The sequence below is a fragment of the Clinocottus analis genome, unplaced genomic scaffold (genome assembly GCF_023055335.1).
Source record: "Clinocottus analis isolate CAN_PGR_092001 unplaced genomic scaffold, fCliAna1.0.p SCAF_20, whole genome shotgun sequence".
Lineage (NCBI taxonomy): Eukaryota > Metazoa > Chordata > Actinopteri > Perciformes > Cottidae > Clinocottus > Clinocottus analis.
This window is the reverse complement of record NW_027175932.1, coordinates 4,919,415-4,991,503: the sequence shown is the minus strand read 5'-3', so window position 1 is coordinate 4,991,503 and position 72,089 is coordinate 4,919,415. Positions and strand designations below refer to the sequence as shown.

Below are 72,089 nucleotides of genomic sequence, written 5' to 3'. Positions count from 1 at the left end.
TGAGATTGGGATGAAATAGGGTGTGTGTGTCCCTCTCAGTCAGTGTCTCAGTCAGTCTTGTAGAAATCCTATAATACCATATTTATTAGGAGGGACATGAAATAAACCCTTACTTTAGTGTTCCCGGTCCAACATAGGTGTATTTAGGGGAAAGTGAGAAGATAAGTCTGAAAGGTTCACATCGGGGGGATGGGCACATGAAGCAGGATAAAGATGGATTCCCATAACAAACACCTGATTTTTTTGTGTGAAGTTTGAAATGTGTACAATTATATATATGGGGCTGTGAACGTGTGTGTCTGTGTGTGTGTGTGTGTGTGTGTGTGTCTATACAGAAAAAGTGCTTTAAAATATATTTTTTTAAACGGTTTGATTTGACCCGCAACATAACAGCAGGGTTAATAGTGTATTTGCTGGAGGTCCGAGACGATGATTTTCAGACTGCTACGAGGAAAACATATAGTCAGAAGGTCGGTGAAATAATTTCCATCATCCTATCATTTAAGATGCTCGTATGATGATGGTTGAAGGGCAGTCTCCCTACGCACTCCTTCACTCGGCTGTAAAAGTGAAATATTGCCTCGTAGCCTCGACTGCTGTAAGTCTACTTATCAGACTGTGTTGAAGTACCATCATCCCACTAAAGATTTCTGTGTTTTGAATCAATAAATACGTCTTTGAGCTCTCGGAGTGATTGACTGGTTTGCTGCTTAAAGTCCTGGCCGCATATATTCGCTGGTAAAACAAGTAAAACTCACTAGAGTGGGTTGCGGAAATAGTCAGGGAATCAGAGGGGCTGTCAATAAAAAGTGCCCACAAAAAAATGTCATTTATTTTTGGAGAACTTTAACGATTTCGCCATCTCGTCCTTCTCTGACATTTATCTATCTCACACAAATTATTCAAGGCACATTTTATGTCTCACAAGTTAGTATGCTGACAACATACCAGACATCATGTTTCTCATGTGAATTTGTAAAAAAGGGACCGTGTACATTTGCATACATGGCACCCTCAAAGCAAGGATAACTGGTGGTAGCGACGATGGCTCTGTGTGTGTGTGTGTGTGCGTCGTGTGTGTCCACTCAGTTACAGAGCCATTGCGGCTGTCCTTCAATGATGCTGACGGAGGAGATAAATTCATTACTCCCTGAAGCAGACAAGCCATCATTCTCAACACAGTGGTTCTGCATTCACGTACAGTGTGCAACACCTCAGTGTGAGCAAATGTGTGAGCAGCAGTTTGTGCGTGTGTATGTGTGTGTGTGTGTGTACTCGCCGGTCTACTGCATGGGTGTCAAAACTGTTGAAGGTCAAGCAGATAGGTGGGGTCAGTTGACTATTATTCAACAGCAGCTGTAACAGAAGCTGCCAGGAATATTGATTGACAGCGTTTACAGTACACAGCTCCACTTTCTATGTCACTGACATTAAATGTCAGACTTCCACCCCAGTCAAGGAGTCCATGATTATCTGCCGGAATTTATCGCACTATGATAATATGCGGTCAGCTGCCGGATATGCGGCTTTTCCACACCGTGAGCTGACCACACAGCGCGTGTGAATATTGCTGTGAAGACGATACAATGGGTGGGTGTCGATATCGTACTGTACGTTCACCCCTTCACGAATGCTCCTGACCTTCCATGCCAAGAAAAGGTATTGTATGTGAATACCATTATCCACAAAGGATAGGAAAGTGAGGAGAAACATGACCGTGTGGGAGCCTACAGCCATGCTGGTGGCTATGTGTGCAGCTGTTCGTAGGCACAGCATGTGGAAATGCTCTCAATGACATTGCTAACATTCTTATTTGTACCAGCTATATACACGCTGAGGTTTGCTTATCGACATAGAGGCTGATTCAATTGTAAGTCATTTTGCAGGATTTTCAGTTTTTTCATAAACCAGAGTTTAAACCGTAGTTCATTTTTAAAGATGTCAGGAGATCGGGATCCCATGGATATCTGACCCTAATGTCATAGTCGATCCTCCAATAATTGTTGAGACATTCCCATAAAAATATTAACCTCAACGTGGTGCTACATAAGGGAAAAGTTAGGAGATCACCAAAGTCATTTGGATTCATCATCTGGGAACCATGAACGTCTGTACATATTTGGTGTCAATTCATCTGGCGGATGTTGAAATATTTAACTTGATAAGTGACAACTTTAACCTGTTGGTGGTGCAAGAAGTTACATGTTAAATTGATAACTAAAATCATTAGGATACATCCTCTGGACACCATGACGAGCCTTTTCAAACATCACTGCAATCCATCAGCTTACTGTTGAGACATTTTACTAAAAACTGAAAAAATGTCATAGTGGTACATTAAGACAAAAAGGAAAAGTCAGAGGATCACAGATAACGGTAGGATTATCCATGAATTTATGTTCATAAAAAATGTAATGCCAATCCATCCAATAATTCTGTATATTTCAGTGAGAACATACAGAGTTGACTGACTGACATTCCTAGAGTCATGCCACTGGCTAAAAACCTTCTAACATAGACACATCCAACCTGTAGACACATCGTAAAAAAAACACACACCCGTCACACACACACATTTTGGATCCTTTAGGCATTTTCATTTTCTACCATTTCCCCTGGTGATTTATGACTGGCAGAGTTATTAAAGATATCGCCTTCAATGAACCAAAAATGGCCTTTCCTCATCCTCCCAATGAAGTTATTCAATTGCCACCCAATATGGCAGCGACAAATGACAGCCATTAAGGTGCAAAGCTCCCACTTGCACTTTGGCCTGAGCCTCTCACCCTGTGTTTGTGCTGGGCATTCATCAGCAGCGTCTGATCACTGGCTCGAAACTCTAAAAAGATCATTATTTTCCTATTATGGTTACTCGAGCAATATTATATTCTTCGACCCTGGAAACTTTATTCAAACGCACACATTATATTTGTACTACACACACACACACATACAAAGACTTTTGTCACACAGGCAACCTTAAAAGTTGAGTTAAGACTACATGAGGCTGCTGCTACTAAGTGCTTGAAGAGGTTCAAAGAGGCCCGATGAGGTCACAGAGCTCAGACCGATCAGAGACAAAGACATCGTGGTATTTCAACAAAATGTCATTGTCTTTGATGGCTCCCACTGTCTGAAATTGCGGAAAAAGTGAATGAGAACCGGACAAAAGAAAAGGAGGGCTATCAAATTCTCTCCACCTCGATGTGCGACGGCATAAGAGAGATAGAGAGATGAGGAAATTGGATTGAACATCTGAGTGGAACAGAGTACAAGAGGGTAGAAAGGATATTGAGAAATTCTCGAGAAAGAAGTAAAGAGTAAAGCAGATTAATAGGAGTGGGAGGAAAAGTAAAACTCCATCACCAAATCATCAAAGGCCCCCAGTTTGACTGAGAAAAAAAGAAAGAAATCTAAAATGGCACAAAGAGCTGTGGCTCTATTTTTGTGACAATACATTGTGCAGACGTTTCCAGATCAATTTGGCATTTTTGACGTAATGTACACATTATTGTGTCAAGACTGAGGGGTATTCGTGCTTGAACTATACCTGTTCAGACATGGATATGATATGAGAGGCTATATATTATATGCTTTCAAGTCTATACATACTGTTTAAAGCTCGTGTTTCTGCACACTTGCAAATACAGATGAGGCTACACTAATACTATTAGTATTATTCTGTTAGTAGAATTAGATTTCAGGGTTGGCTGCGTAGGATTGTTTGCCGACTCATGTGATTTGAACATTTTCGATACGACGCTCTGGAGAGCAAAACTGACAAGTTCTAATCATTTAAGAAATGTAATGAAATAAAAAGACTAACTCATCTAATCCGACCAAATTGAAGATTTTGTTCAAGGGTTGTTATTTTATTGGCTGATGACGTCATAGATATGAGAAGAAACATTTAAAACTTAATTTAAAAAAACTATAGAAGCTAAGTAATGAAGTTGACGTCTGTGGCCTGACAGTTATGTATTGTGTTATTGTATTGCCTCTTCCAAGCCTTCACCTATGAACACATATACAGCATCCTGAGAAGGACAATTTGACTGATACACTGCAAAATATGTCCGACATCCAACATAAACATGTCTGTGTGCTATGATATGTAGTCCACATTCATTATTGTCATCTCGGAGAATTTAATTAAGGCACAATTCTGCTGCGACAAAGACCTCGTGTCGGTAGGAGGAGCTACCAAATGAGACATAAGTCTTTTCACAGTGCTAATGTTTGCATAATCTTTGTGTTTGCCGTTTGATTTAAACGCTCTCTCTGAGGAATTCAATTTTCTAAAGTGACTTTCAAGTGTGCACAACACAAAGGGAAACCAAGGACTGTCCGGGCCGTATTGCCACACATTCTGAAGTGTGAAAATTGATTATTCCAGGTGCTCTGTATATGTACCACATAGAAAAGTTTCAAAAAAACTTTTAAACAAAAGACGAGCAGGTGTTTAATCACTGATACCAGTCCACACTAGTTCACTGGTGCCCTTCCTATTTCTAGTTGCAATTCAGTAAAGACGCAATGAGGCTTAAGCGCAAGTTCACTGAGGAAGACTTCCACCACACTTTTTTCCATTCATAATCTCTCCCCGTGATTACTTTATCCGCTGATTGTGGGCGTTGACTTTACATAAACCAACCAGATTCTCCACAGTTTCCCGAAACCAATCACATTGTTGCTGTCAAACTTTAAAATAGGTTCTCCTCTCTGCTGCTGTTAGTTGTCATTTCAGCTCAAACCAGTTGCGACCCTCTTCCCCCCCTCAGTCACCTCCAATCAGCGTCAGTCAGGCTCCTCATTCATCATCGGATTGCAGCGGCTCTCTTTTTCCCCACCACCACCGCCGGTGTCTGAACTCCGGGGGGACTCTCTGCCTTATCAGACGTCAGCATCTTCATCCTATTTCAGGATGGAGTCAGATCGACGAAGACTTTGCGCCATTCAAATGTTATGCATGTGCAATGAATTATTGTTACGTTCTAAACGAGTCTCTCCTGAATGAACTAAGAGAGGCACACGTTTGCCCTCATTAAATTGCTTTGCATTGTGGGACTCCAGGCCAAGCAGGACTAACCAGCGAAAAAAAGAAAACCTTTCTTTACATGACGTAGAAAATATTTACTTTTTAAGCTCTGTTTATTGATGTTAGGGCACAGAAATACATGTATAAAAAAAGCAAGACTGTTCATCAGTCGAGAATCTCAAGTCCAAGTTGATTCTCAAGAGTCAAGTCTGAAGTCGCTGTGTGTGCAGCTTCAGTGCCTCGACTTCAGACCCCATCTCTGGCCTGTGGCCACGAAATTACAGTTGACTGCCATGTGAGCCTGCATTGTTAGTCACTGATCGGAAGTGAGTTGGGAAAGTCGGTTTGATCCATGAGCATGTGTGTATCTTGCCACCTGTCTTTTCGCCCCGGCCCTATCCTTTCAGTCTTAATTACGTGGAAAAAGGGATGAGAGGTGCATCTGCCAAGAGAGAGAAAGCACAGAATCAAGACAGGCTTAAACAACATCTGTTTTGTTTGACAAAGTGTGGTTGAGTTTGTGCGGAATTTCCTCGTGAAACCATATGAAGGAAACAGATATGTACCAATCACAGGAGGATTACTGTGCATTCACATTACGACAGGAAGTAAAGTTTCATCTGCTAACCGGCGTGGGACATGGAGCTTAAAATTCACCTGCAGCTACTCGAGTTGGCACATGCCAGCTGGGTTTTTTGGAATATGAAGTCTCAGGATAATGTGTTAATACCTCAACCAAAAAAAAAAAAAAATGCATTGACATTTTCCCTCCGGTGAAAATACGTATGCACTATAACTGACAATAAAGGCCTCTTACTGGACACTACAAATGAGGCGGAAGAAATGAGCCGATAAAGTTTTGAACCGTTGTGGGTGGCATGACAGAAACTCTCCCGACGGTCCTCTGAAACGGGCGACGTGGGCGGCGCACCAAACGATGACACAGAGGAAAGGTTGATTACAGTTCATCAGCAGGCTCCAGACAGTGGCTGTCGGCCAGACTCAGCAGCTTGGCGGTGTTTGCCGTAACAACCGCCGATCCTCCGGGATCTCGATCCAGGGGCAGGTTGGATGATGTGCTCGGCCGGGCGTGGCTTCCACATATGCCGGGGTAAACTGGGAAACTGTTTTCCAATGCACAACTTTGGGGCTCCGGATACTCAATATAGGATAAGGACGAAGAAGCCAGATGGAGAGCAGTTCATCTTCTTGACTCGGCTCTAAATTAATTGGGATTAGACGGGAGGTATATTTGCTGGGGTAAAGAATAGTCGGGGTTACGCGTTGTTGAGGCATACAACCGGAAGTGTCTGATCCATACATCAACAGTCGCGAGATTTGTCTTTGATTTCTTTGAGACGAGAGTTGGCTGACAAGATGATGTCAAAGCCAAAAGCAAAAGCATCTATTTGGCAATATTTCTGATTTTTTTTTCTCCCCCCGATGCTGACAAGGTCCTGATAACGTTGTTCAGGTAATCTGTAAACTTTGTTTGAAGGAGGTTGCAGAAAGTTGGAAGAGCAGCACCCCTGAATTCCCCCGGGATTCTAGACATAGATTCTATAAGATGCACCGCGCCGCATTTCAGAAGCATCACAGAAGCTCTCTGCTCGGCTAAAAATACGCACCCACAGTGAAATCTACCGCTTGGGGAAAGTTTCTCATGATGGCATCCAATAGTCTGCAGTTAAATCTAATGCAACGAAAACACAAGTTTCTCCTCTGATCCATTGTTCATTCTCACTAACCTGCCCTCTTTATCTCTTGGTTCCAAATGTCATTACTAAAGCGGGTTTCTTTATGCAACATTAACTCTTGGTCTCATAAAAGAGAATCTAATCTGAGGAGGGATACCAGCCGATACATTACGTGAGCACAAACATATTTAGCCCCATGAAGGCAATAAAATCAACAAAATGTCAGTAAATATAAACAAAAAAACAAATGGAGTGAATGAATGGAGCCATTGTGGTGATGAAGACTTAAGATTATTTGTTGAATACCAAGTTTCTCCATTTTTGGTGTTTTGTTATCTGGCTTTTAATGGACACTTTTTTGTCTGCTAGCTTCTCTCTCTTCAAGCGGTCTCTCTTATCAACTTTCCTCTCCTCCATCTCCTCTCATCTCTTTCTTTTCCTCTGAGGAATTTTATCATCTTCTCCTCTCCCGAACTCTTCTCTTGCCTTTAACACCTCCTCACTCGCATAATGCTCGCACTTTCGAAGGGCTTAGCGAGCGGCACAGTGACCAGTAAACATTTTACTGCATTTTTGGGAACCATAAAGAGGCGTCGTTTCATCTCAGTCCTTTTTTTTTTTTTTTTTTTAAATGCCAGTGACTCACTGCAAAGAAGTACACCTCCTCCTTAGTGGGGATAGTTACAGGATTGACTTGCTGTTCTAAATGAGGTGTGTGGGTTGGTACAGGTTTACAGAGTGGGAACACTTGATTGCATCTGAGGGTGAAATGTTGAGGGTTTGACCAGTGTGTGTATGTGTGTGTGTGTGTGTGTGTGTGTGTGTGTGTTAGCCACTGTATTTATGTATGTTCGCATGCGCTCATGCATCTGTACTTAGTGCAGTTAGCTGGGAACATATTATTACCGCTTTCCCTCTGTTATCATAATGTGCTATAATTTGAGAAATTATGAGAGTTTTCAGGAAGAAGTTAATTGTGCTAATGCCCACATTGAATGTCATTCTATTTAAAAAAAAATGCTGTGCAAAATACGCTGTGATTTCAGAGTCCTAAAACTTAAGCCCATTATTTTCTATGAGCAGCAGAGAAATTGACAACTAACAGTTAGCCGGCAGCCGATAATATGCTGACCCCATGAAGACATTGCTAGTTAAAGTTGCGCAAACTATCGCCATATAAACCTTGCAGTGCTCCATCTCTGCATATTGGCAATAAAAGTAAAAGCAGGTAATTTGCAAAATATTCATTTATTTTCTAGGACTGTATTATATAAACTGGACACTGACTCCGAGATGACGGCCGTTCATTTCAATGAAATATGCTCTCAGAGTGGGTTTCTGTGTGTGGTGTGTGGCATCATGCACATAAACATGAACAGCTTTTTTTGGCTCTGGGAAAGTTGTTCAAAGTTGTGTACCTGACTTTTGACCTGTACTGCCCCGACAGTCACCTCTGAACCTGTGGTTGATTAAAGGTCAAGTCAAGTCTTCTATGAATGGCTTGTTTCGGGTCCTTTAGATCAGAGGTCCTCAACCTTTTGGCGTCGTGGATCGGTTTGGTGAAAGACAATATTTTCACGGGCCGGCCTTCAATGTGTAAGGGATAAATATGACGAACTAAAATGATACGATCGGCATTAAAATCCAATATCAAGAGCGTAAAAAAATACAACTCACCATTACGCTGAATTATCGCCATATTATGCAGAGCGGGTGTGTGAGAATCACCTGTAGCGGTGAACCATGTATTTTAAGCAAAACTCCTGATCTTGACACCGGACCACTGCTATATGACTGCTCGAAGCGTGTACTAGGTAAAAACATGCCCATAGCTAAATCAGAAAAAGAAAATACATTTAAGGATACACATTTTATGTAAATGATGTCAATTTGTTGCCCTGACTGATAACTCCCCCTTAGGAGAGGCAACCGAGTTAATTTGAGTTTTAAAGGTCATACGCAGATGCTGTAATGAATTGCTACTGTCAGCGTGTAATGAAATCAGTGAAGAATAATGATTAACAGGTTTATTTTAATTAATGAGAACACCAATAATGATTTTGACTCCACAGGTGTGATCCACGCGTCACACTGTGAAACATAAACGCTAAATCCCACAAGTGAATTCCAATATTCACAGAAGAGTGACATATCGTATGCATTGATACACACTCTTACACAAACAAGACGTGTGCACTGTACGGTGCATTATATCATCATAAAGTACTCCTCCCCAGACTGCTGACCCTCAGCGTCTGTTTGTAGTTTTCTTCATCACCACTAATGAAACATCTGTCTGCTGTTTCTCCAACAGAGCGGCACTGTTAATTGCAAATAGATTACCCTACTAATTATGTCACTTTTCAATGTCCATGTTTGTTTTTGAGAGCTTTTGAATAAAAAAGGGAAGTGCTGTGTGGGTGCGTGCGTGCGTCTCTCCTCATTCGTCCTTTACCCACAACTACGCAAACAATCTTTAGAAAACGTGCCTTTGAGAACGTACGCATGTACATAGAAGAGGTTGTTTTGCCCTTTGTGTTGGCAGTGCAGTAACATCTGTGCATTAGCGAATGTACTCTGAGTGTCAGCTTGCGTCCCTGCTCTGTCGGCCCTGCGTATTGGTTTCCATTCTCAACTTGCAACCTCGTTAGAGAAATATTGACCCCCAGGACCCCCGAGAAGTAACGCTTTCTTCCTGTTCGGCGCTTCCTTTCATTAACAGTTTCATTTTTCTCTCTCTCTCTCACAAGCTCCAGCGCACGTCCTTAGTTCAGAGAGCAACACTTGCAGAATCGGCAGTAGCCATTAGGATCTGTCTCATTCTCCTCCTTTTCTCTATGTCTTCCAGAGTGTGGAGGCGTTTGTTGTGGGATCCCCAAGGAGGCCGAGGGGGAGGGGTCTTCGCAAGTCATACAGAACTGTAAAGTCCATTCAGTGGCTTCCTTCTCCTTGTATTCCTTCCTCAGCAGCGACTTAAGTGAAAGACTAGAAAGGTGCACTCAGTCGAGCAGACCGCCGTGACGAACACTGTTGTGCTGTGATTAAACGAACACAACACACAGCTAACCCCGCATCTACACTGCAAGTGTATCAGACGGGGTTTTCACTCGCACCTCTCACACAACAGACACGCTCTCATTTTAATCTCGGCAGATGTCCACGTATTTCTCTGTCGCTTGAATCCTTTATATCTGCTTTAGGTCTATTTTTCTGACAATACCTGTGCCAATGTGTGGTTAATGCCCAATAAAAAGGCACGGAATAAATGTGTCTCTGTCCGCAGAGCAGCTGCTGAGCAGCTGTGTACTACTGTTAGCTTATAGCCAAATACACCGTCCAAAACTGCCCCTGTCCAGTGCGTAGGGAGCAGGCCAAAAGCACTTTTGGTAATTTCTTGGCTGGCTTACTTTCGAGAGAACTGTTCGGAAGGATTTACAAGCGGAGAGAGAAGTCATTCATAATATTTGTTGGAGCTGTGTGAACAGTTTTCAATGTGTCAGTCTCCAACACGTCTGTTGAGGTGAAGGAGAAATTGTGTAAAATAGTTCGTCAAAACGACACATTTTATGTGCACATAAGCATGGAGGGTTTGGTGGTTATTTTACAACAGTTGGATGCTGGTTGCAGGCAATGTGACCGTGTGGATTGAGAGTGCAACATCACTCCAGATGGATAGCAGATAATCCCAATACATGTTGCCTTCAGATGGCTGTAAAGACAGTCAACTGAGGGAAACATCAGCATTACAATGTTGTATATGATTGTTGGCTATAATAAAAACAGAAACCTTGCATGGACAATGGATTATTTTGGCCCTTTCAGTTCATTTTTGATAATTGTCCACAACAGAAACGATGGGAATGCTTCATTAACCAGCAAACAGAACCCAGTGACCGGCTTTGCATACAGACACATTTAATACAAAAAAAAAAGAAAGTTTGCTGATTCATATTATATTCAGATTAATTATAAATTCTCTAGACGGCCATTTAGCAAGCTGAAATAGAAAGGGGCTGTGTGTGAGTGATGGCTTCCTTGCCCCGTCTCTTCACACAACTTTTTAATTGAACTCGAGGTGATTAATCAGCTTCATTTAGGCTATGATGTCTGGAGGTTGCCAAGAATGCCGATCAACCATACTTATTCGTCGACAATGATTATCCCCTTGGCTTTTTGCATTTAAATGCGTTGAGATGGAGAATTTGGATGCTGAACATTTAAAACAAAAGTCCTCTGGGTTGAGGATTGATGACCCTCGACCAACTTTACCAATACCACAGCACATAGCACACACTGGAGCTGCCCTTGGTAGATGTACACTGTACCACACAGTATGTATTCAATTGTGAAATTCCTCATAACATGGCACCTTAAACTTCTCCCCTCTTGCTCATGCAGCCACTACGCAAAGGATTGTGAGTCAGAAACGCCAGGAAAGCATGCTGGTTTAGATACTGCAAAAAATGACAACATGCAATCGTACATCACAGTATTTTTGGCATTCTGGATTTGACAAATTATAGATTTGGACATACTAAATCTTTTTGTCCTGGCATACTAAATATTATGGTAGTACGGTGGTATTGGAACGCAGAGCAAATCTCACTCCCAACTAAATTGAAAAGTTGGCAGCCCAGGTTCAGAGTGGGGAGTGATGAGTCAGCAGGCCGTCAATGGCAGTATAAAACAGGCAATAAAAGGTGTTTGGAAAAAGTGAGTCACCGGAGGTCTTGGACACCTTAAATGTTATGCAGTTTGTTAAAGCAAGTTGCAGGATTCACCGTGGACAGACAAAGGAGTGCACAGTCGCTCGCACACCCATTTGCCCAGTGTGAATGCACACACTCCTGGCGGAGGGAAAAGATGGACAGAGATGTGGATTTCATCATCAAACAGGACTCCATAGTTAGATACGGGAACTTGTAACTACAAACAAAGTCAGTAAGTTGAAACAGAGCAACTTGAAATGAATACAAATATTGGATCAAAGAAGGCAAGCAAGGGAGCGAAATGGAAACGAGAGAAGCAGTGGGAGGGAGAGTGACAGCAAGAAAATTCTAAAATGGACATAATCAGAGGAGAGGGTGGTTAGAAAAAAATCCATAGTATGCTATATGGTAAGGTTACCTAGGTGCCATTGGAGGAATGTAAGTAGCAGGCTGAAGGCAGTAAAGAGATGCAAAGCTGTTCTGGGGTCAGCTTTAAAGGCACAAGCTTGGGGCCTTCTGCAGCGTAAGGGCTGCCATAACCCCCGGCGCCACAGTTGAATGAAAAATGCAGAAGCAGGAATAGCATACATTACACAGTTGGACAAAGACAAAGGAGGGAACGAAGGAAAACTGGAATGAAAAATTAAAAGAATGTCGAAAGAAGACAAATAGAAGATGGAAAAAGATGGACAGAGGATATTGAAAGGGATTGGCAATATGTTGCGACATAATAATCTATTTTTATGTAAACTAATATTTCTACAAGAAATGTCATTAAATTACTGTTTTTATTGTCGTTGTTGATGCATTTAATGAAAATACATACATTTACAATCCCTTTACCGGTAATTACGTTTAGAATTGGTCTCATGGAGACAGGGATAAGTGAGTCTATAAAGAAGATACATTATAATTTATCACCTTGAGCATCATTGGCAAGTATGCATAAATAAATAGTAAGTTGCTGATTAAAACACATTTCCTTTGGTATGTTTAACTTAACGACTAGTTTACTGGTCAGGTCACAATCAATATATTCAAATGTGTCAAGGCCTGGAGAAGTTCAGCTTCATCCAAATGATCTCAAAGCACATGAGCAACAACCTGGAGACAACACACACACACACACACACACACACACACACACACACACACAAAAGAGCTAACTCATTTACTTAAAAGCACTAAAATGGAGGAAAAGCCGGTTGTTTTGGGAAGCGGCTTTCGGATGGTTTGACTTTAACTTAAATAAAACAAACTCATTGCATGAAATACACGCTCAACACTAAGCACGCCCACAAGCGTCTGGCTGCTGACAGACAAGAGAGAGCCGGCACTTCAAGTCTGTATGTAAGAACGGCTCCAAAGATAGTTGTCAGTCAGTTTCTGACACCTGCCAACTGCACGAAACATCTGTGAGACGCTTTGAGACAATCTGCCCACTCGAGAGTACAACGTAAAACATCAAAAACCTGAAGTTTCTAAATCTTTCTTTTGGCAAAAGTTTTTATATACATTTAATTCTATTAGAGATGTCACAATATGAGATTTTGATATCAAGATTGTTGGAAGAGAAAATATTGGTCTTGACAATTATATTCAGGGAATTTAGCCTGTTATGCTGTGTGGTTACGTGGGAAATACAGCATCCCAATGGTTTAGTTTGCTTAAAGGTTACGTCTGACTGGAACGTTGTATTGTGGTGATTCACTTTTATATCTAATGAAGAAATCCAGATTTTCCCACAATCTGAAATGGCATCATGTCCTTAGAGATGCAATATGCCACAGCGCGGTTCAGCTCTTTAGCATGTGTTGAAGAGACAGTGAGAGAAAAGAGGGAGACCAGACTTCATGATTTTAGAATATTTCTAAAACAGCTATTGAAGAAAGAAATGTATTATCACCATCAACTTAATCCAGTTTATCGTGCTACACTCGTCTACTTTATGATTTATAATGGTTAAATAGGGACGGCTATAAAGGAACACTGAGAGCTCCAACAATCCTCCTCAGTTAACATCGCCTATTCTCAAAGTTAACGGTTATATGTGAACTAATCTGGGCTGAATTTAAATTGTTTGGGTCATGCTATAGTATATCAGTTCTGTCATATGACATAGTTATAGTTATGACTTTGGCATAACGGGGTGGATGATTATGTCCAAGATGCTGGAACATATTTAAAGTGCTTGACTCCCTTTACAGTCACTTTTTCATCTTCTACAACAACTCCCGTGTCATTTTGTGGGTATCCAAAACGCTCTTCTTTGGCATATGTAGTGATGAAATGTCGGCTCTCTTTGACATTCCCGCAGCTCTTCTTCTCGGCGCTTCAGGTGAGCGGCTGCTCAAAACCGGCACGACTCTCTGACACACACGAAACAAACCGGCAAGCCACACACGTTATGTGATTCGCGTGAGAGGACATTTTTTTACCACACACACACACACAAAAACATGTCTTGAACGATTAGTTTCCACAGGGCAACAATGCAGGAATCAGGACACCGTAGCTCCTGCAGCTTTTACCGTTGAGTTTGTGAAACTGGAACATTACGTCGGTTATCCCAACATCCCTACTTTCCGTGAATGCATTTTGCAATTGGTTCGAATTGTAAAACTACACTATTGACACACACACAACAAAAAGGAATCCAGCTCTGAGCCTGAGGGGACGTCGGTCAAATTCCCCACGTGACGTTACCGGCTTTGACTGAGCTTTGTAAATTACGGTCCCCATAGTGAATATATCAAAGAGGCTCTGACTCACAGAGTACCTGTATATACAGAGTGACAGTACAACTCTGCGTCCAAGACACTGTAAGCCTGCAGCAAGACATGCGGTAAGCTGCTTAATGTCATCGCAGAACAGAGGGAAAGCGAGCGGGATAGAGGACGGGAGGGCAGGGAGGGGAGGGGGGCGCGGATGGATGGATGAGCGAAGAGAAAGAGGAAGAGGGAATTGGGCCTGTGATCGGATGTCATAGGATGGGTGAGAAGGGTGAGGACGACGACAGGGAAAGAAAAGTACGGGCGTGTGTATGAAAGAGAACGAGAGAGAGAGAGAGAGAGAGAGAGAGAGTGGGGTTGAGGTAGACAGACAGTGATATGAAAAAGCCCTTCGAGACAGCTTGGTGACAGACCTAAGTAACCCCCCCACCCCTCTCCCTCCTACCCAAAGTTGGTTGGCACATAATCCAGGTAACGTGACACGAATAATAGATGAAACATCAAACAGCAACCCCCCCCACACACCCCTCCTCCCCCCACACCCTGCAAACCTCCCACCTTCGCTAACCAACTATAGCGTTTACACCCCTGCCTGCCAGCCAGCCCATTCCATCCCAAATCCCCTTTCATGTTACCACAGAGCAGCACGCTCCAAAAAAAAGCTTATCACTGTTGACAAATCCTCTTTTTTTTTTCCTTCTCTCTCCCACTAATATGCTGCGATAAATAGAACAGAAGATTTTTTTTTATTTTTTATTATTGCATACATATGTGTGACGCAGACAACCCCCTCCCCTCCTCGCCAAAAAAAAAGAGAGAAAGAAAACGCTGATATGTTCGGTATTTATTTGTCTGAGCTTGTTGTGCATTTATTTCCCAGGGCGCCGGGCGGTGAGTTGCTAACATGCGGTGAAAGATGTGTGGAGTCCCGGCGCGTGGCAGGAAGACAGAGCGTTAGCGCTCCCATGGTGAGAATTTGAGGGGATCGTTACATAAACACGGGACCCATTAAGTGCGGGGGAATGTAATTTGTGGAAGTGACAGATCATTCTTTCTGTGTCGTCTGGTAATTGCAGACATTGCATCATTTGGGCCGAGAGTGAGACAAATACCGGAGGACTGGCTCAAAGTGGATGTGGTCAACGGGGGTTGATGTGCGCTGCTGTTTAAGTGTGACGAAGTGTGCGGACCCACTCGTAAACAGCGGCGGTCGGGAAACTTTTTCGCCTCTTCCGGCGTGCCACTACGGTGCATCGCAACCTTCTGGGCCCTAGTTAGTGGAAGCTGCTGCCAGATAATTGGAAGTGGCAGAGAACTGTCTGAGCGCCGCTGGGGGCCGAGACGAGGTGGGTTTTTCATCAAGACTCGCGGGGTCACGAAAAGGTAAGGAAAAATAAGGAAGCAAGCGGCCAAGGTGGATGTCCACCACCGCGAGGTTACAGCACCTGCTGAGGTGTTTTCTGATTGAGATTGAGTGGAGCTCAAGCTTTCCTTTACCGCTTTCCCCTGACTGCCACACACACAAAAAAAAAACAGGGAGCACACACACTGTTTTTTGAGTCAGAATTTACCTCATCAGAGCAGAGTCCTCTGGGCCTGCGGGGGTGGGAGGCGGGAGTGGAGGGGGGGGGGGGTTCTCCTCTGCCCCGATTCTTTTCTCTCTTCCCCTCTTTCTCTTTCCCCTTCTCGCACTTTCTCCTCACAGAGCCCCAGAGCCAAGACCTTAATGAAGACGAATGCGAGGAATCAATTTGCGGCATCTTCCCTCCATCTGGCTGGGGCTCGTCTCTGCACCTCAATTAGCACGGCAGCTGGGGGAGAGCTTCTCCAAAGCAGCCCTATTACACACACCAGCGTCTTGTGGAGCAGCTACGGGCATTTGCTGAAAAAAAAAGGAATGCATTAAAATGGGAAGAATGTGCTACTTAAAGCTTAGCAGTGAAAATCTGTTTTTCTTCTGAAGCAAGGAGTGAAATGATAGCTTTGGCAAACTCCACTCTGCACCATTAAATGATCTCTAACAACCCAGTTGATGAACCATAAGGAGAGTAAGATGTTCAAGTCAAGTATTTAAGTTGTGTCGGCGTTTACGCTTTGTTGTGGAAGCAAATTTGGAAGGAGACGTTTTCTAGTCAGCTCGCGATTGCTTGACATACCTGTGATCACGATACGACAAATTAGATGTGTTTGTTCAAGTCCTAGAAGGAAAATCTGGATAATCTCGCACCTGTTGCATCAACAGAGATGACAACAGTGGCACAACCATGTATAAGGTATATAAAAAGTATACAGTGCACAACTGTGTGCCTTTTATTAAAACTGTCAAAGCTCTCAGGCTTCAGTCTCACCTTTCTCTTTTCACAGGATACAGGGAGAATCCACTGGGATCTCAGCGAACAACAGGGAGGATAGAACTACCTATAGATACCTAAAAAATGGGATGTGTATAAAGGTTATATTGCTCACTGAGCTGAGAATGTCTCACTGGTCCGTGCTTATTTTCCAATTCAACAGACACTGAAGCCAAGACTGGCTGCGACCCAGACACACACAAACACACACACATAAACACACACACACACACACACATAAACACAGGACTCTACTGTCACTACAATCTGCTGTTTCTCTGGATTACATCAGTGTAAATCCAATGTTACACAGTGACCAACGCCGACCAAATATTGACAAGCCCAGGCCGTCATTCTGCCTCTCAGATTAGCGCGAAGCTAACAAATAAGGGCACCGCAGTGCACTGCCAATATCTAGTTAAATCTCGGGCATTTACACTGTAAGCTTGTTGTGGTGACGAGCCTGGGAATGGATGGCTGGGGCAGATTTCAACACCAGACTAAAGAGCTCAGAGAGACAGAAGCTTCATTCCTCGAAGGGACGGCCCTTTCTGAGTGCGACCAAATGGAGGACACCCAGTGTGGCCTGGTTCAGGAGGTGACCGAGGGACTTCTGCCAGCCGTTTGGCAGGACGGGGTCTAATTAAGTGCGCAAGAAAGCAAGTGAGCTCACCTTTTGCACATTTGTTTGGCAGCAGCTGGCACCAAGGTAGATTAATTGCCCTTCAGGTGGAGAAAAAAAATGACATCCAAAAGGAAAGCCTTTGTGTCGTCCAAAAAAACTTTTACTCGACTTTTAAAAGCCGTATTTAATTTGTCTAAATCGAGGTGAAGTGCTGCTTTTAAAAACCAAGTAACGAGCTGATTTAATTTACTCACTCGCTCGCACCCTGTTGATGGAGGGTACTAGCAACAAGCCTTTCCCAGTGGCCGGTGCCAGAAAAGCAGATATAGTTGTTTTGGCAGTGTTGTGAGCTGCTTTGTTATCATCTTGCATGCTAAATGGTCCCTTATCAACATGCGTAGGCGTGCACACTCAGCTAATTGAGTCATATAGGTTTTGCGTGTGATTCACAACATGCCTGCACATTGCTCTCCGTCTCTCTCCGTCTCTGTACTCTTACTCTCCCACCCACCCACTCCACTTCCTTGATGATGAGAGCCGGCAACCTGCAGATACAGATGCGGCGTGTGGTTTTGCAACATGTAGACATGGAGTTGGGCTTTAAAGTTGCAAAATTGGAGCTCTCCGTTTCGTTCTCTTTGGCAGCACCTATGGCGGTAAGCGGTGATTGCAGGTGTGTTTTAGGGATCTGACTTCCTGGATTTCCTAACGCTGTCTCCTTTTCCTGGAACATCGCCTCAGGCGCCGAGGTTTGTAATACCGCGATGGCAAAGGCTTAGATAGTGACTTAACAGGTATATTCACATGACAATACTCAAGTGTATTACTTGAACGTTATATGGGAGGCGTAGTGAGAAAAAAGGATGAGAAGGCATAATATGCACATTTATATAAAACATCCGCATATGTAAATAGCCCTACATCAACAGAGAGCCATGCGTCTGAGTACAGCTTGGCTTCAAAAATCTCTGCCCTGCAGCCTGTGACTCACACATACAGATCCACTAAGAGCATGCCCTGCAGTGATGAATACACACTCCGCTGGATGAGCTGCACTAAGCTCTACAGGGATGAGAGAAGGGAAAGACCCCCCTCATGCCAACATAGTGGAGCCTCTGACGTCCATGGCTATGCGTGTGTGTCTATGGGTTGTGTGTATATGTTGTGTGTGTGTGTGTGTGTGTGTGTGTGTGTGTGTACACGTGCTGATGAGTCAGAGTGAACACTGACTCCTGCCTCTGGGGCATCACTCCTCCCAGGCAGTGGCTGTGTCAGCATCAGAGACATTTCAGCCAAATGTCAAGCATACTACTACTACTACACATCTGTATTTATATTTGCATGGGCTTGTTTTTTTTTTTTTTACAGTGTGTCCCTGGCTGTGTGTACTACAGTTTAAGTATGCATACTTTATACCGCACAGCAGGTCATATTTAACTTTGAGGCGGTGCGCTTGTTCGTCTTAAAATCTGGCCTTTCTTTAGCTTTTTGTAAAAAAAACAAAAAAAACAACAACAAAAAGAGCGATACTTTGATTTTCCGGAGACAACCCCATTGGTTGTTGTGCAACTTCCTTTGTCTGAAAAAAAGATCTGACGCAAGAAAGGCCTTGAGCCTCGTTCAACGTTCAGTTTAACATAGCTCAATGTGCGCTGAACCATCAGAATGCCCTCGGTAATGATTAAAAAAGGCCCGTGAGGAAGAGAAAGAAGACCTTCTTCCGCTCCGTACGATGCTTCCACTGTATGCCCCGCCGTGCTCTCTGGCCTCGCCGCCTCACCGCCTTCCCCGACCACTCAACCAATGAGTGTCTCTCTGAAGTCAGCCCGCACCAATTAGACCTCGCTACAAGCTGTGCCTTCACACTGTCAGTGCAGATCACCTGCTAGTTCAACACTACCTATTAAAGACGGAGATGACTGAACATGGAGGTGGTTGAGAAAGGCTGGCTCTCAGGAGAGCTGCTTGTCTGCTCGCTGAGCGTTCGCCTCGAGAGGAGAGACGCATCTGCGCCAATGTTAAAGAAAGGTCTCTACATCTCCTCGGCCTTTCTTCCTCTTCGTTGAAATTTAAGGTGAGAAAGGGGAAGCGAAGGGATTGGAAGAAACATGCGTTTGTGTGTGTGTGTGTGTGAGTATGTGTCAGTGTGTTTGAGAGAGACTAAAGGATGGTTAGTCTTTGTTGGTGTGTGTAAATAGGGGGCATATAGAGTAGCCATAGGAAAGCTGCATCTCTGCTGCCCCTCTCAGGTAATGAGATGTAACTGCACATGCTCTGCTGGGAGTTTTCGAAAAGGTGCTTCACAGACGCTCTCCCTGACACTTTCCCGCCTCACCTCCCGCCTCCTCCAAACAATTTATTTCCCTCCATCGTCTTGTGATCGTCGTCCTTCGCGTTCCCCGTCTTCATGTTGAGTCTTTCGTGGCGTCGGCGCTCTCTCGGTCTCCCCCGTCTGCTGCTCCTTTCCCCTCCCTCTCTTTCTGCTGCAGTACTGTGTAATGGACGCCCATGGGTTACGCGTACCTGCTGCGTACAGTGAGCACGTGTAATCAGCAGTCGGCAGACATACATTAGTATGTGACATTGAATTGGGAAAAAGATTATTCAAAATCAACATAGCAGACTCTCATATGGGGCCGTGATCAGCGTTTAGAGGATATGAGTTGTATGGTAATTTATACACAGTAAATGAAAGTGTTCCCTTTCATAATGTATTTTACACAACGCCATATAATTGAAGGAGAGTCACATTACTGGGCTAAGCCACGGAGGTCCACTTGAGACTAATAACAAGGGCCGCCGGTAATGATGAAATTAATTAAATGCAGACAGCCGTTGGAGAATAAATGTTTTTAGTAGCATCAAATTAAAGAACTGCAGTATCTCCTGAAATCATTGATTACATTTCCATTTAATTTATATCAACCCTCCTCCTGATTACGTTTATGACTACCATTAGGCCGACAAGTTCTAAACCATACGGTACTGAAACTACACAACAGGTTGTCCGCCGGTGCCTTCCAAAACAACACAAATGACCGTACATAAGCATTCATGAGCGCTTCAGCTCAACCACCCCTGTAATTAAAGGCCGTACACCACAGTGGTTCACCTACACAAACATGTTCCCAGAGGACTCATTAACCAAAAGTGGAAACATACGAATGGGTGTGCAGAGCCTTTATGGTATCGTTAAGGTTAGAAAGAAAATACTTAAAATAATGGAAAGACGACAGGGTTTTGGTTAAGGTTACAAAAGATAAAAGTTAATGATGGGGTATGAGCTGGTGAAGAAGTCACAAACCAGTTGTATTTTACTTGTAATGGCACAATTAGCTTGTTCATAGACACGTTTCAGTGACCGGTACTGTTGTTTTCCGATGGGCACAGCATCCTTAAGATATAGGGACACAGTTGATGATGAACAGACTTTAATATCTACTTTTTAAAAAGAAAAATCTGAACGCACTGCATAGCTTTGATGTAGCGGTGCTGTCCTTGGTCCTGAAACATACTCCACGCTGACTGACTTAATTCAACGCGCAGCTTTTAAATTGCGAAAAATTCTCATGGAATATTCAAACATTTGTGATGAAGGCAAACGGTACTGGAGGGGGGGGGGGGGGGGGGGGGGAGTCTGTGCTGGTGCTGTGTTGTGCTTGGGTAGTAGGAGCTTTACAGCAATGCAGTGACAGCACCACAGCTAAGTACAGAGTCTTGGGAAGATGTACTTAGAGCTTTAGTGGCGTATGCTAGACAGCGAAAGCTGACTGCGGCGTACTGAGCACCACAGGGATGCCAGAGGGAGACACGAGAGGGAGCAAGACAGAGGGAGAGGGTGAGGAAGAGGAAAGAGAGGAGGGAAGGAGGGGGATGACAGAGGAGCTTCCATTACCAAACAGAGGGAACATTAAGAAGATTTAATTTGCCTAATGACAAAGGCAGATCCCTAAATGGCTGCGCACTATATTGTGGTGAAGCATAGTCCATTAATGCAAAACATCTCTCAATATTTAGGTCTGGCTCCCTCAGCTTTTTTTTTTCTGTCTTCAGCTTTCCCATCCTTCCTTTCAGCTTTTTGCTTATACCCCTCCGTGCCAGTTTTTTTTTTTTTTTATTACATAATATTGCGGACAAAAAGTACAGAGAGGCGAGTGCATGTGCATCAATGCTCTCTTTATGTCTCCCTCTCCCCTTACTTCTCTATTTCTTCAATCCCCTTACTCCATCATCCCAAACAGTACCCCCCCCCCTCCCCCCACACACACACACGGTAAACAAGTTTTACTCATATACAGATCAAATTCACACAGACAGACCCCCCCCACACACACACACACACACACACATACCAGTAGCTATAACAAGAGCAAGCCAAAATGATTGTCTTGTTCCACAAGCGCTCATTCAAATCAATGCAATGATTTAATTTCATTCAAATCAAAGTTTACATGCGTAGCTCCAGGGTACGGGTAAAGATTACAAGTTCATCATTTATGGCAAAACACACTCAGAGCCGCACGCACACACACACACACACACACACACACACACACACACACACACACACACACACACACACACACACACACACACACAGATGGGGCCTTAACTTCATCCTGCCAAAGTGGCCATTACTCAAACGGAGCTAGAGGGCCAAAACACAAAAGAAATCTCTACACACACTAACTTGTGCACAGAACTCTGCCAAGCAGATAGCCCCCACTGACCCAAACCCGTCATGTTATCCATACAAGTACAGTTAGAGCAGAGGAAAACCTGCACACAGTGAGCGCATCATTTCTATCCACGTGTAAAAGATGGATTAGAACTTGGTCGGTGGGGTTTGTGTTTTTGCGAGTCTTCATTTGTTTTAGGTGTTGCTCCAATTTGTCGCGCGTCAGCAGCTCATTTCTCCTTGTTAGCCGGTTAATAATGTTATAAAGCAGAGGACTTTGTTCTGCTAGGCCACGGAGCCGTTCGAGGGCTGTAACTCTCTACCCTCATCTTATTTCCGGCATAGCTATACGCTTGCCTCGCTTTCCAGGCTGTCCCCTATGACCTTGCTTTCTGCGGCTGAGTTGAGATTAGAGATGAGATGGGGCGGGCGGAGAATACAACTGGGGGGATTTGGATTGTTAAAAGGAAATCTGCGGTTTTAAGCAGGGATGCAGGAGAGAAAGAGAAAGGTCTTAAAAGATACATTTAAGCACGCAAAAAAAAGAGGGAAGAAGCAGAGACCGGGTGTGTGTGCAAGTGCATGCGGCGCATGCTTTTCTTTTTGTCCGCCTCCGGCAAGAAGCGGTGGGAGGTCCTTCGTTTTTTATTCCAACATTGCTGTTAATCCTCTAATTGTGCTTAATTACCTGATGTCTCTAATTAGGGCCCTCGATCGGATGAGAGGAACGACCCTCGCGATCGCCCTGAGAGAGTCGTAAAAAGTCGTAAAAAGACCCGTAGCTGGTTGAAGCGCCTCCCCCCTCCAGAAGTGTGGTTCTTTGTAAGTGTGTATATACGATGGCAGAGGAGAAGAGGAAAGATGAGAAAGAAAGTATGAAGGGGGATGAGAAATGAGTTGGTGTTGGCAGATGATGAGGGTGAGAAGTCCAAGTTTAAGCTATTGAGTCTGAAAGTGAGTAAGCATATGTTCACTTCACTGTTCACCCCTCCCTTTCTTTTCACCCCCATCTTCTTCCTCCCTCTTCTTCTCTCATTTTTTTTCCGCCTAATAATGATGAGGGGTTGACATGGCAGTGGGCCTGCTCTGTTAACCAGCTTATGTAACCATGCCCTGGCGGCCTGGAGGATGTGCTGACAGCATGCTTTCTCAGCGTCATTAGCAGAGTTGCACAGCTGGCTCTGAAATAGGGGGAGGAGCGAGGGAGAGCGAGAGATAAAATAGAGGGAGGAAAGAAAAGTGTGAGCGGGGAAGTTGGGAGCAGAGCAAAGGCATCAGCGGCGGCGATGAGGTGGAGAGATGGCTGAAGAGAGAAGGCGGGCTGCGGGAGGAAAGGGGAGGATGCAGGGTTGCCAGGAGCTATGGGACCTCCACGAGGTTTATCACGACTCTCCGAGCCGAGCATCACCTCCATCACACAAACCCCTTCATCCTTTTTTTTTTTTCCCACACTTTCTCAACTTTTCACTGCAGCAATGCAGTAGGAGTGATGCTGTTCCACCCATTTGTCTTTTTTTGCTGTCTCAAAGAAGGTGACAGAAATGGAATGGTAAAGGGGGAGGGGGGGTAAAGAGGTTCTCCCATTGGGCGTTCAGACAGCATGCTATCCTGCCCCACATCAGAGGGAACAGAAAAGCAATTCACATGCAAATACCAATCTCCCTGTGTACTGAACACAGATTAGAATACGGCAACCTTGCATCACAGACCCCGAACAACGTCGGGGAAGACGCGCCAGATAACACAGATGTAACGCGTCGAAAAAGAAACATCAAACGGAGCGGGGAAACTGCGCGACAGAGGAAGCTGTCAATCAAAATGTCTGAACTCCAGCACCCTGTGTGGATCAAACAAGAGTATCAAGACAACAAACCATACGTGCCAACCACTTTCTTTTTTGGGGGGGGGGGTTATTCCTTTTCTGCAGCAAAAGAAACTTGTGCAGCGGTGGTGAGTGCAGTCAACGCATCTCTTTTTTGAGTTGCCGCAAAAGGAGTTGAATCAGCGGCCACACTATCTCTGAGGCAGTCATTTCAATGAAGCTACAGCAGCTAGCGTGTCATGGACGGCGCTAATGAGGACAACTGATGACGGAGAAGACCGACTAACAGTTGATACTGAAACACAGGTGCAGAACTATATTTCGAACTCTGTTTTTCTCTTGTTTGGCTCCGACATACAGAAACACCCTCGAAGAGAAACACACTGGCTTTCTGTCTCGCTTTGTGTGGTTTAAGCGCAAGCTGCTCAGCTTCGCTCCGAGCACGATCGGTGGAGGAGGGCCCGTTCCACCGAGAGCCGCGAGCTCGAGGCCTGAATAAACATCCGCTGGGCACAGCGCAGAGTGTGAGAGAGGTGGGGATAGACCAGAGACAATACCCTCGCCACCAGCATCAAAACAGCAGCGCAGAATCCCCATTCTCTCTGAAAACTTTGATGCTGAAGGCGGGGGGGGGGGGAGACTCTCTGCTGCAATCGGAGGCCTCTCGTCTTCAAGTGTTGACAAGACAGAGAGAGTTGAGTCTGGAGGAAGGTTTTGGGTAAAGCATGCTGAAGGAAGCAGAACAGTCGAGGGATTTTTGTTTTTAAGAAGTTGGTGCCAGTGATGAGGAGAGCGCTGCTTGGCAAAAGGACCGGGTAAACAATACGCAAATATATGTATGTGGGAGAGAGAGCGAGGGAGACCACGAGGCCAACATATGCACTTGTTTGTGTTTGGTGCAGTGGATATAAAACTTTAGAGCTTTTGTCGGTCAGTCAATAACTTCAGCTCTGACAGCTTGCAGTTCTTACCTCGCATCTTTTTTTTTTCACTCCTTCTCACGCCCTCTTGCCTCAGGTAGACACACATACACTGATGTTTTATTCTAAAGCTCTCTCTCTCTCACACACACACACACACGCACACACACACACACACACACACACCATTTACCACGTTCTCCGCCTTCACTGTTTCTCCTTGCTGCCGCTCCCAGCTCCGCTGCTGCTGCTTCTCTCTCTCCAGAGGCGGATTTCTGTGGGACAAGTGCCATGTCATGGTTTATGGTTATATAACGTCTGTTTGTGTTTGTCTGGTTGTGTGTGCGTCTGTGTGTTTGTAAGCCCGGGTGTCTGTTCTGCGCGCAGCTGTGACGTCACAGACGTATAACAGGCTTAACTTTTGATGAGCCCCTCCCTCCCCCCATTCCCCAAAATGCCTTGGGGCAGTGCAGTGACACGGTTTCACCTCAAAACCACGGAAAACATCCCGCAGCAGCGCTTAACACGGAGAGCAACCGCTGTGGGCTGATGGTGAGTCTGACATCTCCACGTTCACGTGGAGGTCCGCCTAAGGAGTCGTAAACAACAACGACGGAACAGGGGGGAAAGGAAACAAGCCTGCAGGGGACAAATTAATTTGCTTATTCATGAGGTCCCTCTAAAATAGAGCGTGACCGCATATGCAGTGTTATCTTGTACGTGCTGGTATTTGATTGTCGGATTCACTGTTCAACTGCAAATTCGGAGCTTTTTTTTTTGCACATAAACTCCGGTGCACCCCTCAAATGTACGTCCTGGATGTTTATAAAGTTTACCAAGTCTCTTGTAAACTGCATATTTTTTGGCCTTTTTAATGACTTAATGTGAGGAATTGCAGCAAATATTGATTATAGTAACGCCTGTGTTACATTTAAATAAACTACATTAAAAAAAAAGTTGAAATTTTCCGAAAAAAAGTTTTTTGTAACTTTTTTTTCCTTCTTTTTTATCTTATCCTTTTACTCGTCTGGTGACCCGTACTAATTATTGTGGGATCTTCAGTTACGGCCAGTCAAAGTCTAACATTTGACCCGTTCTCCACTGTCACAAGTGGAGGCCTCTGATTTTTAACTGGATCTCTCAAAGCGAGTTGAAAAGTGGACAATGCAGCGCTGGAGCGTCGCCTCGGGGCCCCAATACATATATATCCCGGCGAACTGGCACTAAGGCTCCAACCGAACGCCGCTCGGCACTCGCTGTGCTTTTGCTGCCGAAAGAACATCCCTTGAAAAGAGGAGAAAGAGCTGGAGAGTGATAGATGTGAGAAATGCTGCGCATTTCTTATTCCGTGTGAGGTACGCCGCCTGCGTGCGTGTGTCTCCTGCAAATTTTCATGTTTTTTCAGAGCTTCTTTTAAGTAGCACACTGCGGGCAAACACAAATATCCCTGAGGCTGGGGCGGAGGGAGGGCTTGAAGATGGCACAGAGAGAATCGATTAGGACACACACACACACACACACACACACACACACACACACACACACACGGGGTCTGGTTGGCATGCGCGTGCCCATACACACACATGCAGATGAATAAATGTTACACCTACCCCACATCACTTGCCCGCTCTCTCTCCATTTATCATTCACAGCTTTTCTCATTTTGTGTCATTTTCCCCCGGTCTCTGTTCCCTCCCTTCGCTTTCCTCAACATCCCAAACCCCCCTGCCTCACTATTATTTTTCACAACATATGGGAGACGGACTTTCTTGTTCTTTCACTCATCCCCAGAATGGATTCTTTCCCTCACTTTGACTTTGATGAATCATTCTGTGCCCCTGCAGAGTCCAATTATATCTAACGGAATAGCTTCCGTGCCATTGATGTTTACCGAGCTAACTATCCAGTGCCAGGACTCTGCTGCTGGTTTACAGCATGGCTGTCACTCACATGGCTGAGCCCAGAGTGTAAGACGCTCTAGTGGGGTTCTAGCTGCCAGTGGCAAAAGTAAACACGTCACGGTGAGCCAAAATGGTGACACAAATGTCATTGTTAAGCAAGTGGAACAGTGACAATGTCCTTTTTCACAACGACTTCAATGTTTTCCTCGGGGCCTGTCCGTCCGTACGCCAAGTTCTCCGAGACACGTCTGACATTTTGCGGCGAACGGCGCAAAAGTTGAATTGTGAAATTTAATTAGGATTTCCACTTTGCCAACTCTCCTCCCGAAGATGAGAGAAGCATTAACAGATTCGTATGAACACTTTGAACGTTGGCTCTGTGTGTGTGTGTGTGTGTGTGTGTGTGTGTGTGTGTGTGTGTGTGTGTGTGTGTGTGTGTGTGTGTGTGTGGCTGTGCTGGTTTAAAGATTGCATTCGGTCGGGTGCCAAGCTGCACTTGCCATGTTTGTAAGGCCGCTTTTCAGTGCACTCTCTTGTTTTGTAAATCACTTTGGATAAAAGAGGCCGTTAAATTATAGATTAAGCACAAAGCAGAATTGCACTTGAAATTATTTCTTTTAAAGAGACGTTGGCACACACATTTGACGCCGGCTGGCTCACAACTGGGTGCAGGTGGTCAGAGCTCAACACTGTTTGATTAGGACTTTGACATAATAAGTGGATACATGCACTCGCATACGGGCACACACACACACACACACACACACACACACACAGTGGCTACATTACTTGATTATCCACATCAGAACTATGCAAACCTAACACCCCAAACCCAAAAGTAAACTGGCAAAGCCGTGAGGACAACTTTTTTTCAACCCCACAAGATTGGCTTCGCTCCCACGGCAGTGCACCACCAGGTTTGGGACCTCACAGTGTAATATAATCAAGAGCCAACACACATACTGTATTTGGAATAATGTCCACCTCTTGGTATTCAGCGCACAGCGCAGCCTTGCTTTGATCTTTGTCCCACTCGTGCTCTCCCCGCTCGCCTTCTCTCACTCTCAATCTGCGTCCGATCGCTCTATTTACCTCAAAGACAGTTTGTCCATATTTTAGTCTGATTTGCATGACAGCCTTGGTGAATCTGTCCTCTAACTCAAGGTGGAAGAAGACTGTTTGACAACTTGATCATATAAATGCAAACTGGGAGCCGGCAACAAAAATCAATAAAAGACAGAGCTAGTGACAAACGCTCCAAAAAAAAATAGAATCATGTGGTGTTTGTCGGGTGAGCTGCGCTCAGTTCAGAGAGTGAAGACACGGTTTGATGGGGGTTTAGAGATTGAAGTGGTTCTTGTTTTTTTTACAACTTCATGGGTTTGTACTTAGCACTCGGATTCCAAAAGGCTTTCATTTCCTGGCACTCTCCTGTGACACTAATCGATCGAAAACATCCTTAAAAATGAGTTTTTCCACTAAGAATCATGTCAAAAGCGACAATTTAAATCGAGTATTTACTTTAGATGTGCTCACAAGTTGCTTGGAAACAAGTCAAAGACCAAAACGACAAAATAAGGGGCCCAATAATGTCCAGTGGAACAGCATTGAACAGATGTATGTCTCTTGAACCTGTCTATATATATATATATATATATATATATATATATATATATATATATATATATATATATATATATATATATATATATATTAGTATATGTAATTAAAGTGAGGAAAGGATAAGAGAGATATTGCAGAGAGCTCTTCATCAATATATGCTCAACTGTGGGTTCTTTCCTTTTGATCTATAACAATAAAAAGGCAATTCTGAAGTTCGCCTGGAAGGGCATTGATCTCCCCTCGCGAAATATCAACTACGCATTCAGCCACACTCGGCTGAGCCCGCCGATCGAACTTTGGCGAGACATTAGGCGTACGTGTGAGTGCGTGCGCGTGCGCAGGTATATGAGGAGTGGAAAGACTCCAACCCGCCGCCGCCGCACGCCGTATCGGGCCGTCCAATAACACGGGGATTACGGGGATAAGATTGGCGAGTAAAAATGATGTGTGCTCTCTTTGCTTTAGCATTACAGTGTGGAACTAAGGCAATCTTTTGGCAGTGTACTCATGCATACTCTGACAGCCTTGCCCCTGAGTCGCCCATGCCTGGGGAAATGTGCTGAGTTAAAAGTGCTTCATTAAACCCCTTACACACATATATACAGAAACACACATCCAAGCACCACCCCCGCTCCTTCAGCCCCCATAAATGTGCAGGTGCACAAAAAGCACATACAGTACAAATGCATGCACAAGCACAAATAGGTACACACACGGAGATAGGACCCTTGTCGCCTGAAGTGGGCTTGCTGGCACACTTGCTGCACCTAACTGTTATTGCATTAGCTGTTTAATGTAATGATGGGCAAGGTTTTGACTGTTTGCCGTCCTTGAGGGCTTAAAGACAGTGGAGGCTTTCACACAGCAGAGAGGGACACGCCAAGGTCAGGAAGAATTGAGGCTGACACACGAGTGTGCAAACGAAATTAATATGAAGTGTTGGAGCAGCGAACATGAAAGGAGCGGAGAGGAGGTTTAGCGCTTGTGTGTGCATGAACAAGTCAATGACAGAAAATCGTCTGTAAGTTTCTATGAAACAGGATGCGAGTGTAAACACTTAGAGAATTAAATCAACACGCACACAGCGATGAGCAATCTCCTCAAAGTCATATCGGCTTTGTGTTGGCAAGCAATCACTATGTTTCAGCAACTTATGAAATGGGATTGAAGTGAAAAACATGGGGGAAAAACATGCCGTGTGGCTCCAGGACCAAGACAGAAGTATGAAAATAACACTTTCCCGCTGCTTTTATGGTTTTAGAGAACAATTCAGCTGAAGTGAAATAAAAGTATGGAAAAAACAAAATCATAATCCCCGTCTCCATAAATGATTAAACAAAAGATGTAATGTGAGATGTTTTTTTTTGTAAGCAATAATATAAAACGGAGCAATGCCTCATTGCTAATAAATAAAAGCCCAACTCTAAAGAGAGAAACACAAAAACATCTTTAAAAGACCGGAAGGGAAAACTTACAATGCATTAATCTCAACAAGAGCAATATATTTTTGGTGCAGCAAACAGCATGATGACCAGAGATATAAGCAAAATAACCAAATAATAAATACAGTTTTATACAGGGAACAAATCACAGTGGAAAACACATCTTAGATATTAGTTTGTCATGTTGCACAGCAGAGAAATGAGTTAATGACGGAAGGCTCAACCCAAATTTGTATGACCCAAATTGTGTTTACAATTCTGGCTTGTAACAGGTACTGATTGATTGTGTAACTGACCTTGAACAGTACTGTTTCCGGTCCTGTCGTTGGGCTCAAATGATCTGAATCAGCCAATCAGAGACTTTTTTCTGCTATTTTCTTCTCCCTTAAAGCTTCTGTTATGGTTTTCAACGGTTTTGAAGCCTCATCCTGCAATCAACGAAACATAATCCAATCAAATGAGCACGACTATCTTGCCACAGCAGTCACATAAAGACCTCACTTCACTGCTCGCGGAGCGTAGAAACAAACAGAGCAATATGGAGGGATAGGAAGAGATGTGTGTTTGGATATAAGTAGGCATTTATTTCTCAAAATAAATGTGGGTCTCGAGCAAAATGTTGCCAATTGTGTGTCACGACGGCGCTGGTACGGTGTGCAGATGATCGTCCGCCGGATGACTCGAAACAACCTTTTTTTCTCACTGTTGAGGCTAGATGAAAAGTACCTTTACCTAACTGAAGGCCTCCCGCCGGCCCCCATGCCGTGCTGGGAAGAAAAAACACTTTTCTTCTCGGTTTCACAGAAAATAAAGTAGAATCATAAATAATTGAAAAAGTGATGTTTATTGGAAACAACAGAGGTTGTAATCAGATGGTAAGTGATGCTGACACGTTACTGCTGTATATTGCTCTTCTTATCTCCCGTCCTCGAGGGGCCATATTGATCTTTTGAGCACTGAAGTCGAAACAAAGAGCTGCCCGGCTGCCGACCTGTCCTTTTAAAACGAGTTCCTCCGTGTCAGAGCAGGGGTGCAACTCGTATTGTTCTTCATTTCACCTCTCCCACTTCTCCTGCTGGAGGACAGCGTGAGTGGGTGAAGAGAGTTAAAAGAAGAAAAGTTTGAGGGGGGAAAAAAATTGCTGCTGTATCTCAGCACAGTATCCTGTGATGAGGTGACCTCTAAACGGGTCTTTTGATGGAACGCAAATGGAAGTATAAATCATGTCAAAATCCGTTAAAGTTATCGCATTGTAGCGATTACGGGATGGAATTATATTCCCACGGACATTTATTCCCAAATAATAAATTGGCACACTTCTACGTCAAAGACGGAGGTTCATGTTCTAAAGTTCACACTCTATATGCGCGGACATATGCGGAGAGAGATTGGATTATGACAACAATAACCTTGTCTTTAGGTCTAGGAATAAAATGTGATACCGCTGCTATTCTCATGTATAATAATTGAATTGGCTTTAAGATCTCCAGACTCTCTTAAAGACGGATGGCTGGCGAATAAATGAGTGATCAACCGACTTAAGTATATGAGAAGGAAAATCACTGCATATAGTCATAAACTACGCCGGCTCAGGGATTCGACCATCTAAAGATGTGAGAATTATCGTATTTATGGGGAGAGGACCTTGGAACATCCCATTAGCATAATACTGTGTGATGAATAGACAGTTCCCAAGGCAGTGTGCATTGAAGACTGAGGCGAGGCCGGCGGTGTGCTGCGCTGGCGACCTGCCAGAGCACTCAAGGGTCAATTAGGGCATATCAGCTGCAGAGCCTGACAGTCTGCTGGAGATCTCAGTGGGCCACACGCCGCTGAATCTTCGGGGTCCGGACAGGCAATTACGGTTCTCCAGGTGAGGGGAGGTTGATGGAAGCGGCTTGTGTTTTTTTTTTTCGGCAGCCGCATTGAATAGAGCGTAATGGAAGCCGCTTCAGTGATCCAACGGTGCTTGGGTGGTTTGAGTTTGGGTCAATTGCATAACTCAAACTTCTGTTTCTTTGATGGCCGGGGCTTGCTTCCTGGCCGGATAAATCCAAGGGGGGGTGGGGGGGGGCGAACTGGCACATGCCAATGGGTGGAGGCGTGCTAATGGTATGCCGGTTCTCCAGAGACGGTCCTTCAGATGCTACCTGTCCGATTTTGGTCTCCTCTCTATCTCCCTCACTCTCGTGTCAGGTACTCGCAGGGCATGAAGGCGCAGTCGAGAGAGGGGAAATGGCCAAAGTTGCGTGCCGCAGGAGTAAGGGGCAAAGTCGGGCCTCGTGGATTGTGTACGTGTGTGTCACAGTAGTTTGTGTACACACTAACTCTTGACAATAACAATGTATGGCACTGAAAGCCTGCAGCCACAACCCTGCTAGAACAGCATCCTGCATCACTCTACTGTCTACATGGAGAGCACAGTTAGAGGACACAGCCACGCACACACTCACACACACACACACACACACACACACACACACACACACACACACAGACACACACTGTACAAACACTGTCACAGGAAGTTGTGCTAAAAGTGTAGAGGACAGACGCGTACTCAGCTGGGGAGAGAAGAGCGAAGCTAAAAGCATCGAAGGACACACCTAACACAGTCACAGCGAGTGTGACGGGGAGAGGATCGGGAGAGAAACAAAATGGACTGCTAATGGCTGGTGAATCAGGTAGCTAAATCCAAAGAAAGTACAGACATCAACTTCAACCTTGAAGTTGTGCCACTGAGGTTTCATTTTTACAGCCAATCATAACAGGAAAGTAAGGCGACAAAACGGTAGAAAGACAGAAAAAGGCCGCAGTCTTTCCTTGCGAAATATTTCAACATGATGTGTAATTAATGTTGGTTCATTTAGAAATCAGGGCAAGAAAAAGAGAGAGGCAGAGGGGGCGGGGAGAGAGAGAAATGATTTGAAATACCTTGTGTAAGAACAGGGCAGGAGCTTAGTAGTATGTGTGTGTGTGTGTGTGTGAGTGTGTGTGTGTGTGTGTGTGTGTGTGTCCTGATATTTAATACCTTTCAATCTTCTTCCTACCATGTCATTTTCTTTGTTTGTGTTTGATAGTAATTCAAAAAAAACTGAAAGATGTCCAGTGTTTCTCACTTAACATGTAAAAAGAAACACATGTGAGGCCTAAACCAGACATACGGTGCATGCTGAATATCTCAATACAAGTGTACAGGCTCTACGAGCATAGCAGTCCATCCACTTGTGTCTTGTCAAGACATTTTGTCAGAAATAAAATGTTCTTCCTCCAGTCGATCACCTTCAATACTTTCTTCTTCTGCGGAATCTGTGTATCCTTCCTTTCATTCCATAAAGTGCTCCGTCTGAAAAGGTGAAATGTACTTTAAATCAAGTGCCGTACGGCACGCTGCAAACCTTCGTGGAGCGATAAAGTTCACCGGGTCTAACCCACGCTGTCCTGTGTTTTTCCGCAGCCAGGGACAAACACTCGGTTCCGTCACTGTCCACACAACTGACTTTACCGCAGCCGATGTGTATCGACTGTGTGGCCTTCATGTCCATTGTGCACACACACACATGTCTGACTCATCTCGCCCACAGATGCATTCAAAGACATTGATTGTTTCCCGCCTATTTCCCTTTCTCTTCTCCCGCAGTCATGTTCTTGCCTTGACCCTTTCTGTCCAATCTTTTGTCTGCTAATGATCTCATTCAAACTCTGTGAAAAGAGACACTTGGCGAGGGAGAGGGGAAACTTTCACTTTTGTAACCCTTATCTCCTCATTCCTGTGCAGGTGGCTGAGGAGGTGGTTTGGGGGGTTGGAGGATTGGGTTAGATGCGGTCAGATTGGGCCGGGGGAGTAGTTTTAATGTTATATCAGTCCAAAACACACTCTCCTCTTTTGCCAGCAGCTCATATTCCCCAGTAGAGCTCACTTCACTCTCGCTCAGCCAGTATCCTAAATTAACAGTCTGGGGCTGCAGACAGCGGCAGCAGAACACAGACAAAATGTTTCAAAGCCACGGAAACGAACAAACAAACACAAACTGCAGCCTCGCCAAACTTGTGAGTACACTTTCCACTGACAAGCGGACCTGATGAACCGGGTTGTTTTGCGCAGTTGCACTTGTGATTGAATAAATATGGACCTATAACGAACACTGACACGAGCCTTCCAGTGTGCGATGATTTACCGTCGCTACCTGCGTCTTGCTGTCGTCAGCAGGGACAGCGCTGCTGTGTGAGAGTCATTATACTTTATTGATATACTTCCACTGACTTCACACAAATAGCTAAAACCCTAATGCATTATAAGCCTCACCACAAAATGCTTAACCCTCATCTGAGACTCAACATGATCCTCATTTTAGTCCACATGGGAAGTGTAACTTTCTTCCAGATTTCACGTGAGGTCAGATGAACCGATACTGCTCACCACATAGAAGCAACTCACAGACTGTACAGTATATAAGAGGAGGACTTAGTCACCGTGACGTCACCCATTGGTTTGTCGACTGATGTTTTGAAGCCACAGGTGTGACATTGGAAAACACAATTTTAAGGCAACTAAAATGTTCCAATTTACTTTTTGTACTTTCATTAACGGAATTGCAAACACACCGTGAAACAGTGAAAGTTGTAAGACATAAACATAAACAACTTCGGACCAGACATGGCTGTGGTTGCGACCTGTCAATCACACCCTAAAGCATAGCCTGCTTTATGGTCTATAATAATAGAAATGGCATTAATTAATGGGTCATTTCCTCCTAGGCTTCCATACAATCAGGTGTTTTGCAACCAGAGGAGAATCCCCCTGCTGGATATTAGATAGAATGCAAGCTAATGCCTTTCCCGCGTTGGCTTCACTTTTTCAGATCTGGAAGTTGTCACCTGATGCAAGTCAGCAAACCTGTTACACGTTACATATCAGAGTTTGGAAAGTGTCTCCATAGTCAGTCACCATTTACTGAACCATGTCATACGAAGGCACAACAGTGCTTAGAGCTAAATGCTAACGTCAGCATGCTAACATGCTCACGTTGACATGCTAAGTTAACCTGCTGATGTTTGGCAGGTGTAGTGGTCTATATTCACCGCAGCAGAACAGTGTGTCGGCAGGCCAACATTTCATAGGAAAAACAAAGTACAGCTGCGCTGATGGATTTTAAGATTTGAGCTTTGAATCATCTGAAGGGCTCTGGAAAAAACATCCAGTCTTTATGACTTAAGTGCAAACTGATTCCACGAGGATGGCAGCAAATAATTCACACATATCACACACTGAACAACACAGACGCGCGCACGTCAAACAACAAACACCATTGATTTGTGTACGTATGTATGTACACACACACACGCACACACACACACACACACGTGCTCCTATTCACACACTCCCAATTCTATGTGGCGTGGTATAGCGAGGATCAATGTGTCAACACAACAAAGCCAGGGTGGCGGCCTCCTCGTGGCATGACAAGGTGGGAGATATTGAGTGCTTGGCCCCTGATCCCAGTGGTGGAGACGGGCCCTCTGGGGAGGAAAAGAGAAAACTGAAGCCGGGAGATGGAGAGACAAGAGAGCTCAAAAAAAAAAAAAAGGTGGCAAAAAGAATAGGGATGGAGAGTAATGACGGAAAAAGAATGAGACAGCTGAGATAAAGGTCTTAGAGGCATAGTGTAAGAGGCAGAGGTGGAGAGGAGGGACAGACAGCTGAGAGGAGAGGGAAAGGTAGATAAAGACGACTGTATGGGGAGCGTGAGAGACACTGTCTGTGTCTGTCTGTCTGTCTGTGTGTGTGTGTGTGTGTGTGTGTGTGTGTGTGTGTGTGTGTCGTGAAGTTGAAAGAAAGAGAAAGAGACAGTGGAGTGAAGTTGTACAGCGCCGTGTTCCTGGACTTCATATTGTTTGCCTTTGTGTTCTTTCACAAACAACCCAAAGACATCAGCGCAAACTATATTTACTCCGTGGGCTGAAACACAAGAAGCTAAAGTCACCTTTACAATTACAATGTGCAAGAAAGAGGCCACAAAATTAGTTTTTTTGTGTGGACAAAAATTGTTCTTTGAGTGAGCATGCCGCGCAACTATTTTTCCTACAGGCTGTTTATTTTTCTTCCCATAAGGCCTGCATTAAATAATAAACACAGCACTGCCAACATTCATCAGAGCTAAGTCCCAGCTTCTCTCATCATAAGGCCCTTCTTTGGTGTTTTTCCTTGCTTTGCTCTTGCATATTATTCTCAGATTTCACAAGTGGATGAGCACTGAAAGGAGTTGGCCGATGCATAAAGAACCATGATCAAGCATATGTTGTAGAGTTTGTAGATAAAGAGGTTTTTAAGCAGTTCCTCTGTGCATGTGTGTTGTCAGTGCGGATACTGGGAAATTAAGGCAGCAGATCTTGATTTACATACTGATAGATATTGAAGAGCGCCTATTAATATGTAAAACCTCAGTGTGTACAAATTGTGCTGAGTGAGTGTCTCACAACCTCTTCATTTTGTTGCTTTATTCCTTCATGGCTTGGAATGTCACAAATGCCAACATGAATTAATCACTTTCATGTATCGTGTTTCTCTGTGATAAAAAAGCAGTGCATTGCGGCTGGAGGAGGAATACATAACGGTAATCTATTTGAATATCCATACGTGCTGGCATCTGACGGCTATGGGGGCTCACTCCCCACGACAATGCTGCATTGCGGAGGATTCCCCTGGAATCAGCACAGAGACAGTAAAGATGTAACTGTTCCCTGTCCAACACCCTCCATCTCTGGTCTTCACATGGAACACACTCCCTCCCTCTGCATACGTCCTACCAGCGTGTCGACACATGCAGGTGATGCACAGACAGGGCTGCGTCTGGATGAATCTTCCCATCAGCCTGCGTGACCTTGCACTCAAGAACATGCGTTTTGGATCTGAAGATTGTGAGTCAGGAATTACAATGAATGAAGAGAGGTGGCATCTGCATGCGGCTCGACGTGAACGTACACACGCATGACTGCAAATACGTATTATAAATATGTGCACGTGTGCTTGTTCTGTACGTCAGCGGCATTGTTAGTTTGTGTGCATAACTTTGTTCACGTTTGTGTCTATGCTACAGTTTTGTTGTTCAAAGCTGTTTAGCTGTTTAGTTATGTTGTTGTGTGTGCATACACTATTTGCATTTTTGCTCCGCTGAGGGTTAATACGTGTGTGTGTGTGTGTGTGTGTGTGTGTGCCTGTGCTTGTGTGTGCACGTGTCCATGTGTGTTTATCAAACGGGGCTGGCTTCAGATCCTGATGGCCCAGCTCTGGGAAGAGAGAGAGAGAGAGAGAGAGAGAGAGAGAGAGAGAAAGAGAGAGAGAGAGAGAGAGAGAGAGAGAGAGAGAGAGAGAGAGAGAGAGAGAGAGGGAAGTCAGGGATGCAAGGATGAAAAAAAGAACGGGTCCAATCCTCTGAAGCTGATGACTGTGTGTTTGTCAGAGGGAATTTATTTATCACAGATGCCAGGGAAATTAGCATTGAAATGATTCTGGTGACAGACTCGCCCTGGATATCTCCGATGGCAGACACCCAAAATGTTTATGTTTACAGAAGTTGGGGAGAGAGTAGAAAAGGGACGGTGGTGCGTGAGAGAGAGAGAGAGAGAGATGGAGACTATGCGGTATGTAGGGGGAGATAATATGAGAGGTAAGATTAGGTAGAATAAAAAAGCCAGGGCAAGAAAATTGGAGGAAATGCTGAAAAGGAGATAAAAAATGCAAGGAGACCAAGAAAAAGAGCAAGACTCGAGAGGACGAGCTCCACTGTAGAAATAGTTGAATTGTGAGTCACGCTTGATAAGGAAGAAGAGTGTGCTCCTCCTACACAGAGGGGGTGTGAAAGGAAAAGCATACAAAAAAGAATAACAGGGAAAAGGATACTTCTCGATGTAACGGGAGCGATACTGTCCGCTAGGCGAAAGATGCCGGGAGAGCAAACAATGTAAAGGGGAGGTTTAAAGAAAAAGTTTGGAGAAAAGAAGCAGAGAAGCAGGGTCAATGCAGAGGAAGACGTCAAGATGGAAGCTGCTAAGAAGAAGTGACAGAGCGGAGAGGAAGGGGCGCTGAAGAACAGACAAATTAGCTGGAAAACAGAGCCAGGAGTTGAAGACACAGGCAGGTATATAAAGTATATGCACCATCTTCTCCTATGTGCATAATAATTTAATCCCAGCTATCAGCCTTTTTTATTATTAACCAGTATATCACGGTGAACTACCGCTGCACCGCCGCCGAAGGAAATGGATTAAGAGACTGAGGGGAGAAATGCAGAAGAATAACAGTGTCAGAGGAAGGAATGGATGAAGAACAGAAGAGGAGAGAGAGAGAGAGAGAGAGAGAGAGAGAGAGAGAGAGAGAGAGAGAGAGAGAGAGAGAGAGAGAGAGAGAGGACATTTGCAAATCGCTTTCTGGAGAGTCACAGCGTGTTGCCATGGTATTGGATACACTGTGGGCATATGAAATTAATGTGAATTCCCGCGATTCAATATCTCAATTCAATTCTCTCACTTATGGCAGATTTTAATGTCAGGCTCTGTCGTCACGATCCTCACCTCTCAACCACATTCAAGGAGCGTATTATGTGCGCCGGCTTTCCATCAAGGCAATCTATTCGCGAGATGGAATGTGTGCTTTCATAGAAGATGAATCAAGTCAAAGTTTCTCTTAAGACTCATACAGCTTAACGGAATCGTTGGAAAGCACTTATTAATAAGCAATGGAACACCAGTCTGCAGATAATACTCGCATCGAACTGAATTGCTGTGATATCTGGCTGTGACTAAACAAGGAAAGATTGCAAGGCATTATTCATCATCCAGCTCGACTGTAAGCAAATCCATGGGGAATCTATGAAAACCTTATTAAATCATGCATTCAAAAACCTCAAATTAAACACTTAGCCTCCTCATTTTGTGTTCTTTATTCAAGAAATCAAAAGCTTCAGCTAATGTTGTTTTGGGCCATTCAATTAAGCAAGTAATTGTTCACTGTACACCAGCCAATATTACCATCCGAATGTGTGCGAATAACATCATCAGAGCACAGTCGTGAGCAGAATTTACACCAAACAGAGGCTTGAGAAGTGATGCCATGCTAACAAAGTCGAAGTGACTGCAGTATAGCACATCAGAAGTACGACTTTTTAAATGAGATGAGAGCAGAAGCAGCAAAGTAAACAATCCTGCGGTATAATCTTCTAATGCGTAGATGCTACAGCATAAATCCCTCACAGGCTCAGACGTACGTCGCATCCTTCTGTTTACCTCCAATTTTGCAATTAAGCGGCATATTAAAAAGAAGGGGGGAAAAAAGCGCGCCTCGTCTTTATATAAAAACACACGCATAAATAAAGTACGACAATAGATAAACAACTCAAGGGGCTATATACACTGCACACGTGCCTCGACTGCTCAGTCGACGCTATACTTTTCCTACTTTCCCTCACTTGTGGGGGAACGCTGGAGCGGGGGGAAAAAACAAGAAAAGAAAAAGACGCGGGCAAAAGTTGCGTAAGCAAGCACGGTGTGGGTTTAACTCTGTATTCTTTGGCCGCCTTTTCTGTTTGCTATCTGATTCATTATGGTAATTACCCACTGTATTAAGAGCCGAGGCTGGATGCGTAGTGACGCTCTCCCTCTCTCACTGCGGTGATTGCAGCGATGCCTGGGTGCCGGGGAAGAGGAGAGAGGATGTTTCTAGGTCACCAGCTGCCAACGTTTTCTGCAAACACAGCACTGCTAGACCTCACCAGCTGTTTTCTCTCACCATCGCTACCCCTTCGAACTTCCTCTCGTTTCTCTCTGTGTGTGTTGTTTTTTTTTGATTCTCCCCCATCTCTTTTCGTACCACACGTTTCTCTATGCTGTTTCCAGATGCTTGCCTGCGGCTAGAGGAAAATTAACTGTCTCCTTCTTTTACTATGGCCCCTACGCCTGTGAGTAATTTTGTTTGCATATCAAATTAGAAAGGAGATAAGTGAGACTTAGGCAACTCTGAAACAGTGGGACACATTGATCATTCGGGGCGGGGGGGTGGGACAAATGGAGGAGACAGAAGTGGAGCAATTTTTTCCTTTGATTTTGGCTGTGGTGTCATCAGGATAAAGGGTTGATCACACAGCTCAGAAAAAGATGTGATTACTCTCTACCCTCCAATTCATTTAATTACCACTCTATGACCTTGCAAATGAAGGGGAGATGGAAACAGGAAGGGCAAAAACATAAAAAAAGAGGAGAAATATTATTTTTTTTTTTTAAAAAAAGAGGACGGAGAGGGAGCAAGAATGCAAATGGAATCGGGGAAAGAATAATTGGACAAGAGTGAAATTTCTAATCATGCAGCCGTTAAATATTAATAAATTCGATTCAATCCACTGTGGGCCGCCACAGTGGTGGAATTTGTGTGTTTTAATCTATCTCCCATATTGTGTGTAACCCGTTTAGACTGCCTGCTGCCTTTTGAAATGCTAATGCATGAATGGTCTGCGTGTATGCGGGGAAATGCGTGCCCACACGTATTGCTATGCTCAGAGGCCGCCTCTTGGATGTTTGGTTCACAAGTGTGTTAAACTACCTTTGTATCTCATGAGACGTCTACTTTTACTCGTGAATATGGATGACACCGTGTGTAAAAGCAGGTGTGGTGGCGAGCGAGAGCCACTCTCCTATTAGTGTGCAATTACAATTTAAAAGTGTCCTCTGCAACTGATGAATGAGCCGCGCCAGCCCCCCCGCGGGCCCGAACTCTAAATATAAACTCGATCAATATGATCTGAGCCCAGAGCTAATCTCCTCCTAGTCCACACGTACAGTACTACTATTTAAACTTTGTGTTTTGGAGGTAAAAGATCATACACGGTCAAGTATGGGGATTTACACTATGAGGTCAAACACACACATGATGATGCGCAAACAATCCTAATGTTAGCTCACGTTCCAATAGACACATGCATACAACTATACATGGAGTGAGGCCTACTTTTCCACTGTGTGCGGACACACCGATACACACGGGAAAGGAGGACCGGGAGGTGGGGCGATGGAGGGGGTGGGGGGATGGAGGGTGGACAACCAAAATTTCAAAAAAAACAAGAGATCAATCAGTTCAAGCAAATATTATCATTTCACATACGCGCTTTGAACAGAGGCTGGTAGAAAATGTTAAGCACTCTGACAGCAGCCAATATGCCCTTGACACACTTCACACTACGCCAGTGTTCACCAAATCCCCCGGGACCAGTTACAGCCGGCTGCAGCAGCAGCGCCTCACCTCAGCTCTTCAATGAAACTTTGGTCTTTAACAAGTCAATGTCTTCTGAACTTCTTCAATCACTTCAAAGCACACCCTGCGACCCTGAAAGATGGGCTCTAATACTATTCATCATATATTGGTAGTTTCCACTATAGGCTGGCAAAGGCCGGACACTACGACGATCCACTTGTGATCCACTTTGTTGAAAGTATCTGAAAAAGTTTCTTGCTCTTGCCTAAATCTTCACTAAAATGTGTTTTTCATTCAAATACGTCGTATTATTTTCATTTTTTCTCCACCAAAGCACACAGACTACATTGAGGAAGCCATAATAAACGACTTCCAGCCACTGCATTATGCTGTAATGTGAAATATTACAGTGAAATTAAGAGTGAGAAGAGCTATATTTCTAGGTTAATACTGTACCATTGTTTTCCGCTACTCACATATCTTACTGCTCATTCATATTGCCCTGATTTTGACCCTATCCATCTTTTGCTCCACTTGCCACAAATAGTTATTTGCTCCTATATTCATGTTCAGAATTTTAAACAGAGCTCCTGTCGGAGTAGTGAGGAGTCAGCAGTCATATTCAACAGTTTATGAAATATGTTGACAATAAAAAAAATGAAAATCCCAGGAGTGTGAGTCACTGCAACCACAACAGGTCATTGAACATACAGTCATAATTGAGCAGCCCAAAATACTATTACAAGCTGAAGGGTCAGGCAGTATGCAGGATCATCCATGGACAGACAAGATGCCCATGCATGTGCACACACAGCCGAATACTTAATCTCCTGACGCAGATAACCAAGTCTGCAGCGGTTCCCTAACAGCTATTGTAATGCTTAAGTAAAAGAGACAGCAAAAAGGATAGTACAAATCAGTACACGCAATAACAGCATGAGGACAGGAAGAAATGACACAAGCAGAGAGATGAAGAATAGGAAGCAACATGAAAGGGATCCGATGTAACAGGAAGGATGAGGGAAGGTTGGAATTAGGGAGAGAAATGGAGAATGAACTGTCAAAACCACATAAGCTATGTCACCATGACTTCCACACTTTTACTAGCTCGCTTTACCGCTTAATCAAAGTCTAGCCTGAGTGATTACATGGACCTTTTTTTTCATAAAAGTGCCACTATTAAAAAAAAAAAAGCTCCTAATACTGCGCTCTAGGAATCATTTCTAATTTATTTTCACCAGTCCTGGTCTGCCAGCCAAAGCTATTATAGGAAAGTCCGGATGACGTGCTGTCAGAAACCAGAGAAATAGATGTCATCCCCAGCAATAAGCCTGTAATAACGACCGTCAAATTATCTTCAGGGCCTAAGTAACTTTTCTCTCATCTCCCCATTTGGCCCCTGGTGCCTTCTTTTGCGGCTTGTAAAAATGCTCATTATCATAATTGCATAACTACCCATATAGCATTTGAGATGTTGAAATGAGGCAATATAGGACTCTTCTCATCATTACCATACAAGGAGATTACGGAGCGTCACTCGTGCACAGAAATCCTCCTCAAGTGGAAGGATGTGCTGTAACAGTCGTGATTAAAACGTCTGCATACATGTGGTTCTGCATTGACTGTGCAGCCAGCAGTTCGTTACAGCGCTCCCTCGCCTTTGAAATTCATATTCGCCTCTTTTCCTCAGGAGGAGGATTCAGGTGTGTCTGTAAATTAGGGGAACGAAAAAGAGGACAAGCGAAGGGAGGAGAGTGTGAAAGAGCGCTTGGTTGTGTTTAGAGTGGCTCACTGTAGTTAAAGTGACATTTTGGTGAGATGTGCACTTTCCAAAAGCCCTGAGGGGGAGCAAGGGGCATGCCCAGCCATGCCAGCCTTCTCTACACAGTCAGACTGCAGCCTGACACTAAGAACAACAGGCAGCCCGGGCCACGCGCCCTAACACGTTATACTCTTCCTATCTGAGCCTCCAATAAAAAGACACATTCATTTTATCCTACCTGACATGAACACAATACCCTCTAAGAATATATCAAATAGAAATGCCCTCATCTATAAATATATATGCTGCACTGGCAGAGTACAAGGGACACAAATGTGTCCCTTGATGCTCTCTGGTAGGCGATCCGGGCCCTTAAGAGTTCAGACTTGATTTGTCCCATGCATGCACCAGGATGACGGCTTCATTCTATAAGCACAGCCAGCTCCCTGTGTTCTGCGTCTGAACCCCGAGATCCCCGGCACGTGATCCGGCACATGAATATAGGTAGAGACGACTCGGCTTTGGTGACAGAGTATGAATGGCTGCAGACTATATGTGATGTGATTGAACAAGACAGTGGTTGTATGGAGGGCGATTGAGTGAGAATACTGTGTTTTGAACTTTGACACTCTTCCCTATTGAATCATCTCGGGTGGATTTAGAGGGGCTGAAAGGCTGCAGTGTGCTCTCGTTCCAAATGATACACATCGGGCTGAAGTATTGACCGAAAAGCAACACTTGGTGCGGAGAATGCACACAACACTCACACCAATCAGCCGGTCTGCTATTCCGCGGCGCTAAAGGGGGGGGGGATGTGGGGGATGGAGAGGGGGACAGTACCAGCTGATTCTTCCACACTCTGACAGAGCCACCAATGCTAAAATGTCAGCACACTGCTGGAGGAGTAGGCACAAAAAAAGAGACTGGAGGGAGAGGGACAAAGAAAAGGGAGGAGTGATATGCTAACCAAAAGTCACAACCCCTCTGAGCACAGGTTGGGGTTAATGTTACAGCTGCGTTTCGGCGCCCTGCAAACAGCAGTATCAAACCGCGCACAGCTTCTGACCTAAAAATGTCAAATGAATATGAAGGGAAAAACTTTTGTCTCATCGTATCCCGCTTTCTGGCGCGTACACACAGTATTTTTTTAATTTTTTTTTGTACACAAGTTAATAAGGGAATATAAGATTTACCCAGATTCACATCATTAACCAGACAATTGCCACGGGGGACGCGACGTATGAGGTATATTTTAAGCCACTGTATGTCAGTGTCCACAGCTAATCTAATCAATTAGCTATGGTGACATTAGTGTTGGAAACTGTGGCATTAGTGTCAGTCAGTGGGTGCCAGTCAAAGTACATTTGCATTTCTGCTGCTCGAGTTGCACTTTTACCGACCGCACTGAACTTGAAGGTACAAGGGAGGCGTCAGGTGAACTGTAAAACACCACAAGAAGCAGCCAGGAAGCTTCATCCATCACAAGGTGATTTTTCTCCTTCTTCTTCTTTTGAATAACTGGAGCCACAGGAACCTGGTCTGGAGCCAGACATGTGCTGTGCTGTCAACAAGAGCTTGTATTATCAACGGATAAGAAATGAAGCCCGGCTCATTGGAAGGCGGATAATGCGCAGGGAGGTTTGATCTCCAATATGAAAAGGGAATACTATCAGAAGGAGTTATGTATGAATGAAAAAGAGGGTTTGATTTCACACCAGCTTGGCCCACTTATGGGACTCCACGGACAGTGAGCTTCTGGGGCAACTTGTCTAGTTGCCTTAGTACTCTAAGAAATTGCATGCATGTACACGGCCAGTCGGGGTGAGCCCATTTATCCATATGGGGCTCTGGGGCCCTTTCACCTGCTCAGTATGGGCAGTGTAGGGTTATGTTTTACTGAGGAAAGACTAGCCGACAGGTGCTGTATTTAAAAGCACAGCTTAACTCTGCGGAGCTTTGGATCGTCTTTAAGAACCCAAATGGCCGACTACAAGACAGCAGCCGACTCGCTCTTAAAAGGTGGTAATGTGTGAAGTCTGGCCGCAGTTTTTGTTTAAAACATTTAAAAAATGAGTCTAAATGACAGAGAATCAGTTGGCGGTTAACTGCGAGCACAGTTAGTGGCTCAGTAAATGCTAACGCTAGTCACACATGATTATAAGATGGCAGTTTAGTTCAAATGTGACCTCGCAAACTGTACCAACCGGATCTTCTGAAGTGCAGAAATGGACACACTTTGTGGATACGGCCATGATGTAAACTCTTCCCCGTCCTTCATCGTAGTGCTTCACAGCTGGCCAGAGACTGCTTTGTGGTACAGAGAAATGATTTATGTATTTGCCGCACAGCCCAGGAAACTTCTCTCAGCATTTGGTGAGCACTGTCGCTGGCGAGTGCAGCGACAGGCACGAAGCCCAGTCTCGGTCCCGCAGCCTCTCAAGGGTGATGGCTCCGGGACCGTCACTGAATGTGAGCAGATCAATGAATTCACACTGGGAAAGGCGGATGTCGATCCATTACACTGCTGCCTGACTAGTTTAATCTTCAATCGCAGAGTAATACTCACAAGTATTGATACTGTGATGCGATGTAATCAAGTGGTGTTTTGACAGAGGTTCAGAGATCCTGTCTTGACATGTTTTATATATATATATATATATATATATATATATATATATATATATATATATATATATATATATATATATATACAACACTGCTGCTTGATGTTGGCTGCGAGTGTGTGATCTGTGTTTTGGACAGCAGCTTTGTGCTCACAAGAGGAAATAGGAGTCCATCAACATTGTCTAGAATAATTCCATCCTTCTCCTCTCCAGACACGTCAAAAAAAAAAAAGAAGCAGGCGTCTGTGTTTGATTTTGCAAATGCCCAAATTGTGTTGCAGATGTCGGAGCCTTCTACGAGCACGTACAACCAAGCTTTTAGCGGCAGACCTTTCAAATAAGTCTGCACTTTTAAAAGCAACATCAATAAGGTACGTTTGACAAGAATAAAACAAGACATCGCCGCGGTGGATTACTTAGCCGAAGCAAGTTTAAATTCCTTTTAAATGTCAGGCTCAAAAGGTGTGGAAGGAAAACAACAATCTGCCACAACACTGCGCTTCGTTAGGAATACATGATTTGATGAGACAAAAGCGTTGTCCCGCAGTATAAATATCAGCAACAATAACGTTTTATGTCCGAATTTGAGTGGATCGTGGACACCAATCAGGCTGTAACCTCACAACTCAATAGTGTCACGTGTCACCTATACTTGAACGCTTCCGTCAAACCCTCCACGGCTTCAGCAAATAACAATTCTCTTAAAGGGGGAAAGAAAATCAAACCCACTCAGTGCAAGTGTTAACCACTCCGCAAGGACATTGCTGGTCTATGACCGTCTTCTTAACTTTAATGGAAATAGTTCTATGGTTCAAAAAGCACAATCAAATCCAGAGTGCCTACAACCTCGCTGACCAAGAACGTTCAATTTGTGCTCCTTCCCCTTGTTCTTTTTTCTTTATATACGGGGCTGAAGTGTATGCGTAGGGATACTGCATACGCACACGCCACACACACTCTCACACACTCTCACACACACACACACACACACACACCCTGGTCTAAGACTCCAGAGACCCTGAGCGCCCTTTCTTTCTCTCCCCTTTTTTTTTTCTAATCCTGGCAATTAGCGAGAAATAATTAATGATAAAAATGAAAAAAGTTGAGGGCAGAGAGCCTTGAAGATAGAGTTCTGCACCGTAAGCATTCGATTCCCCCTCTCAAGGTCCTCAAGGTCCACGGCTCTCTGGCTCTGATCCTCATACAGCTACTGGAGGGGGGGGAAGGCTCGAACAAAGGCCTCTTTGATATCAGCTCGCCCTCCGTCACTTGATTTCACTCTCTTCTTCTCCTCCTGTTTTCCCAACAAACAACTCACTTACTCCCATCTTCTTCTTGTCACCCTCTCTCTCTCTCTCGTTCCCCTTGATATCATCCTCCCAACACCGAGGTGGTGGCCTGCCAGCTAAGGGTCCATCCGAATATACTTTGAAGGTTATATCAGACATCTGCTGCCCCTCCCCTCTCCCCCCTCTCCCCGCTCTCTCCCTCTCCTCTCCCCCAGAGTAAGGCTTTGTTTGATTGCCTCCCTGTGAAATTAATAAGAGCAGCCATTAACAATCTGGTATAAATAGGAGGCCGATAGATGTGTGAAGTGCTCTGTGATGCAGCTGAACCTCGGTCGTGCGGCGCAGCGATGGAGCGATGGAGTGGTGCCGGGAATGGGAAGGTCGCGACCTTGTGAAGTCTCTCCTGGGCCACATACAAGCATAAATCTGGTCCCGTGATCAGAGAGAAACTGCAATGTCATACTGTTACTGTTGAATGTGTGCAACTGTTTGTGAACATCCAGAGTCCTGACAAATAACTACATATCCATGTTCATATACAGTGCAGTGTATGCCTGCATGCATGGATGCATGTATGGACATTCACTCTGAGCAGACAGACAAACAGCTGAAGAGAAGGCGTGAAGGAAGGAGGGCAGGAGAAGAAAAAAAAAACACTCCTGAGCACTCCTGCCCCCTGGTGGCGGTTTGCAGTTACACACATTGACTGTGCGAGGAAGGCTGCGACTGAGTTGCAGGGGGGAGAGGGACTGCTTTGTGAATAGTCTAGTTTTTCTGCCTATTGCACCACCTCTTCCTCCTGAAGGGTATAGCTTTGATCTTTGCATACATTTAAATTCCAAAGAGGTAAGAAATACCAAAGGGTGGTAAAACTCATTCATTCATAAATGCAACGACTGGGATTTAGATCTTGAATTACAGGGGGAGCCGACATCATTTCATAATACTCTTCAAGCTAATTGTGTTTCATTGGGTAGATATGTCAAATATTTAATGTCAGACTGTGAATACTGCCATCATAGAGACGTTTCACTGCCACGGGCAGTGGTAATTTAGCGCAAATTTGAAGCATGCGCAGATACAGCGGTTCTATAATAAGCGTGTTAGATTTCCCCTCTCATCCTGTCTTTCTTGGACACATCTGTTTGTTTCATCTTAACCAAACCGCGGCACACTTTTACAGGAATCCAGTGCAGGGAAGCTGTAAAGCTAAAGTGAAGTATAGAGAAGGCCAGGATGGATCGTGTCAGTGTTAAACAATGCTTGCAGAAGAGCTTTGTGAGGAACCTGTAGGACGGTCATTGATCTGGTGGATCAGTCAACACTGTGACTGCAGTCAGTGCTTTTGTCCAGCAGATGGCATCAGCAGGTAGTGCAGCGTGTTGTGGTGCAGTGCTACCACCCCGATGTTGCTTATCACCTGGCTCAGTGTCTACAGCGAGAGCCTGCATTCTGCCACTAGAACTGTCGAGTCCAGGTTTCAGGAAAACATCAATTGCATACGCTCCCGCACAATCCATGCCACTCTCATTTAATCCATCCCAGTCTCTGCTTGATATTCCAATCCTCTCAACAGCCAACGCTCCCACACACTTGCACTCACACACTCACACGTTTCCCTGTCAAAGAGTCTTTGACCTAGCACACCAGTTGCTGGTGTGTGTGAGTGTGTGTGTGTGTGTGTGTGTGTGTGTGTGTGTGTGTGTGTGTGTGTGTGTGTGTACCAGTTGTGAGTGTGTGTAATTAATGCACCTGTTAAGGAGCATGGTAGAAATTGTCCGTGGAATCAATAGAAACATCAGAAGGTGGAAGGAGAACGATGTATTGACGGAGGGAATGGGGTGAGGGGAGAAAAGAAATTGCATTCACTGACTGATGTCGCTGACTGATGTTTTCATCTGGCCGTACTCATGTGGCCAGTCCAAATGGATGGAGCATTTTATTGTCTGGACCGTAAAATGTAGAGACAGTATCCTGGGAATTAGGAGTTTCAATGATTATATAAGTATAAGTATTTTTTAAAGGGGCAAAATTCACTAGTTTGGTTAAAAGGCCAGAAGCTTAATTGTGCTTGTTCATGTGCTGTCATGTGACCAATCTTTAGACAAGGCCACCAAGGAGAAGACATGCACCTGTTACGGTTATATTTGGGCTTTTCGTGAATGTCAACATGTCGTGTTCGTCACATCTCGTCTCCGAGCTGAACAACAACAAATGCTCCAGGACAGTAGAAAGTCAGGAAAGTGATGAAAACAAACCGGCAGAAATAATATGTTGTCCTTATTGCCGCTCTGCTTTCAGACGCCTCCTGACATCTGACTCACAAACCACGAAGAGAACACATGTCGGCCTCCACACGCAGGGTATCATCTCGTCATGGTCGACAACCATCATCATCGTCATCCTCATCACCACTGTCATCTGACAACCACACCGCTCAAACTCTCCAATCAGCCATAAGTCAATAATTCTGGCTATTCTGATCACATATATACGAAGGATGAGGCACTCTTATGAAAGAAGGAAAAGAGTCAGCAATACAGACAGCAAGTTTGAGTTTGTTTTTCATACATTACTTTTTTGTTGGTGTTTTCATTGGATGCATCAAAACTCAAGTGTTTGGATTAAACTGTTGAGTAGGATAAACAAACATTGAACATCAGGGATACATTCATGAAAACCACCATATATAACTATATAACTATATGCAGTATATTATTAGGGAATGGTGGCCAATTGCAGAAAGAAAATAACACAATTTGTAGACAAATTTAAGTTACATAAAGCAACACATATTTTACTTTCTGCTTATTTCAATGTTCATGCAATTATGCAGATGTTTAATCCTCAACAGATGACGGACACAACGTTGGACCCACAGAGCAATACAAGTAAACATCGGGATATTCTATATTTTTTTTTTATCAGCAAGCACTATTTTTATGCTTATTTTTACGCAATCTGGCACCTTATTTAAGAGAGCGAGAGGAGAGGGAGAGACGGGGGACAGCTGCTTGTGCCGCACAAGATTTAGTGGTTGAGTGAGCTCATAATTTATATTCATATTAAATATTTTAGCAGTGACAAAAAATACCCTCGGCTATAGCCTGATATCCAGGCCCTAAACAAACATTATCGCCACCTGGCTGGCTGTCACCGCTGAAGGCAGGGAGACGTGCGGTCTAGCAGAAGAACAACTTGAATGCAGTTACAACAACTTTTTCAATTGAGAATGTTTCGAATGTGAAATTAGAGAAAAGAAATTAAACAAAAGTCTCGCAAAAAGGGCACTTGGAAGAGGCCACAACAGCAGGTTGAGCTCCATGTTTAATGTACCTGCGCACAGGCCTTTTAATTGTAAAGTTACACTGACAGCTGATGAGAAGACAGCGGGAGCTCCAGTTCAACCCCAATGATCTCCCCCCATGTTCAGGTGCAGATAACGATGTGGTCATCTTGCTATTAATAAGACTTTAAGGGAAATGCACTGTCCCTTTAAGCAACAGGTCTTGGATTTAGAGGGCACTCTGGTCCATGAAGAAGACAGAGGGGTTTTACATCAGAGAGAACAGGACGCGACAAATGCAATTAGCTAAATGAGTAATACATATATAGTGTACGTACACGGTATACATACATGTTATTGATACTTCTAATAACTTGTCAAGTGGCAAGCAACATGGTATGACGCTGAGGCCAGAAAGCAATCTTGGAGTCCTGTTTTATTAGGTAGAATAATCCAAGAGAAAATAATGATAATTTGGGGATTAGATGCTGTCTTGTTCAGGACGAAGTCAATGAATGTGTAGAAATCCCTCCAGCAGTTATTAGCACTTGTTGGTAGCCAAAAAGACCACAAAGTTGCTGATGTCATCGCTCACTCTTCCATGCAACTCGAGGAATAGTTGAGAGGAATAACGCTTGTGACAACTCTTTTGGAACCCACACATGGTGGTCAAAACTAACACACATGTATAGTTTGGGAGGTACAACACGATTAAACAGACACTGTTGTTTGTAGTTGGCATAAATCCTCCTGGCAAAGATTGTCAGTTTCCCATCGCGGCCCACCATCATCTCGCGATGCCGATGCTGCCGGAGTTCTTCTTTCCTTTTCCTTCCTTTGAGGCCACAGCGTGAATGCAGCATCAGCCCTCATGTGCCAGTGCTCGTGCCTCCTGCCGGGTGTCACGAGGCTGGCGTGTGTGTGCTCGTGAACACGTGCCTGTGTGTGAGCGGTGGTGCACGGACGGTGTGTGTGTGTGTTGGGGGCGGGAGGGGAGAGGGAGGGGGGGGGGGGGGTGAACGAGGCGCCGTATGTCACTTGATCTTCAACATCACAGCAGATAGATGAAGCTAAAGTGCTTAAATGGGAGGAGGGCTTTGCGTCACTGGAAAGGTGGCTGCCCCGGATATGTGAATGGATTAAGAAGAGAACTACATGAATGACTGCATGAATGAAAACACAATGAATGGCATATAGAACTATTTCCTACATTTAATTTGCCCTCCTTTTTACAGCCCATCGGACTCTTCTTGAGATAACGTTGTTGAATACTTTGCAGAAAGTGGTCTCCTCGTGTTTGCTTTATCATAATCACATATTTCACAACCTGACCTCGTCTCTTTATTGCACGTGTACACAGAGAGGTGTCGACCTGGGGGGTTTTTGCATTTTCATAATCACTAGGTTTAGACCAGTTTTACTCATGTATTATTTGCTATATGTTTGATTTAAGATGAGGGCAAAGCTGTCCATCAAGTGTTTGGGAAGCTAACCAGGTTCTGTCCTCAGTGACGGACATGCGCAACAAATGTAATCGCTCTGTATTCATAGTTACACGTTGCATTTCATGAAGCTTTACAACTGTTCTAACTGAGAATATGACATCATTTTGGGGATGGACTGATGAATGAGCTGAAGATACAATCAGCGTTTTGTTTGGTTCTCATTGAGAGCAGGCGCGGGTGGCCGTTATTTATAGAGTACTAACAATGTGACACATTTACTTGGTTATTTACCATCTTTTATTAATCACACTGTTTATAATTCACCCACATTATGTTTTCCCAGTCGATGTCCAAAACTAAAACAGCAACACAAACGTAACAAAATGAATAAGTGATGTACATATTTTTTATTTTGTATATATATATATATATATATATATATATATATATATATATATATATATATATATATATACATATTAAAAAAATATATATATATACACATATATACTATATGTATATATATATATATATATATATATATATATATATATATATATATATATATATATATATATATATATATATATATATAGGTAATATATTAAGAGATTAAGTAAAATAACTGACATTCACACAATAGAAGATATACTATAAACAGTGTATTGATGCTGAAGGATGATAATAATAACTTAAAAATGCTAAATAATCATTTATTATCCGGTATATTTAAATACCCTATAAAAATATGACAAAGGGATATTTCCTTATGGTTGGAATGAATATGTAAGTGTGTGGAGATGGAGCTCAGTGAGCAGTGAAGGGAAACCAAAGAGAGGAGGGGGTTGAGAGGAGGGGGGGGGGGGGGGGGGTCAGAAGATTATAGATTGATAGAAAGAAATAGTCGCCAAAAACAGCCCCCAACTCCCCTTTACCCCAACCCCCTCCCACCCAGCCTGGGGTTTGAATTAATGTGTTTCTATTTTTGGCTCTCCCGTGTTTCCAGGGGAAACCTAATGACGCAATGACGTCAATGCAGGTCACCAGCAAGAAGCAGGCTGGAGGAATTGAGTGGCTTCCATTAGAGCTTTTGCAGCATTTTCCACAGAGGAGGGAGGAGGACAAAATGGATTAAGATTAAGAAATGCACAGAAACAAAATAAATATAGACCGAAATGAATGGGAGGCAATGCGACTGACGTCTGAGAAGAGAGAGGATGGAGGGAGGGTGAGAGGGTGGAGGTGGTGGAGGGGAGGAGAGGGGGGGGGGGCACTGCTGCATATCAATGGGTGCCGTTCATATTCCCAGGGATTATTGGAGGGAAAAAAGGGGGGGAAGAGAAAAATGATGCACGCTTCCTCGGATCGGTGACGACCGGTGAGTCCATTCTATTCTTCTTATTTTCTCTTTGCTTAGTGTTGAAGTGAGTGAAACAACAAGCTGCCATTCTGTTTTCGTGCTTATAGACAGTGTTGCCATTGAGAAATTCATGCCCGAGTTTTGACGGTGACGCGTGAGTGGCCAGTGTTTTCTCCGGAGAGACGTGTTGATGTGTGGCGATAGGAGAGGAGGAGGTGGGGGGGGGGGGGCAAACATATTCAACTTAAAGTGTCTTCGTGTTGACTTCCACGGAGTTGATTGTAATTATTTATCATCAACCGCAGCGGCGGACGTGCTCCGTCTCCAGCCCTCTGTAATCGGCTGCCGATGCGATACAAATTCTGCATCCATCGATACAGATTCACCGCTGAGAGAGAGAAAGGAGAGAGATAGAGGGGGGGGAGAGAGTGAGAGAGAAAGAGAAAGAGACGGAGAGAGAGAGAGAGAGAGATAGCGCGCTGAGGGGAAATACATTTTAGTGCGATAAATTGCAATTTGGAAGACGATCCGTAATCTCCGAAATGTTCGAAACACCATCAAAACACCAGAGCAGTACTTGCGAGTGTGTGTCGTGTAATTGTATCGCCAGTCACCCAACGTCTCACGTGCATTTAGTCAAATGTAAATGATTCCGGTGAGTTTCATCAACATCGAGCTATCTATAGAAATGGAGCTGGCTGATCATCATTTGTCAATAAGCTACTTTTCACTGCGCGCGCGTGCATGTGTGTGTGTGTGTGTGTGTGTGTGTGTGTGAGAGAGAGAGAGAGAGTGTGTGTGTGCGTGTGTGTGTGTGATGGTGGTGTGTGTCTGTGGAGGGTGGAGGGGGGGGGGGCAGTCGTGCGCGCGGAACCTTGAAGAAGTAACGCTACTTCTATTAGCGCGGAATAGCGAAGATTAGACCGCTCTCCGGGTGCACGCGCGCGCGGCACACGCGCGCACAAACACACATTGCCCTAGTCGGCAGGCCTTTCACTGCGTTATGGCAACAAGTGCCAATTCATGCACGATCAATTCATCTCCAGACTGCTGCACACCCCGTAGTGACGCCCAAGAAGAGAGATTTGATGCTGTGTGAGCTGCTTTTTATTGTGTTGTGTGTGTGTGTGTAAATATATATATATATATATATATATATATATATATATATATATATATATATATATATATATATATATATATATATATATATATATATATATATTCTTTTCTAGTTTGTAAGGATGTTGGATCTCATTTTTAACCAACTCCACTTCTCCCTCTCTCCACTAACTGGGCTCCAGTGCAGGGCGTTTACCACGCAGCCAGAGCTCGTTTCAGCACCGCGGACAGCTCCCGGTGTTTTTCAGCACCACGGAGAGCGCTCTCCCTGCGTTTGGAAGGCCGGCGATCAGATGCCATGCAATTGTCTTTGGACACCGGGCTGATCGTCCGTTGCTGCAAAAAGGTGGACGCACCTCAGCAGCTCGCCCGGGTTTCGGGCCCGTGGAAGTGACACCGAGAAAATGAGATAATTGAAGCACGGGCGAGCCCTCACAGATGCACGTTATTTATTACGTCAATAAACAATCAAGATAAACTGACAAAGGAAGCTGGGTGTGGGACACTGTAGGATACATTAGGAAAAAAGATCAGGAGGAGATGTGACGCACACACTGATGGCGCATGTGGTGAGGTTAGTGTGGCAGATGCCTTCATGTGCAGATGGTCCAGTCTGCTGGTCCTTATCTGCCCCGGGCTTTGACGTAACGCCCATATACACGCAGAGGCACCATCATCCACATGTGGTCATGTACTAGCCACGCCTCCTTAATACACAACACAAAAGCCCCTTTTTGAAAACGCTTTTTTTTAATGAACTTGTGCTTTACTGGAGCATGAAATGTCATGATGTAGGCCTGCACGTTGAATGGATTTACACTTGATGTGTTTGATGTAGCATCCCCCCCCCCCCACCCCCTCCCTTCCTCCTTCTTCTTTTTTTCTATACTTGAAACCATAATTAAATTAAAATGCTGATTTTCAGATTCATACTATGGCATATTTATGAAGAAGACCAAACAATCTGCCAATGCAAATCTCAAGATGTATTTTTATAACGATGATAGCGGCAGGTTGGGACAAAACCGTTGCTTGTGTAATCATATTCTCTGGTATATAGACCCCCCATTGCACACACTCGCTCCTCCCTCGAGGCAACACTGTAACACATTTCAACTAATATTTTTTAAAGTAGAACATGAATTACTCAAATAATTTCCAAAAACAACACATTGCATCTATTTAAGTTTCTGAAAACTGTGAATTCATCACGTCAGCCAACATGATGAATTAAACATCTTTCGTTGCATGTTACAGCCCCCTGATCAATGCACTCACACAGTCGGTGTCTTCAGCATGTGTGATGCACCACATGGCTCGTGATGGTGGACGGGGCTGTCATTTTAAGCTTCCTTGTTTTCCTGTAGAGGGCCATTTGAATGAAAGAAGTCTGTCGAAGGCTTATTTTGATTTATTTCCAAACAGATTCAGACAGTGTGTGAGAAATCAAGTCATTACGATTTCATTCCAATTGTTGCAGCTATTTCCTCCCTGTGTGGGGCGGCGATGTTGTGGAATTGTATATTTGTGATTTAGTGGCCTTTATTTGCAATCCACCACAGCGGTCGGATCGTTAAATTCAAATGTTTACCATAATGTGGTTTTCAATAGCAGGAAAAGACTATATTTAAGCTTCAAAGTACTTTAAAAAAACTAATTCAAAAGGATATTGAAGTCTGTGGAGGTCATCTCCTGCCATGGCCAGTACAGGCTGAGGACCCGGAAAGTGAGGATGTTAGCTTCACTTCTTTAAAGGAGCTCGCTGATGTTTAGAGAAGAGCAGATTAAAGAAGGAGAACTTCTAACCCTGGACTTTATGTCTCATCAGGTGAAAAGGCTGAGGTAAAGATGCCAACCTGTCAGGTGTATCCTTCTGGCCAGCTCCTCTCTCAAAAGACAAAAGGGACTTATTTCCCCTTTGTTTTTCTGATTTGAGCCCTGAACACTTATATAAAAAAAAAGGTTGCATCTTCAAGTTGCAGAGGAGAGACTGGAAGATTCAGGACTTCAGGAATTCTATGAGTTTTTTAGGATATTGAGCCTGATGTATTCGTCATTAAGTTGAGAAGGGGCTGGCAGCTTTTTTGAGTTCTTTTGGTGATGAAACAGGGGGAAGAGTAAGTGTCCTTCATTACAGGTGATTCTTAAGGCCTTGTCCTGCTTTAGTTCATTTAGTCAATCACAAGGGTCTTGTGAGATCCAAATGGTTTTATGGGGACGTTATGAAGCAAATCTCTCGCTAATCAAACACCTGATCGACTGTAAGACCCTTCAGAACCCGTTTCGTTTCATTTCCGGATCACACAATCACAGGTGTGCTGGAAAGCGTGTCTAGACACGGCGGGCAGGAAGCGGCCGTCAAAACCAAACAGTCAAAATCAACAGGACGGTATAATCCAGCAGCCTGAAGCCCCAGTGTGACATCTGATGAAGACGATATGTGAATTCAATCAGTGTCCGACTCTGCCGGTGACTAATTAACCAAGAAAATGATCCTGTAATTCTTGGAGAATTGTTGTTTCTAGCGTGTCTTTTATTTCAATTTCCCCCGGTGTGTTTCTTCTTGTGCGACGGTATTGACGTCACGTCTCGTCATTCTCCGGTCGGCGGCGTCTTTGGGCACACTATTGGGAACACGTTAGTGAATTTTTTTTTAGGGTGGCGGGGGGGGGGGGGGGGAGGTTAAGGCCTGGTGGGCTCTCTGTCGATGATGGAGGAATCACGTTTAACAGGGGAGATATTTTTCAAGCTTTCTGGACAGAAAAGTCCACAAAAAAAGGATTTAGGCCAAAAACAAATAAAAAAACCTGAGCTTCCACTGTATTGAGTTTACCTTCATGTACATTTATACATCTCCTGCATGCATCAGATGTGATAATGGCTCTGTTTCTTTCTATAGATGCTGAGGAGATCACCACGGCATGAAGAAGTCACATTGTTGTCCTTTGTGGGTCTTTTTGCGGTCTGGGCTTGCTGTTCCCAAGGCAGTAGCCAGGAAGCCCTTACCCCAAAAAGTATCTGCGCTGGATTCTGGCATCTGAACCAGGCGGCGCCCTTCATTTCTTCCCGATGGAGCAGTGAGTATCTGTCATCTCGGTGGGTGGTTCAGAGTGAGACCACGACTCAGTTGTGGAACACACACACACACACACAGCACTCGGAGGTGCTTTAAGATTATTTACAATCTGAGACTGTCGAGGACCGGGCAAAGTGGCTTTTGATCAGTTGTGAAATATAAGGGTGTTTTTAAATAGGAGGCGTTTGAGATACAGGATGTGGCAGAGCGGACGTCTTAATGTTTTACACAACCTGAGATGAATCTGATCGCACTTATTATATACACTTATTACAGCGAGGATAGCAGCTTTACTCAACCTCGGAGCGAAGAGTGTAACAGTTTTTACTTCCTAAAGTTAACCCGGCTCTATAAAATATACATGTATATAATTCAAAATACACATGACAATAAACATTCTCTGCTGTGGCCATCATTAGGCTTCAGAAAAATACATACTTCAATATACAACACATAGTCTTCATCACAGAGAAATCCAGGTATTCATTTCCCACGTTACCTATGAGTCCATACTAATAAGTATAATAACACAGGAGCAGGGGCAGACAAAGAGACGCACATGAGTTTGTGAAGATCTGAGAAAATCCAAAAGTGTATTTTGGAAAAAGGATCAAATACTCAAAATGTCAATGAGATTCTTCTAATATTTTATGTGTGTAATATAATCCTTTGCCATAACACTATGGTTGCATTAGCAATGAAAAAAAGCCACAAAATCATAAATGTGTGTTCTACATTTCTTGCAAATTGTCAAAGTGGGTTGTCAAAAGAATTTCTCTGATGCTTTTCACACTTCCAATATGACAAAGGAGTCATTTCTCTGAGTTCATGCACTCCACATATTTGTATTATATAGTCTGATATTTACAGGTGATATACTTATACACAATGTCGCATATGTTAGAGGAGTATTTGTTTCATTAAAAGAACACAAAGCTATAAATTGAAGGTGTACAGATACAGTATATGTATAGAATCACCTGGAGAAGCAACACAAGAAAGGACGCACACAGTGAACAAACGAGCTGGGGGGAAATCAACACAACTTGGAGCCTCCGACAACTCTGTGTTACGTAACGTGATTGTCTATCCCAACCCGTGAGTCTTCACAATGTGTCTTTTGCACATTAAAACCCGAGGGATCTTGTGCGCTGACGAGGTTACTTCACTTCCACTAACCATATGACGTCATCGCTCAGGGACCGTTCGTCACATGCGTGAGTATCTACTGTACATGGACACACGTGTGCATGTGACGTTCATCGCGGCACAGTGGACCAACGCAATCTGGAGCATGTGTTAAGGGAGATTATGCAGCTTTGTCGCATCGCTCGAGATACGTGGTCATTATTGTGAGCAGGACATTTCCTCTGAAGTGATTTGTTGAATAAAGATGTGAATAAAGTCTGGTGGTCTGTCCAATACATTATACACAATATGAACTTTTCTTTGCCATTGATGCAATTTGTATTTGTTTTATTTGTCTACAGTACTACAGTGTGAAAGTGTGTATGATTTTTTTTTAGACATACTTAATGTTGAGATGTACTTATTACATGGAAACAAAGATTTGAATGATTTGGGAGTAAAAGAAATACATACATTGGGATTCCTTATTATATTTTTAAGAGATGCTTCACGAGAATTTCTCAGTTTGCTTTGAACACAAATAAGTCGTACAAACACACGGCAGCAACTTCTGAAGTAAACCAAAAAGAGCGATGCGCTGATTATCGATGTCTGAAAGTGAATCCCGCCGCCTCTTCCTGCCTCGTAGGTGTTAGTATCACACAGAGTGACATGTTTTCCGGTCCGCCTCGCCCCTGCATCCATTAATTGACCGAACGAATGTCTTCCTGACCTTCAGATGGGAGCCAGAGATTCCCAGTTAAAGCACAGCCGTGGCCCACAATTTGTGTGTCACACATCGCCCAGGGAAATAGGACAGCGCCTCATCCGTGTCATCAGATAGGGACGTGGGTTAGTGGATGCACTTTGGCTCCTCGCCCACTTGTAATTGAGTCAATCAAATCGGTGACCGCAGGCGAACAATAGTAGAAAAGGGATGTCTCGGGGTCTCGTATTACTGTTCAATATGTGCTCTGATAGCGTGGCATTTAATACAACGTACAATTTGGACTAGAAGAAGTGCATGTGGGGGATGGAGTTAAAGGTTTCTTTACCATTAACAGTTATACTAAAGAAGCCATAAGAGTTTAAGAACATCAAACTGTCATGCCAGTTGCAAGAAGATACACACTGGATTATAATTTTTTTTTAAAAAGAGTAAAGAGGAGAATGGTTAAGAGAAAATGAAGGAGAATAAATTCTGACAAACCATGGTGAGCGTTTGGCCAACGCCACAGGAAAATGTCTGCTGATGTTGCGTTGTGACCCCAGGGAATGAATGAGAAAAGGAAGGATGTCTTCCAGCGTTGACACACACTCGACACAAGCTGGCAAACCGCTCCGCAGTCGAATCTCTTGGTGTGTGTAGCTCTCCAGATTTGGTACAGAATCAAATTCAAAAGTTCCAGGAAAGTTTTTTACAAGACCCAGCTGGACACAGAAGGTTTCCATTATAATGTTCGTCCGGGTAGGCTCCTCCCCGTGACGTATTCACAACAAGGTTACGGTAAAAAGTGTTATACGTCTCATGAGATGTAACAAAATCGGCTGTCGGAGGCAAAGTGTGCTGTTGTTGGCTTTTCAATGCTCCGCTCCGTGTCTCGGACTCAACGGAAGAAACATCTTGTTCTAGTCATTCATGCATCTAGGACTCGCAACAATATAATGTTTCACTCAAGGCCACGAGAAATTACGCAACAACAAAAAAAACATCTGGCACATCAAGTCATTTCGGTTGGTTTGAGTTTCACTCCTGCTCAGAGAAGCCACTTGTTTTCATCAAAGTCAGAGTTTTGACATTAGTCATCGGTTCTCTGTAGTTGTTCAAGATGGTAAACAACAGAAAACCTGCTTTTCAGAGTCACATAAAACTCTATTCTACTAAATGAACACTCTTAGCGATAAGAAGGTTTTCTGAGGTAATAAATCAAGTGCGATGGAGGATTCTTTTCTTTTCTTTTCTTTTCTTATTGACTTCCGTACAATCGGACTTCTTTTTGCCGCCACAGGAGTCGCACCCTGAACGCTGTTAGTAAGAATGCAAGTTTAAGGCCCTTCTGCACAGGCTTCACTTTAAAGAACCGCACCTTAATGCCAGGGAGAAACACTTAAAATGGGACGAGCAATACCTCAAAAGTTAGTTTTTTATCACATAAAAGCTAAAGCCATCTTAGCGAGACGATATGCTCGCTGCTCCGTGACGCCGCACTTATTGCACAGAGTGCTTAGGAGCACACTGCTAACTTTAGCATGCTAATATGAGGAGACAACAATGAGTCTACATTTCATGACAATCCACCCGATCGATGTCGAGATATTTAAAATAAAAACAAATAGAAACGTCAACCTGCTGGCGCAAGAGCAAAGGGGATCTGGGAATCATCACACTTTGGTTTGTAATAAGGTTTGAAAAAAGTTGATTAAATGTAAGTGGAACCATGCGAGACATCTACCACACCAGATACCATGACTGCAAAAAAAACACATTTTAATGATTGATTGATTTTTGCATTGTATTATTGTGAAAGACTCCAAGGAAAATACATCTATCTACAGCTATAACTGACTCATTAGTCATTAAGCCGCAGCTATTTCCTGTGCAGACAAGGCATCGCCTCCACTCTTCCCTATCGCGTTAGCTTCACCCAAAGGGGGATTCATCTCGTGGAAAACTGGAGTCGAACAAAGGGGCTCAAAATGAGTGGGCCCTGTGAAATGTCACTTTACTGGAAATGAACAAAGCCGGCAATCTACGTCACGTTGTTCTTCCCGCCGTGAAGGAGCGATGTCTCTGTGTGGCCGGGGACAGGTGACACTGATTGTTTTTGGGCAAACTCCATTTTATGATTCTCGCTCGTTCAACAAAACTAAAGTCCACTGTTCTAATTCACTGTATAGATAATTAGATATTAATGAATCATTCGAAAAAAAACAGGGCAAATATTGTTTCTGAATGCATTGTGCTTCCTCAAAAGTCAGGTTCAGCTGCAGGAGTCGCTCAACTGAATTAGTCCGGCCCAGTAAATAGCCAGAGCCCTGAGAGCCGTGGATGTTGGACACTGACTCGCTTCGCCTCCTTTCTACAACATCTTTTTGGCAGCAACACACAAAAGGTCAGCCAAGGAAGCGCGAGTACATTAGGAGCCACACACACTGGTGAGGGCCCTTACTGCGTTCCTGCAAAGACAATTCATTTCCCACTTCTGCTTTTTCATGTATATCAAAAGAAGATGAGATAAATGCTATCAAAGACATGTGTAAAGAAAAACCACGACAGACTGTCAAAGACGAGAGGAAACAAGATGACTCACTGCCTTTATGATGCATTTATCTGGTTAAATAAAGGTCAAATTATTCTAGATAACAAGATGGCAAATGAATCAATCAATTCAATTCACCCATGTAGAAAATAGCAATTAAATACACACGTTTCATGACTATTTTCTTCTCTAACTTATCACCCGGTTCTTTATTTGTGCACATGGGTATCAAACGGAAACATTTTCAAGAAAGTCTAGTTAAGACAGGCCTACTTCTGCTGACAGAACAGGATTTCATCTGACATCAAAACGAAACAAAGAACACGGGATGCGTGTGAGTTCCAAGCCTCTGATTCAGAATGAAGCGATCAACTGTGTTTATTTCTTTAACTGGCATTCAGTTTGAAATCCTTTCGTTTGGTGAGTTGACCTGTAAGGGTCAGGCTCAGGTTTGAGTCGGGGGAGGAACGAGGAGGGGAAAGGATCGAGGCGAGAGTATTTAAAAGGTGGGAACCTGCAAGGAGTGTGTCACCAAATCTGTCTGTCAGTCAGCATTACAGTGGAAAAACACAGGTAAGACAAACAACCGATATTTTACAGCATTTTGCAGGAGACACACTTATTAACAAAAGAAATAGTATATTTATTTGAAGTTTAACATCTTAAAGGGAAGAAATATCAAACTGAAAAGGCTTGTACTATTATTATTGTATTGTCATATATATATATAACTGAATTGCATTTTTTTCCCAGGATGCATATCTTTACGGCTCTTCTCTGTGTCTCCCTCGTGATGGTTCCTGGGAGCTCAAGTCTTCCAACAAAGGAAGAAGGCCTCAGAAATACTAGAACGAGCATAGTGCACATAGCTAAGATAACTCTGGAGCACATCAACCAACTACGGACAAAGGTATGCTTCTAAAAACATGAGCACACAGTGTTTTCACAGTGGAGTCTAATCGGTGCGTGAGTGGAGGATATGTATCCTGCTTCATTTGTTGTCCGTCTGGTACCAACAAGTTTAGGTAAAACTAACATTCTTCTTTTCCTTAGTTGCCGGTCGCTCCTGGGATAGTAAGCAGCCCTCCTTCCATTGAGGGACTGACTAATATCAGCCATGATCTCGTACTCTTGGATAATAAACTGCAGTGCCCTCCCACGGAGATCTTCATCCAGATCCGGGCCGACGTCTCCAGCTTGGAGGGGCTTGTGCGCTTCCTCGCCTCGACAATGGACTGTCCCATCCCGGCCAGACTCACAGGACAGCCCGGTGACAACGCGTTCCCCGACACCCAGCATCACCTGACTCTGACCACGGTGCAGCAGTACCTGGAGACCTTTCTGCTCCACAAGGACAAACTCAAGGTCTGCTGAGATTTATATCACAAGTCTGCCGAGCCTCGCCATAATGCATAGATATAGCAGTTGAATCCAGAATGTAATTTGTCTTTGCACATATTTTATGTGTTTATGTGTGATGAGAGTGCAATATTAATGGTGTTTGATTTAAAGTGCCCCGGTTATGTTATTATGAACAGAAACATACATCCTACAAGTCAGTAAGATGTGACAGTTTTTTGGCTAAAATGTAATTTGCTACATCCAATTTTTGCTATAAAGACTTAAGACAATATGCTGCTTGTGGAATTTGTTCAAAGTTGTTTTCTATGAGAACATTTAAAACCATAAAGTCAGGGCATATTTTTTAAAATCATCTCATAACTTATACATAAAATAACACCACCAGAGGAAATAAAAATAACCAATTTAAATGACTTCCTTTGAAATGTTGTGTCGATGTAAAGAATGTTTAATACCTAAATGGGCGATACTGAAAAAACACATATTATAATTATTATTATAAATCATACGGTGAACTCTTTATTTTGTTTACACCTTTTTTAATATATTTTTTGATATTTCAAAATGCGAGCAATGCTACATAATGAGTACTACTTTTGCTACTTTAAGCATATTTGTAATACTTTTGTACTTTATTAAGATCAATCAAGGTCAACTGACTTGTTTCCTGTGGCCTCAGATTTAATCTGTACATTCAAGCGCAGTACTGAGATTTGGCCAGCAGATGTCACAATTCTCTACTTTATCCAATGCGTCCACACAGGTTTGTCTGTGAAACAAAACTGTGTCATGATGCGTCAGAAAGCAGTTCCCTAGAAACATTAAAGTTCACGATTCTGCATTTATACTTTCCCCAGTCACCCTTTCTTCCATATATATATATATATATATATATATATATATATATATATATATATATATATATATATATATATATATATATATATATTGTTGCTTTTCTGCTGAAATAAATACAAACAATGCAATTCAGATTAGAGCTCTAAAAGTTTTATTCAACATGTTGTATACAATATAACGACCAGATCTGGTATTAAAGTGCATTGGCAATCCATTAAAGAACACTTCTTGTGCAATGAAAGCATAACAATAGTCCACAGTAATTAATTAAATAGTGCATATCATTTGAAATGGAACCTTGGTTGAAGTCAAAACAACAAAGTCAACAGTTGAGGAAGCTTAAATGAAGAAAGAACATGTCTTCTTTAAGTTACACATCGATCACGCTACAGCTGAAAGATGAAAAGATCCCAGTGTCTTTGAAATCATAAAGCGTCTTAAAGTGATAAAATCTGTCAAACTAAACATTTACACCCTGAACAGTTGGAGTCTTCTGTGCTTTGAGGGAGCTCAAGAATCTCTCCAGCGTGGAGAGGTAGTCTTCCGGGTGGCATCGCATGTGCGCCGCGTGTTTCGACTCCTTCCACTTCCTGCTCTCCACGGTCACGCCCCTCTTCCTCCAGCGGTCCATCAACGTCTCGAGGGCGGCCGGGTTGCACAGGGCATCGTCTTCGCTGAAGAAGAAGAGGGCCGGTGCGGTAATGGGGCAGTTGTGGAAAACCTGGATGCTGTCGTCATAGAGGTCGGCCGTGTGCATTTTGAAGAGCCAGAAGTAAAGCAGTGCGGCATTTTTGACCAAGCTCTCCAACCGTGGAAACAGAGTCTTGCCAAGGCCTGAACAACAACAAGAGACAGAAAACAATCAGGAGGGTTAATATTTCATAAGAAGAGTACAATTACATACAGTGTGTTCACACACAACACATTACTGCTTAAGGCTTAGTGTCAATTCTTTATGAGTGAAATGTGTGTTATTTCTATTTGGGGGATATTGCTATTGGGTACTTCTCACTGTTTTGTAGACCAAAATATGAAATTAAGTACAGATACAGCAGAAAAATAAATAATAAATGAGTTAGTTGCTGTTTTTGTCAAAAACTAACAGCAATGTTGCTCATTGAGAAATCATTATTATCAATAATTAAGCAAAAAACAAGTTTCAGCTTCTCAAGCTTGACCTTTTGCTACCTTTTGGTGTCTTTATATTATAATAAATTAAATATGTGTTTGTTTTTTAAACATTGCCTTTGTGTCTGGGGAACTGTGATACATGTTTCACTATTTTACAATTGAAAAGACAATCTTAATGTACAACCCTATATATACATATGCAATGTTTAAACTGTTTGCAGACACTAGGTTAGCTAACAAGCTGCCACAAATAGTTCCTGGACTCCTGGCTGGAGCCGGTGGTAAGCCAGCTCATATATCATTTAAAGATATGACACACTAAAGTAACCTGAGGAGAATCACGCTCACACACCGATTGCCATGTTCTCCAGAGTGCCAACCACCAAGCTGTCATAGATGTGACCCGTCACCCTCTGGGCCACGGCGACGTGTTCTTTCCGTCCTTGAGCAATGTGGACGAGCGTCTGGGTGAAAGTGAAGCCCCCGATAGAGGAGGCGTGGACCAGCAACGCCCTTCCCGAGAACTGAGGCCGCTCCAGGACCTTCAACACCTCCAACCCGTGGTCCTGCCCCCATCGGGGCCACAGGAAGTGCGTCACTTTGCTCTGGACCAGGAGGACGTCCATGCCGCGGTCCAGGTAGAGGTCCCTGTACTTGCCCACCGCCGCCGGCCGGGCACCGAGCCAGGAGAAGAAAAGAAGAAGAGGACGCGAAGTGGAGGAAGAGTCTGATTGGTTTTGGGAGGAGGAGGAGGGGGTTTGTGGAGGTGAATCCGAGAGCAATGGAGAGGAGGAAGGCTCTGCAGAGGGGGGTGGAGAGAAAATGGGGCAAAGTGCAGTGGAGGTGTGAGAGTCTTTGGCACAATAATAAGTTATGCCTTTGCTGATCCGCCTGGTGATGAAGCTCGCTCCGTCCTCTTCTTCAGATGTGGTCGCTTTACTCCTGAAGAGACTGGAACAAAATTACAAATCAGATTTAGTCATTCCTGCAGTCTGACAGAGAACAATATGTTCCTCCTGAGAGGAACATAAGGAAGAAATTAAAGGCTGGTTTGTCATTATACACATATATATATATATATATATATATATATATATATATATATATATATATATATACATACACAAATAAATAAATATATATATATATATATATATATATATATATATATATATATATTAAAAAAAACATGCAGATTTATTTTTAAAACATGTCAATACCATTGCCAATATTACTCTTAATATCATGCTCAATATTACTTTTCCATTTAAATTGCTATATTTATTAATAGTATGTTGTTGTAAATAACTTTTTTTCTATTTCAATGTATTTATGTTATATTACATTAAAATGCATGGTATTGCAACTGTACTTCGCACTGGTGTCAGTATTACTTATTACATAATAATTAAACGTTACAATGTTGACATTTTTTTGTTCTTCTGTTATCGTTGATCTCCTGCACAATAATTGTTTTCGTAATTAATCAACTTTGCGCTCTTATTATATGTCAGACTAGTATTCATCATTATCAATTTATAGACTAAGCTTACTTTGTATTTATTATGTTACCAATGAACATGTCCCCTCCTCTCCATACTATAACAATAAATGTATTATGATTGCCTGTTCGACCATGACCTGTGTGATACGTGTCCTAAATTGATGGAGGGCCTGCATCCACAATACAATCAGGGGTTTCCTTCAAGGGGGGGCGGCCATGAAGCCCCGAGACGAAGCTGCGCAGCGAAGCGACATTGACACTCTTCTCTGTCACACACAACTCGTGTGAATAGAGCAGCATGAGACTCCTGCTTATTGAAAACGGCCATTAACAGAATCGCGATACCGGGTCACAGGAGAATGTAGCCCAGTGTCAGTCATGTTTGATGCTCGTGCAATTTCCGCGAGACAAGTTCACAGTCGCACAACAAATCGCAGCAACGTATCGTTTCTGTTACCCGCTGAAGAGCGTCTGGTTCCCCATTCCTGTGCAGCGGGGTCGGGAAAGCGTCCCTGGTCCAAAATAATAAATAAAAATAAAATGAAAGACTTCGGAATGTCGGTCAAATCCTCCTCCTCCGCGGTGGTGCCAGTGTGTTGCGTCGAAGTCTGTTCCCCCGTCGAGTAGTGTTTTCCTCCCCGCTGCGCCACAGCTCCCCCTCTCGGTGGATAGCGGTATATCAACTGTGTCACTCTTTCAAAGTATTTCAAAAATCATATTGAAAGGAATGGTTTGATGAAGAAAACGCTATGGCATGACAAGGAAGCGCGAGAGAGACGTCATACATATCACTTTTAGGAGAAAACATAGGTTTCCTCATGTTCTAATTAGGATCCGAGAAAGCAAAGAGAACAGAGTACTTTTACTCGAGTACTGCAAAGAGAGTACTTGTACTCAAGTACGGCGAAGAGAGAGTACTTTTACTCGAGTACTGCGAAGAGGGGACTACCTCAGGTTGATTTTCAAATACACAAATTAAGAATATGATAAATACATCAAAAAAAAATATTGAAGAAATACTATAGAAATACATTAGGACAAGCATATTGTTATATACTCTTAATTACTAAGAGCGAGCAAGGGTGTCGAAAATGTCAGGGCCTCAGATAGAGAGTGCATGAATGTAAACTCTATGCAAGGTCACGTACGGTCAACGCTAGGGGGCAGCAGTACTCAGGAGGTGGCTCTGAAAGGCACATACTGACATGGAAACATTATTCAGCACAACACCGCCAACTTCATGTTCTTCTTCTCTTTTTTATTGTTGGTTGGCCAACAAAGAAATGGCACATTACCACCATTATCTGGCATATTGTGGCTCAGGACAGTACATTAACTGTTAATCATCATGTATTATTGTTGTTTTTATTCAAAGTTGTTTTTATTAAACATATGTTTTATTGATAAATTAATAAAACATATTTGTTGCACTTTTTATTCCATCTGTGATTAATAACTGTTCATTGTGTTCTAAAGTAAATCAATGTGGGTTTTTTTTTTCATTGTTATGATTTTTGTTTAAATGATTTCCATTAAAACTATCCATAGGAACGACCCATTAATTTTAATTATGTATATATCTGGTGTAATGCTATCACAATATAATATATCAAAGCAGGTAATCCAATAATGAAAGTCAGCTACGGAGATTGTAAAAGTTAACTGTTTTGTGTCTTTTCTTCATGAATTTCATTAAATTCCTCAAACATAGAGAATTAAATAACAGAGTGCTGTATTCATTTTCACCTTATTTCTGTTCGGCTATTTATAGCTGTGACAATAAACAAAATTGTCACATTACGTGTCACTTCATGATGATGTTGGCCTTTATTTGTTGCAAGACATTTTAGTGGCACAAGATGGAGCCAGATTTACACAGAAAGAAGAGAACTTCACTACTTCAAGATGTGGATGAATGTGTGTAATAAAACGTATTACATTGTAAAAGTGTCAGACATGTATTTTTCATGAATTTCTTTCAAGTGACTTCAGCCTTCTAATAATCCTAAATTTTAAACCACCCTTTAATAAATGTTTATAATTAGATTTTCATTTGGCAGAAATGTAATGCATTCCAGCAATTCATTATAACATATGTTTTTTATTACAATGACCCTTTTCAGATGCCCTTTCATCAAACTGCTCAGATTTATCCAAGCTGTGACTCTGCAAACTATTTCCAAAGAACTGAATCCCTTCCAAACCTTCCAAAACGTCTCGGATATCCTTCAAATGAGTAGTGATAGGAAATGTTCTCAAATGGTCTCTGTACACTGTCTCCTTGAGTAAAACCACATTGTGACACAAAAATATACAATCTAAAGGTTAAATGTATCTAAATCTAGTTTACTCTTATGTACGCCTTTAAGTATTCAGATTGAAGTGTATCTACCACTATTTCAAAATAAAAGTCTTGCAGTGGAGTAAAAAGTATCGTATTTTCCTCTGACAATAATGAATTAAAATACTCAAGTACCTCAAGATCTTGCTCAAGTAAATGTGTTCATCCTCCAAAGTAATTTTCTATGGGTTTAACTTAGTTTTAACTGAAGTTGTTTTTTTCTTATTGTGAATTACATAACTGCCTTTTTGAAAAGTGATCCATAAATAAAGTTAATTACATATATAATTGCCTCGTCTTCCTCCATTTCAGTTACTCTTTTCAAACTTGCCATTTGATCTGAAGATGCTGACCGCAAAATCTGATGTTTACAGTTGTTTTAGATCCTTTCGACCTGGAAATCCCGCTTCAGCTGCAGGAAGCATTCTGTTGTGTCACGTTGTCTACATTTAGACGGCTCAGTGGGAACATGAAACATCTTCCACCAAACCAGCAACAAGGCACTGAAACACATCACAAGTGTTCCTGTTCTCCTTGATGTTTCTTATATATCCCCTCGAACTTCAAGTTTTCCTCTAGAAATTCTCACAGCGGATGTGAGCCGCAGTTGTCTTGACAGTGTTATGTGTAGGTGACTGTAAATGGCTGTCGCAGTGATCGGGTCTTTCCACTCTTTCACATCCAGGCAGGAGATGGCACTTTTAGGTCATCGCATTCACTCACTTTCTTTTTCCCTCTTTCCCTGGATCTACTTTCCACAGTTCCATTTGCACCTTCCCCCACCGATTACCTTATATTTTCCAGTAGGCCACTTATGTGTTGACCTTTAGTTTAATTGCCAGTATTGAATTTCCATTTTGGGTTTATTCATATTCATATGAACATTAACATCCACAGTTTGGGCAGGATCTTTGGTATTCTGTCATTTGTTGTAACTATAGGTTAAACTTGCTCGCTTTTCTCCAAAAAAAAACAACTGTTTGAATCCTAAATAATGTTGAAATAAACAGTGACGATCGATTGCTAACTGCTCCACTCACCAGCTAGTCACTAACTTCATCAAAACAACGAGCTAAAAGATGCTCAAACGCTGCAAAGAGCTGAGGGGAAGTCATGTGATCCCTTTGCATTACACATTGGATCAAGTGTTGATGAAGAAATATGCATTAGCTCAGTTTAAATCTTAAATGGCTAACAGTTGGATTTTGTGTGCAAACCTGTGAGTGTGTGTGACAGATGAAGCCTAACATGTTCTTTGCCTTGCTCAGCATGATCACTTTCAGGCTCAGTCAGGCAAAAACATCGTTTTAAGTCCCACAAAAACATAACCCTCACCTCATAGGCCATGCGCCTTACCCTCAGCACTAGCTAGCCGTCTATACCCTACATCCTCATCCTACCTCTCTCACAGCCCCCTTTAGTCCTGCTGATTCTCTACATATTCCCCTCATCCAAACTCTCTCTGCCTTTAAAGGAAACCTCCATCACTCTCTTCTGACCGCCCCTGTAACGCTCCAAGGCCCTCTCACCCGTCTTCCCTCTTGCCCTCTCTGCACTTCAGACCACCCCCGTTATGCTGCCGCTGAAATCCCCGGCCTTTCCTTTTTGCATTGTTTCACCGTGGCCCCCATTGTCCAAGCAAAGAGAGAGAAAGTTGGGAGGCAGGGGAGGCAGACAAGAACCCGAGGGGAGAATGTGCCCTCTCTGTTCTCTCCACCCACATTAGGGTGTGGAAAATCCGTTGCAGCTTCCTGCTTTTCCTCCCAGTCTTTCCTTCTCCCTCCACTCTCTCATCTCTGTCAGATTTCCATGCATCGGATTCAATTACACCGAGCATGTCAAACACACACAAACACGCAAGATGTCCTTTTCTGCTTGAGTTTGTAGCGAGGGGCAACAACCCAAATTGAAGCTAAATGACCCGGTATTCAGTGTAAAGACAATTTAACGGTAAACATACAGAATTTGCCGTTTTATGATTACTCATGCTTGGAAAGCGAAGCATATCAGTCTGGGTTTTTTTATGCGCTCTTCGTCAATGGCGTGAACATCTGATGTTCCCGGTAAAGGGCTCAACTTCAACAGGTTCAGCTTTCGACTAAATAGTGCAATCATCCTGTAAATGTGAACTCTAAACTTAAGCTAATCATTAGTCGATGATGCATTCATTCTTAGAGCTAATCGGTGGTATAAGCCCCTTATTAGCTCTTTTTTGGTCTCCACCTTCTTATTAAGCTCTCTAATTGCTCATTACGCCCGGCGTTTGATTCTGAGCAGCTGATGTACGGTGGGATAGAGCTTTTTTGTTACTTAATCCATTGTTATATAATCCATTGTTGAAATAAAAGCAGCTTTAAACATTCTAGATATCAATTTCCTCCTAAAACAAGGAAGCAGCGTTCAGCCTGTCACAACACGTTATCTCTCCGCCGTGTTTTGCATCAATCGCCCTCTTCCATCTTCCGCCCTCCTGCATGTGCGGGCGGCGCTTTGCATTCATAACATGCTTAGAGGATGTTGACACCTGTCGTCTCAGGGAGGCGCTTTTTTTTTTTTATCCCATCAATCGTCCTCATTGGTATGGAAACCACGTTAAATCCCCAGCAGGTGCATGTAGCTGATGTATTAAACATACGGCCATTGATTACTGATGGCAGGCAGGCCCACGTCTCACTGGACCCACATGCACAAAAATCCCATTGGTGTTTTGAACAATCTGCTATATTTAAAATGTACACAAAGGGCACAGAAAATACTAGCTTCTGATTGGGTGGCATCGTGAGAAGAGTAGCAAAAAGATGAAGTCACATTATTTATCCCGGAGGACATTCCCTGTACTGTATCTCTCAAGGAAATGCAGATGGTTTGTCCACCAAGGTCATCTCTAATCCTCATCTAACAGCACTAATCAGCCGGATCAAATCTGCAGGGAAAGCTGTCTGAGAACACATTCATAAAAAGACAGCAGAACTTACACACACACAGACACATACACGCACACACACACACACACACACACACACACACACACACACACACACACACACACACACACACACACACACACACACACACATTTCGTCAAGCTTCAAGTACACATGCCAGTTTGAAACACAACCTGGGACCTTGTGTTGCTTGTTAAGAGAGATGTGTATTGGATTTCTCCCAGAGTCAGATTGTGTTCATAGATTTTTTTTAAAGATTGCATTTACACTGTGACTGCTGCCGTTCCATATAAAGACTTCAATAAATAACACGTCTCAGTCTGTTTTTACTTGAGGGAATTATCATTACTATTAAACATCATGAACACATATTCATGAATGTTAACATCTGGTGGCAGAAACGCCTGTAGCATACAGACACACACACACACACACACACACAAACACACACACACACACACACACACACACACACACACACACACACACACACACACACACACACACACACACACACACACACACACACACACAAAGACATGTTTTCCATCATGAAAGCAAATGCTGCAAAAACTTTTTTAGCCAACGCATTTGGGGGATTTCAGGTCGTGACCATTGTCACTATAAAAAAGATAGCGCAGGGGCCCTGGGCACGGTCCTAATAGATGGCAGAGCCAATAAACTATTGATAGAGTCCATTGTTGTTTTTTCAATCCAAAGAAACTTTCTTTGACCTCCACAATCTGCCATTGTCTGGCACTTTCCGTGTGCTGGAGCCAGCAGAGACTATACAGTGAGAGGACATCAATGTGAAGCCAC

At 43.4% G+C, this 72,089-nt stretch overlaps 2 protein-coding genes across 2 annotated transcripts; one reads left to right on the top strand and one right to left on the bottom strand.

Annotated features, from left to right (window-relative positions):
• The first annotated feature begins 59,153 nt into the window (after positions 1-59,153).
• lepb (leptin b) lies at positions 59,154-62,750 on the top strand. The gene is made up of 2 exons (XM_068586794.1): positions 59,154-62,039; positions 62,183-62,750. Exons 1-2 carry the CDS (start codon positions 61,884-61,886, stop codon positions 62,501-62,503), a joined length of 477 nt encoding a protein of 158 aa, XP_068442895.1. The 5' UTR covers positions 59,154-61,883; the 3' UTR covers positions 62,504-62,750.
• Positions 62,751-63,477: 727 nt separating this feature from the next.
• Positions 63,478-66,589, bottom strand: LOC137791675 (transmembrane protein 53-A-like). The gene is made up of 3 exons (XM_068586788.1): positions 66,442-66,589; positions 64,833-65,431; positions 63,478-64,183 (listed from the first exon to the last, which is right to left on the bottom strand). The coding sequence occupies exons 1-3, from the start codon at positions 66,465-66,467 to the stop codon at positions 63,810-63,812; spliced, it is 999 nt and encodes a 332-aa protein (XP_068442889.1). The 5' UTR covers positions 66,468-66,589; the 3' UTR covers positions 63,478-63,809.
• Between the last annotated feature and the right edge of the window lie 5,500 nt (positions 66,590-72,089).

Coding starts and splice junctions, on each gene's coding strand:
- LOC137791675 (XM_068586788.1), bottom strand. CDS start 66,467: ATGGGGAACCAGACGCTCTTCAGCGG. Junction 65,432..66,441: donor AACCAGACGCTCTTCAGCGG/GTAACAGAAACG, acceptor ATTTTGTTCCAG/TCTCTTCAGGAGTAAAGCGA. Junction 64,184..64,832: donor TCTGGAGAACATGGCAATCG/GTGTGTGAGCGT, acceptor GTTGTTGTTCAG/GCCTTGGCAAGACTCTGTTT.
- lepb (XM_068586794.1), top strand. CDS start 61,884: ATGCATATCTTTACGGCTCTTCTCTGTGTCTCCCTCGTGATGGTTCCT. Junction 62,040..62,182: donor TCAACCAACTACGGACAAAG/GTATGCTTCTAA, acceptor TCTTTTCCTTAG/TTGCCGGTCGCTCCTGGGAT.